The sequence below is a fragment of the Impatiens glandulifera genome, chromosome 2, assembly GCF_907164915.1.
Source record: "Impatiens glandulifera chromosome 2, dImpGla2.1, whole genome shotgun sequence".
In the NCBI taxonomy this organism is placed as follows: Eukaryota; Viridiplantae; Streptophyta; class Magnoliopsida; order Ericales; family Balsaminaceae; genus Impatiens; species Impatiens glandulifera.
In genome coordinates this window covers 35,896,305-35,968,393 of record NC_061863.1, presented here as the reverse complement: position 1 = coordinate 35,968,393, position 72,089 = coordinate 35,896,305, and the positions used below count along the sequence as shown (strand labels likewise).

Sequence of the window (72,089 nt, the reverse complement as noted above, 5' to 3'; positions counted from 1 at the left end):
TCCCTGAAACTGGAAAAACACCCCGGTGCTCCAAGGGCGTCCCCGATCCTAACAGTGATCGATGCATGGACAAAATCTGGGATGCAGTCAAACAAATGATAAGTCAACTGAGGCCTTCCAGATGTAAATCTAGTCTAGGATATGACTATGGCAACCTAGACAAGTCCACCAAGAAGTTGAAACCCAACAAAGGCAAACTTTCCTCAATAAGTTTTGTCAAGGGACAGTCAAGTAAAAAGGAACTGATCCAAGCTGTGATGATTTGACTTCAAAGGATTAAGTGATTTATGTTAAGCCAACTTTAAATTAGCTGAAACTTGAGAGAAGGACAACTAGTTGGTATGGCAAGGAAAAAATTAACAGAAAATCAAGAAATGTTTACCAAAAATCATTTTTTGAAGCTAAAGAATCATCAACAAACAGTAAGAGATATTCCAAATTTACCACACATGCACACAATGGGAAATCCATAAACATAATTAAGGTATGGATTCCCAAGGGACTAATCCATCATGGACCCAAAGAAAAATGGTACCAGATTTATTATTGTCTATGAACGTAGATAAAATAGGACTACAACATGGAAGGTTATGTATGACATTTGGACAGTCGACTACTAACAAATATATCATATGAAGGCAACAAGCATGAAGTGGCTAACATTCTCACGAAGCCACTTCCCGAGTCTAAGTTTTCTTACCTTAGAAATATTTTACGATTGTTAGATTACGATAATGCCTAAACTGATTTAAATTATAAACTCGCCTAGTTTTGATAATTTAGTTTAAATAATTAAAAAGGGAGAAATTGTTAGAACGAACTCACTAGTTTTGATAATTTATTCTAAACAATCAAAAAAAGAGAAATTGTTAGACTAAGTTTCTTAATTAACTTATAATTATTAACATAATCGATTTTATAAGTTATAATAGATTTCACTTGGTTTTGATAATTTAATTTAAATAATCAAAAAGGGAGAAATTGTTAGATTATAATTTATAAAATGGTTTTGATAATTAATGGATAAAACTAAGTTCAATTATATATATATAATTGTTAAGTCATATCAAGTATATTAATAATTTTAAAGATAACAACAAGGTGTTGTAGTATAGTGGTTAGTACTCCCATTTGTCATACGGGTGAACAGAGTTCCAATCTCATTGGATGCAAATAATAATTGGAGTTTTATAATTTTAGGGAAGCGATCAGATGTGCTCGACTGAATGTCTTAAATACCGAAATTGTCACATAGGCGCATCTGGTATTACCGAAGTTATAAAAAACTAGAAGCGCCTCATAAATACCAAAGTCATATAATACCGGAAGCGCCTTGATAAAATACTAATATCGATATAAAACCGGACGTGCTCTTTGACATAATACCGAAGTCATATAATACCAGAAGTGCCTTAATAAGTAGTATTCGGTATTATGTTCAAGTCCGGTAGTATGTTAGAACTCAAGTAGAGTTATACTACATTAGCACGTAGAGCTCTATAACACATCATCATTTAATGCAAAGCAACTGAACTAATCCTATAGAAGATTGCCACATATGCTCTATTATTCAAATTACACGTGTTGTACGTTCCTAATACATCACGACACATTAATGAATATTTGGTGCATTATCATCCAATACAAACAAGATCAAAAGAGCATATTCTTTGATGTACTATCTTGGAACACATCCAACGAAAGGAGGACAAGTGTCCATTGAGGAAGATATGACCGTTGCTATGCCTTGGATATAAAAGAAGATAAATGGAAAAACAGAAACAAGATTTTGATGCTCTAGACTCTCTTGCCAATCAAAAACTATCTCTCTACAAATATATATTCAAGCTTTTGCCTTAGAATTTTTCTATGAGAGACTGTTTATATCGAAAATCATTGTATCACTTTTCTATATTGTGAGTTCTTTGTAAGTTGATAGAGTGTCTATCAACAAGTGTTGTGTGCTAAGAGTTCGGAAACAGGCAATGTTTAAGACCTGGTTTCTGACTGGATTTGTGTAGAAGTGTTATTCAAATCAAATCTTCTAGTGGAATCCTTCTCGAGACCGAGAAGAAGGGGTGACGTAGAAGAGTTTGTTCCGAACATTCATAAACAAACTTTGTGCGTTGTGTTTTTACTATCTGAATCTTTCAACCCTTTATCTATCGCTTTAAGTCTAAACAAACACTTCCACACTTAACTCCGTTCAAGAGTTTGTGAAGACTTGTGAAGAATAAAAACATATATTAACTTCTAACAGAGTTAATATCAAACGAAAGTTTTTGCGGTTAACAATACTTGGTCAACCCTCTGCTATTGTTGACGTATTTCCTAACAGGTGGTATATTTGAATTAAAAAGAGTTTCAATGTATTCATAAATATTTGAGTGATACTTGTAAAATATACCAAATATTTTCTTTAAATATTTTTTACAAATAAACTTGATATGTTTATTTTTTTTAAAATGAATTAATTTTCATTAGTTCAAATAAGGAGTTATATATAAAAATAAATAAAATGTAAAATAATATTAACAAAATCAAAACAACAAAATGAAAATCTACCTATGACAAATTTGCAAATTAAAATTCTAATGAAAAAGATTCAATAGTCTTGTAATTTTTATAGGGTTTTTTCCAAAAATATGTAATAACGAGTAATGAAGTAAAAAAAGTTGAATAAACCAATCAATCCGTATAAAAGAGTCTCTTTCAAATAAAGATCGTAACAATGTGCGATAATAAAGTTGTCATTTATTGAGGGTTGTTATGCAACACTAGGAAATGTATTAACTAATTATCTTCAAATATGGTCATAAAAATGCAAAATTCCTAAACATAATGGAATGATATCAATAAATGGACCTTCAAATGAAATATCAGTTTCAATAATTCTTTATTATAAAATAAAAAACAACTTCATATTCAATAACTTTATCTCATTTACTGCTAAGAAAGGAAATATACAAACTCAGACTCAATAAATGATCACTAAAACTGATAGGATCGGGATCGCCGATAGAGGACCGAGGTCCGACTAAAGGAGAACACTTACACACTCATAACGGTTGATACTAATCTAGTTAGAGATTAATACCGGTCTCAACACTACACAAGTTGTCACAAACTTCTTGAACCGAGTTCAAGTGCGGAAATAGTTTGTTTCAACTTGAAGCAACACACACGGATTGGATAATAAGGATGAATGGAATGAAGGAAGAACACAACGCAAGATTTATGGATGTTCAGAGATAAAACTCCTACGTCACCCCTTTTTCTTAAACCTTGAGAAGGATATTCACTAAGAATATTCAATCACACTTTAAAATACTTACGTCTAAGACCCGAAATTGATTTACTGCTCATTCTTGACCTCTCAATAATAGCACTATGTTGAACAGAAAACTTTTGCCCACTTACAAAGTCTCACTACTCACACAAAATCAATGAGGTTGTAATACACTTTTACACTTTTTGGACAGATTGTAAGAACAGTAAGCTTTGATCTAAAACTTGTTGTGTGTCACTTGAGAACTGTCTTGTCAACAACCTTTTCTTCTGTTCTTCAGCTTCTCCTTTTATAGTGGAAATATGACAACGATCATATTTCTCTTTCAACGGATACCTGCAAGGTAATCTTTAAATCTGACTGGTTGGTCAAAAGGAGCTGCAATGCATTAAATGCGGTTGATGCTTCCCAAGAAATAATACAGCAAGTCAGTTTGTCTTTTTATTGAATTTAACAGCTGGTCGGTTGGACAAATCTCTGCTTCTTGGAGGCTGCTTTTGGACTTATACCAAAATAGGTATATCTGTTCATTTGTCAGTCTTCTGTAGTTTAAAGTCTATCAATAGACTTGTATAAAAAAGGAAATAGCACAGTTTGCATATTTGAAAATCTCTTTCTGCATATTCCCAAAGAGAACTTATTGCATCAAAATGGAAACTTCCAGCAGTTCCATATCTTTGATTTGATCTTGATTAATCTTCCCATTAGGATTGTACGTTCATTTAGGATTAAGCAAATGTTTGAGCCGACTAGACTTCATATCGGTTTGCTGCTTGACCGATTGACTGATCCTACCGCCGAGGGGAGGAAACCGATCTTTAAGAGAAAGTTCACCGATCCTAAATTTGAGCCGAACCGATGTCTGCTGAAACTTATAAGATGGATTAATTTTGGGAGTTCCGGTTTGTACTGCTTCTATGATATCAGTTTGACCGGTCAATTTGAGAATGTGACCGCTCCCTATTTTTCCTACATAAAAGGTTGAGTTTGATTAAATTATTTAAATAGTTAATTACTTATTAATTAACTATCTAATTTATCTAACAAAAACAATCGAAAGTTATAAACAACAAACAATGAACGACCCACTAACAATTGAGAATATTATATGGGTTATAAAAATATGGAATAAAAAATTCGATCTAATTAAATGAACGACCCACTATCAAAAACATAATAACAACTCAAATTTTAGTGGTAAAAAAAACGAAACACATCCTATGTTAAAAATCTGTAAAAAAAAAAAAACTTGAGTATAAATCATATTATAATATTAAATATTTAGAGGGAGGAATAAAGATTTCTTTGTATAATTGTAAAGTTGAAATGAATATATTGATATAAATCATATTATAGTGTTAAATAATTAGTTTTTATATTTAAGTTTTTGGATGACTTATTTAGAAAAAAAAATGGCACAAGGGTTGTATCAAAGAAAAATCGATTCAAACAGAGCCATTCGAATCGAAAATCGCGAGACATATTACAATTATAATATTTACACGTAACTGGGGATTTCCTAACCTAACATTGTTTCCCGTTCAATTTCTAAATCAACTTACTTTATTTATACATTTATCAACTAATCTATATTTAAATTATTATTTTTTTTTATAAATTTGATTATTTATATTTTTATATATATATTTATAAATTTAATTATTTATATTTTAATATAATATATATATTTTTTAATTATTATTTTTATAAATTTGATTATTTATATTTTGATATATATTGTATATATATATTTAAATTAATATTTTTATAAATTTAATTATCTATATTTGATATATATATATATATATATATTTCAATTATAATTTTATGTAATATATTTTTTTATATGTTCATGCAATGTTAAATAAATGAGAATTCTTTTGATATATACTTGCCTGTCGTGTGCAATATCCGGCTTAATATATCAAGTTATATCACAATTTAACATCACTTTTTAAAATGTGGCAATATGATCTTTATTTCATGCTTAACTAATCATATTGAATGTTTTAATAACACATGATTAAGATAAATATAATAATCTTATTTCTAATAAAAATTTGAGAAAGAAGAAAAATCAACGAGGTTAAAGTTAGCGTATTCAAAATGAGATGATAACTTACGAAGAATCATAATTTGTGGAAGGTATAACTAGAAAAGTCACACAAAACTTAGTAAACGGTGTACTTAAATCGTCAATAATTAAAAAAAAAAGATGATCGTAATATTTTCATGAATTATTAAATTATTGTAGTGTTATAGTTAAAAATTTAAGATTTTATAAATTTATTAGTATTTATCAAAATTTTTTTTAATGAGAATTGTAAAATAAATATTTATTATATTATATAAAATAATAATTTAAATGTATATATATATATATATATAGATTAAAATATAAATAATTAAATTTAAAAAAAATTATTTAAATATATATATCAAATTATAAATAATTAAATTTATAAAAAAGTAATTTAAATATATATATTAAAATATAAATAATTAAATTTATAAAAATAATAATTTAAACAAATATATATTTAATAATAAGTTTTAATTATTTAAATAGAAATAAGAAATAAGAAAAAGAAAAGAAAAGAAAAGAAAAGGAAGGAAGACTAGGAGGTTATTTGGATTGTTGAATAACAAACCTATCTAATTATTATAATAATTTTGTAATTTTTAACTTTATACAAAAGTATATTAAAAAATAACTGATTTTCTTTATTCTTATTTTAAAACACTTTATAGTTATCACCAACTTATTTGGTTTGGACAATTTTCTGGGTGTTGATTAAGTTTGATTGTATTATTTAAAATCAATATAATATTTAATATTTTTTAATTCTCTAATGCAAAATCATAATACTAATTTAAAGGGAAATTTGAACAAATGGCCCTAAAAAGGGGCCTAAATGCATATGGTGTGTCACTAATTTAAATAGCGCTGATGACCCTATTTTTTTTAATGACAATTGTACCCTTACGTAACGCAACTCCAGTTGCGGGACGCAATCGTTTTTTTTTTCCAATTTTTTTTTGTCTCGCGGGTGCGTGACGTATCGGGGGTTGCGTGACGCAACTGGAGTTGCGTGACGCGATTGCGTAACGCAACTGGGGGTGCGTGACGCGATTGCGTAACGCAACTGGGGTTGCGTGACGCAACTGGGCATTTTCGTCAAAATATTTCTTAATTAAAATTTTTTGAAAAATAAAAAATTGCGTCAAGTAACCTGAGGATGCGTGACGCAGTAGGAACATTTTCGTAAAAAAAAGGGGGGTCACCAGCGCTATTAAATTTAGTAACCCACACCATATGCATTTAGGCCCGTTTTTAGGGCCATTTGCTCAAATTCCCCCAATTTAAATACCATAAATATATAATGATTTGTTTTTGATGAAATTCTTTAAAATTATTTTGAAATAAATAAAAAGAACAAGGCTTAATAGAATATATACTCCCCACCCTCTGGTTCCTATAAATAGTGGAGCAAAGCTAAAACCATTATCTTTGTCATCTTCCTCTTCCCCCATATTCTACTGTAAAATCAGTAGGGTTTTCCTCTGTTAAATATATGACATTCATGTAAACCTGAACAAGCTTCATACACAGAGTTTATAGGTATCGAAGCTGATGGATTCTTACTCTCTCCATCTAGCGATGGCGGCTCTATTTGGGGCTTCCTTCGTGGCCGTGTCAGCCTTTTACATGCATCGGAAAACCTTAAACCAGTTGCTGGACTTTGCCAAGACAGTAGAACGAGAAAGAGCGAAACAAGAAGCCGATGATGAGTTAGAACCGGTCGAGTCGCCGCGGCATTGGAAAAAGAACACCGACAAGAGACGAAATCACGGCAGAAAAAAAACCAACACCGATTACAGGCGCGCTTCCGCGTCCTTACCGGACGTGACGGCGATTTCCGGCTATGCTGATGCTACGATTCCAGTAGTTGTTGATGGCATTCCTACCGAGTTCCCCAAGCTTCTTAAGTTACCTTCAGGTAATCCTTTGTCGGATTTCTCTCTGGAATGATGTGTTTTCTCAAATTGATGTTAGCCGTAGTCATTGTGGGGGTAATTTATTTAGTTATTGCAATAATTGATATTACAGCCGTTCCCAGTCTGAATCAGCAGCTTTTAGCAAACCCAGATGTCTGGTTTATTCACACCTCATAGAATCAATTAAGATTTCTACACTTTTGAACTTGTCATTGAGATGAAGAGCTTTTTTCATGCAAGCTATAAAACTTTATGGTGGGAAATGCATTTTTTAATTAAGCCACTTGGGATTTTGTTGACAATGTGAGATTAGGATGGGTGTTGGATATACATTCACAATTGCATTCTCATGTACCTTGTCCTTTTCCTTCTTCTAATAACCACTTGTCTTGTCATGCTCGATTCAGCATTCAGAACTAAATATTCAGTGTTTCTTGAACAAAATTGAATCTACCAAATTGTAGCGCCATACAACATAATGGATCAGAGACTCTTGAACAGATCGGAATGAAACAAAGAACTAGGTTACTTCATGTTAGTAAAGAAAATATGGTTAAATTAAAATTGAGCATTATGTTATTTTCATTACTAATAGGAATAATATGTAATGTAAAATTAAGTTAATCCCCTTAATGTCTTATCACAAAAAGTCATATTCTGATGTAGTGCTAGTATAACTATAACATGGCCTCCCGACCCTAGTCAACTGCAGCTGACACTGAACACATAAGATTATATATATAATTAGACTAACTTATGCTGAGACAGGGTCATCATTGTGTTGTGTGAACAAATATATGACTTCATATGTTTTTTGTTTTCTTCATTATTGACGATTTAGATTATTCTTTCACTGTTACTTGCAGAGAAATCCACTGGAGTGACAAGAAGAACTTCAAATCTAATCAGACCAACTTCTCCCAAGTCTCCTGTTGCTAGTGCCAGTGCTTTCGAAAGTGTGGAAGGATCTGACGACGAAGATAACATGACTGATATTGCCATGTTAGATGATCAATTTATCCACACCAATGGAGATGTTGTGAGTTTTCTAAACCATTAGGGAAATCTGCATATACGTGTCCATACGCTATTTATGTGGTACATGCATCCTAAGTAGCATCCAATTTGGGAAGAAATGGAAAACAAATTTACACAAATTTTCAGTTGGGGCAAAAGCACACTTGAACTTATTAATAAGGTGTAAATCAACCATCCTTAAAATTAAAATGGGTTTTGTTAACATAAATAACTATTTCGGTTACCTTTACATTGTCCTTGAACTTAGTAATCTGATTCTGAAATAGTTTTTGTCATTTACGGGCTACTTTTAACTCTGCGGCAAGTAGGGTCCAGAAAATAATGGGTTGTTCCAGGAGTTGCCAGATGCTACTAATGCCAACAGAGAGGCTCAGCCTTTAGTTGCATCCAGTATGACACACAATGTATCTGGTGATGTGCATGGAGTCCAACCAGATCCTGTGGCAGCAGACATTCTTAGGAAGGAACCAGAGCATGAGACTTTTGTACGACTCAAGATTTCTCCAACAGGTTTTTTCAATTGTTATCAAATATTTTTATTTTTATATTTACCTTACACTCATATTCACTACTCTGTCTTAATCTGTTTCTATTTGATGATTTATACTTATAGGTACACTATGCATGTTTGGCGCCTTTGGTTTGATTTTTTTTTTGGTTCCTGTTGTCTGTCAAGAATCTCATATGCATAATAAGGAAAATGATAATTGAATCATTACTTTGTCATTAACCACAAAACAATTTGGAAATTTCTTTCAGGACACTCTTGGTTAAGTTGAGCGATATCTAGTTATCCTTTTCGCTCTTGGTTACTATATCTCATCGCATAATAAGGAAAATGAAAACCGATGTCATTACATTGTTTGTAACCACAATACAATGTGGAAGTTTTCTTCAGGACATTTGGTTAAATTGAGCTATATCCAGTTATCCTTTCATTTTCCAACAATTTATTATGTGACTAAGCTATTTAGTGTATGCTGTTCCAGAACTAGATGTTGCTATTGCAACTAATGGCATAGTTCATCTTGGGTTTAAAGCTTGTTATATACTTTGTTTTTTAAACTGTAAAAGTTTTATTAATAAAGTTGGCTCAAGGGCGGTTTCTAACAATGCTTAATCTGTTATTAGAACGGCCTACACCTGAAGAAGAGGATGTCTATAAGAGCTTGCAAGCTTGTCTTGAACTACGAGAGAGTTATGTATTTAGGGAAGCTGTTGTCCCTTGGGAGACAGAAGTCATACATGATCCAAGTACTCCAAAACCTAATCTGAATCCATTTGGTTATACTTTTGAAGGAAAATCTGAGGTGATTCTATTCTACATGTTAGAACTGACTGAATCTAAACCAAGACATTTCTGTTGGATTAGCTTTAACAGAAAACTTGGTATGGTTTGTGCAGCATTATTTTCAGATGGAAGATGGAGTTGTTCATGTTTATGCTAATAAAGACTGTAAGAAGTCAAACATTTTATTTGATGGATCCAGTACAAGTGTATTCATTTAATGTGATTTTATTGGACACTTAATTTTTTCCCGCTATTTCTTTCTTTGTTTTGTTTACCAGCAAAAGAAAAGCTATTCCCGGTTGCTGATGCAACAACCTTTTTTACTGACCTGCATCATATTCTTAAAGTAATAGCAGCTGGGAATATTCGGACTTTGTGCCATCATAGACTGGTCCTTCTAGAGCAAGTATACTTGTTAATACTTTACCTTGACATCTTTTGGCTTAATCTACTGGTGTTTGGATTATTTACAGTGTGCTTTTTTTTTCTCTATGCCCAACCAGAAATTTAATCTGCACCTGATGCTTAATGCGGATAGGGAATTTCTAGCTCAGAAAAGTGCTCCACATAGGGACTTCTATAATGTCAGGAAAGTTGATACACATGTTCACCATTCAGCATGTATGAATCAGAAGCATCTTCTGAGGTTTATAAAGTCCAAGTTGCGGAAGGAGCCTGATGAGGTACGAGATCTTTTTTATGTGCTTATCCTTTTATTAAAATTATGTATGCTTTTCCCTTTTCCTAGAATTACCAAATCTGATTCCATGATATCCATGTATCTTTTAGTAATCTTCCTTGTTTGTCTTCAGGTTGTGATATTTCGAGATGGAACATATCTGACTCTGAAGGAAGTCTTTGAGAGCCTGGATTTAACTGGGTAAGTAATAATTCTCTAGAATTTATCACTTATATTGTTCAGTATCAGATCATCCTCAGTACCATTGTACTCAAATTTTCAAAATTAATTTCAACAGGTATGACTTGAATGTTGACCTTTTAGATGTTCACGCGGACAAGAGCACTTTTCATCGTTTTGACAAATTCAATCTGAAGTATAATCCCTGTGGTCAAAGTAGACTGAGGGAGATCTTCCTTAAACAAGACAATCTTATCCAGGGTGAGTCCTTCATTGTTTTCCCATATGAACCTTCTCTTTTGCTTATATATGCTGCTGACGTTGTTTTCTTGAGCAATTATTCCCACCCTTCATATGTTTACAATTTTTTTTTTCTCATATTCTAAACTGTTTTTTTCTGAGAACCATGTTTGATTTGTCATAATGCTTCAATCTTATTTGCCTCAATTTAGTCTGAAAGAACAGTAGACTACCTTTTAGTATTCCTTGGAGATATCTGAATTTGAATCCATGACTTAGAGTGCGTTTTATAAAACTGAAAATTAAGTGTTGAATACTGACTTTAAGTTCCGAAGGAGTCAAGTCTATAAATCTTGAATAAACCAAATTTACCCTTATAACGACTAACTTGATTAATTACAAGGTTAGAGTTGTCTTTTGAGCGCTCTATTGCCAATTTAAGTCATTCATAGCTTATTAAGCCAGATTTTTTTAGCTTAATTTGAATTGAATCTAAATAATTTAAGTTATTTTAAATAATAATGATCAAATCAACTTAATTCAACAAATGAGCACTTAATCATTTATATGATCGGTTGTGTTTCAGTTTCAAAAACCACCTTATATTTCCTGTAAAATCGGTGTTTATTAACCTCACTGAATTCTCCAAACAACAATACTATACCTTCCAATGCTTCTCCTTCAATGATTATTCTGACTGATTCGATTTTCCATGATAATATCCTACTCCTATTAGCATGTTGGTCAATGACAACAAGAGCCCGGGGTGATCTTTAAGAAATTTATTGCTCATACTTATTTGCAAAGCATTTGTAACAATTTATATAGAAACTATTGGATGCCTGATGGTCTGTGGACATGGTGAAGAAATAAATGTTGCTGCAAATAATATGTAACTTTGAAATTTTACTGTTTTCTATGTGTTTGTTTTATGCAATTCTATAGTCTCACTTTGGAGGTAAGATGATCTATAATAATATTGTATGGCTTCTATATCCAGTGTCCGTACAGTACTTCAAATAACTCACATTATTTTCCCTGTTCTTTTTGTAATGTAGTTGATTTTTTTTCTAAATGTTAAAGTTTGTATTAGTAGTGGTCACTTCTGGTGAGCTGATTATGTTCTTGTTCTCTGTTCATAACAGGGCGTTTCCTTGCTGAATTAACAAAACAGGTCTTTACAGACCTTTCTGCAAGTAAATATCAGGTACTCTTTTCACATCTTTTTCTGTTTTACAATCATTGGGCTCCCTTGAGTATATACATATGTTTTTCTTCTATATCCTGATGCTAGGTGATTAATCATGAAATATATTATCTTGATACTCATGTTATTTATGATGCTTCAATATTTTCACCATCTTTCTCATGTTTTTTTCCTAATGCAAAATGTTTGTGGCACAGATGGCTGAATATAGGATATCAATATATGGTAGAAAGATGAGTGAATGGGATCAGATGGCTAGTTGGATTGTCAACAATGAATTGTACAGTGAGAATGTTGTTTGGTTGATTCAGGTACGAAATAAATATAGTCCATTAGTGACTATATTGTTTTTGTTTATTATCTTTGTCAAGATTTAGTACCGGTAGTCAGTAGGGAAGTACTAAATCTTTCATATTGAAGAATCTTTGGTTAGCTAACTGAAGCATACTAAATGCTAAATGAGGTTCTAAGGTTATAATCTAATACATTACAGTTGATTTTATGCTTGTGTTCTTGAAGTTCAACATAAGGGAGTTAGAATTCTCCTCACCTTGTTTATGTTAGCTTATTTGGAAACTGATATTCTCACAGTCTTTGTCTAGATCCTTATTATAGTATGATTTTTGTTGCTTCATTTGGTATAGAGATTTTTTCTAAGATCAAATTATTTTTTGGCAATCATAATAAATGTAGATTTCTTTGGATCATTATGAACATGAAAAGTTATAACAAAATACCTGATATGTACATTTATTCTGTTTATCTTGGAATGACTTTCTTACTACAAATATTTGAATGCCCTGTTTCCAGCTTCCCAGGTTGTATAATATATACAAGGACATGGGAATAGTTACATCGTTCCAGAACATCCTTGACAATATCTTTCTTCCTCTGTTTGAAGTTAGTGTTGATCCAGATTCACATCCTCAGTTACATGTTTTCTTGAAGCAGGTTAGCTATATCTCAGTTATGAAGTCCCTTTTTATCATCATGTTGTATGGCCTAAGGTGCCCGTTTGAATCCATCAAGGCTATGTTTGGATAAACAGAATTAGGATTTGAATTGGAATTTAAATGATCAAACAAATAACAAATTGGAATCTGACCTCTAATTCCAATTCAACACCAACCAATCCATCAAGCCTATGTTTGGATGGACAGAATTAGCATTTGAATTGGAATTTAAATGATCAAACAATGAAACAAATTGGAATCAGATCTCTAATACCAATTCAACACCAACCAACATAGTCTTAAGATATTTAAAGTGAAAACATGCTCACAAATTTTACTTTAGAGCGGTATTTTCTGGTGTTATCTATAATTTCAAAAGTTGATTCTCTCCTTCCTGAATCTGCCCTATTATTTCAGGTTGTAGGGTTGGATTTGGTCGACGATGAAAGCAAGCCTGAAAGACGCCCAACAAAACACATGCCAACTCCAGCACAATGGACCAATATATTTAACCCGGCATTTTCATACTACGCCTATTATTGTTATGCTAACCTGTACACTCTAAACAAGGTATTTTCAAACATCATATTGTTTTACTCCACACACATGTAAAATCATCTCTATGTTAATTAATTATCTTCTCTACTCTGGAATTTGAATTTCAGCTCCGTGAGTCAAAGGGCCTGACTGTTATTAAATTCCGTCCACATTCTGGAGAGGTATTCAAGTTGGTTCATATAATGAACAGATATCAATTACATATTTATTTTTCATCATGTTTTTATCATTTGACAGGCTGGTGATATTGACCACCTTGCTGCAACATTCCTTACTGCTCATAATATTGCACATGGAATCAATTTGAGAAAATCTCCCGTTCTTCAATATTTATACTACCTTGCACAGGTAAGTTTGATTTCTATCAGCTTTTGGTGGACATACTCTGTTTTAACTACTTAATAACAATGAAAATTACTTTTTGTTTGGTAGATTGGTTTGGCCATGTCTCCTTTGAGCAACAACTCCTTGTTTCTGGATTATCATCGTAACCCTCTTCCAATGTTTTTCTTACGCGGTCTCAATGTTTCACTTTCTACTGATGATCCGCTGCAAATTCACTTGACAAAGGAGCCTCTCGTGGAAGAATACAGTATAGCTGCTTCAGTAAGCCTCTTTTTGTCCTTTTGATCAATCTTCAATGTTTTTACATTTTGTTTATGTTATAATTTGATTTGATTATAAGTTGATTGGGGATAGTGGGTTGATAATAATCCCAAATAACCCACATCAAACAAGGCCTAGTTTATTTCCCACAGTTGACTTTTATCACATATTTTATAGTGATTCAAATTCTTCCAGAATAGAGTTCATAACTGATTGAATAAAAAGAAGAAAAAAAGTGATTCTGTTCATTCTGGACACTGAAGATCGATATAACAAGTGACAGTGACAGATGTCCATACAAATATATTTTAGTTTCTGCTCCCTAGATGCCATTTCAGCCAATTAAAAGTCTGTAAAAAATTCTATGCAGAAGAGTCTTGTCATTTTAAATGGGGAAGAGGGAAATAATATAATTAGTGATTCTGTATTTGTTATATCCTTAAAAATCTCCATAAAATCAGGTCTGGAAGTTGAGCTCCTGCGACTTGTGTGAAATTGCTCGCAATTCAGTCTATCAATCTGGTTTCTCTCATGCTTTGAAGGTAGCCCATCTTTAATTTCAAGTGTTCTATTCCATGATTGATGTAGCCTTATTATGTGTGTTTAATATATTTTGTTTCTCCCCAAGTCTCATTGGATTGGAAAGGAATACTACAAGAGAGGACCTGACGGAAACAATATTCACAAGACGAATGTGCCTCATATCAGGCTGGAATTTCGAGAAATGGTATGAATCTTCTCTTTTCTGCATCCGTAATATAAACTCCTTTTCTCAATTTGGGGTAACATTTATATTTACAGATATTAAAAATAATATTTTTCTTATCTATATTATCAACAATTTAGTTTTTTCTCCTTATTATAGATAAAAACTTAAGGAGAGATATGTTCAAGTAATTAAAAAGAAAAATGTGAAGAATAAATATATATATTGGTTAAACCATGAAAATTTTTCATGTTCAGTTTGATTTTTGATGTTATCTTAAGTGACATGTTAGTATTACTATTATGTGGGTGAGAGGATTAAATAGAAAGAAAAGATGACAGCCAAACAGGCCCTTAATGGAGGATTTTACATCAGCTTGCTTGAGTTTTATCAAATGTGGTGTGCAGGTGTGGAGAGAAGAGATGCAACAGGTTTATTTGTGGAAAGCCGATTTCCCCCAATTCATAGACCCTTAGATAATGTAATGGGAGGTATGATTTCTTATTTTATTCCGTTTGTTTGTTCCGTTTGGTGTTTTAAGTTATATATTGATTAATGACAAATCCCGTTTGGTGTTAAGTTATATATTGATCATTGACAAATTGCTTTTATTTCTCTGACCAGATCAGTTGATGGAGCATGGACTGTATTTCTGTTTATTACATGGTGGTATGTCAGAAAAAACTTAACACCGTAAATCAATCGATGATGGCAACAATTGGGAAATTGGTATATTGTTCGAACTGGCTTAATAAAAATCTTTCAAACAATGTATCATACTAATGACTATATTTTATGTATAATAAGCTTTCTTAAGAAGTTACTTTTTTTTGGTATCAATAGAGATACTGAAGGAGATGAGAAATGTTCTTCACCTTTGGTTCAAGTTTTGACCCGACAAAATTGTGGTGTAAAACCGGTCTTATACATCTTGTTTTTAGCTATGCATCAATCTTGAGAACTCTTTAATGCTTAAGATATTATACTAGATAATAATTGCTCGATGTCTAATCATTAAATGATCATTAGACTTTTTTTTAAGATTTTTTTTTTAAAAATAATTAGGTAGATCAGTTTCTACATTTTAAAATTTTGGCTATTTTTTTTAATCTGGCTTTATAAAACCAGTTATTTTTCAAGTTAACATTTATTAGATTTTTTTTATTTAAAATTGTAAAATAATATTTAAATGTTAATAAATACTATTGATTAATTTAAAGCCTTTTTATCTATTTTTTTTAATTTTTTAAAATTAGTTTAGGACTTTTATTTATTAAAATTATATTAAAAGCTTCAAATAAATAGGTGATGTTGGAGTTGCGAACCCCAAGCTTCTTGATAATTTAAACACAAGCTTTATACATCAAAATTTTTCAAAAGATTAAGAAAATTTTAATGACGGATCTTATGGAAGTTGGATTGGAGATTTAAGATTGATTTATTGGTCTTTGTCTTGGCGGGGAACTATTTATAGCCTCCTTTAGTCGGTTAAACAATATATTGAATAATATTTGAGAGAAAATGCCATTAAACGTCATTTATTTTCATTTGATCGTCTTCATCAAATTACAAAATAATCAAGCCTATGATCATAGTTGAAATGATCACCAAGTTAGGGTGATCATTTCAGCTTTTGAATCAACATGTTTGGTGGAGTATCAATGATGTTCCATCTTTGAAAAATCAAAGATTTTGAATGATAAATATCTATTCGTTGCAAGGACGAAGACGACTCGAATCGCGAACACACGATCCCCAAGCGTTCTGTCCAGGTTCGTCAACGACCATCGTCCCATTCATGTTTAGGATGACAGAGTTACCTTGGGCGTTAACTGATTCAGTATTACGCGAAAGTGCTTCACTTCAGTCATAGTGGGCAACGCGACAAACTTTTGTCAAATGGATGATGCTTGAGCGCTTATCTGATGGTTAAGTGGTTTGCTGCAACCATTTCTTCAAATTTCGGCTACACTAGATTATACCTTCTTTTTAGCCTTGGAGTTTGTTTAAAATTGATTTCACAGGAGTGAAATTGACACCTAGTTTTGAGAAGTAAGTTTTACATCGAGAGAAAACGATGACATAGTTTTAAGAACTAGGTTTTACATCGAAATAAAAACGATCACCTAGTTTCGAGAACTATGTTTTACAACAGAGTGAAATCGATCACCTAGTTTCAAGAAGTAGGTTTTACATCGAAGTGAAAACGATCACATAGTTTCGAGAACTATGTTTTACATCAGAGTGAAAATGATGAACTAGTTTCAAGAACAAGGTTTTACATCGGAGTGAAAATGCTCATCTAGTTCTGAAAACTAGGTTTTACATCGAAATAAAAACAATCACCTAGTTTCGAGAACAATGTTTTATATCAGAATAAAAACGATCACCTAGTTTCAAGAACTAGGTTTACCTCGAAGTGAAAATGATTAAATAGTTATGAGAAATAGGTTTTACATAGGACTGGAAACGATCATCTAGTTTCAATAAATTGATTTTACATCGGAGTAACGATCACATAGTTTCGAGAACTAGGTTTTACATAAGAGTGAAAACAGTCAGCTAGTTTTGAGAGCTAAGTTTTACATTGGAGTGAAAATGATAACCTAGTTGTGAGAACTAGGATTTACATCAGAGTGAAAACGATCACCTAATTCCGAGAACTATGTTTTACATAGAGTGAAAATGATGACCTAGTTTTGAGAACTAGGTTTTACATCAAAGTGTAAACGATGACCTAGTTTCGAGAACTAAGTTTTACATTCGAAGTCATAATGATCATCTAGTTTCGAGATGTAAGTTTACATAGGAGTAAAAATGATCACATTGTTTCCAGAACTAAATTTTACATTTGAGTAAAAACGCTTACATAATTTTTAAGAACTAGGTTTTACATTAGAGTAAAAATGATCACCTAGTTTTGAGAACTATGTCTTACATTGGAGTGAAACCAATCATCTAATTTCGAGAACTAGGTTTTAGATCGGAGTGAAAATGATCATTTAACTTCGAGAAATAAGTTTTAATTTGGAGTGATAATGATAATATAGTTTCGAGAACTAAGTTTTACATATGAGTGAAAACAATCATTTTTTTTTCAGAACAAAGTTTTCCACCGGAGTGAAACCAATCACCTAGTTTTGAGAACTAGGTTTACATCGTAGTGAAAACGATCACTTAGTTTTGAGAACTAGATTTTACATCGGAATGAAAATGATCAAATTTTTTTGAGAACTAGGTTTTATATCGAAATAAAAACGATCACCTAGTTAAAAGAACTAAGCTTTACATGGGAATGAAAACAATCACCTAGTTTTAATAAATTGGTTTTACATCGGAGTAACGATCACATAATTTTGAGAACTAGAATTTATATCAGAGTAAAAATGCTCTCTTAGTTTCGAGAACAACATTTTACATCAAAATAAAAACAATCACCTAGTTTCAAGAACTAGGTCTTACATCAGAGTGAAAACGGTCACTTAATTATGAGAAATATGTTTTACATAGGAGTGGAACGATCACATAGTTTTAATAAATTAATTTTATGTTGGAGAAACGATTACATAATTTCGAGAACTAAGTTTTATATCGGAGTAAAACCAATCACCTAGTTTCGAGAACTATATTTTACACCGGAGAGAAAACTTTAACCTAGGTGTGAAAACTAGATTTTACATCGAAGTGAAAATAATCACTTAGTTTTGAGAACTATGTTTTACATAGAATGAAAACGATGACCTAGTTATGAGAACTAAGTTTTATATTAGAGTGTAAACGATAATCTAGTTTTGAGATCTAGGTTTTACATCGGAGTGAAAAATCTCACCTAGCTTCGAGAACTAGGTTTTAATTCGGAGTGATATAAATCATCTAGTGTCGAGAAATAAGTTTTACATAAGAGTGAAAACAATCACCTTGTTTTCAGAAATAAGTTTTACATCGGAGTGAAAATGCTCATCAAGTTTCTAGAACTAACTTTTACATAGAAATAAAAATGACCACATATTTTCAAGAATAATGTTTTACATCGGAGTGAAAACTATCACCTAGTTTCAAGAACTATGTTTTGCATCGAAGTGAAAATGGTCACTTAGTTTCGAGAACTAGGTTCTACATTGGAGTGAAAATAATCATGTAACTTCGAGAACTAGGTTTTAATTTGGAGTACTAATGATCATCTAGTTTTGAGAACTAAATTTTATATTGGAGTGAAAACAATCACCTTGTTTCCAGAACTAAGTTTTAGATCGGAGTAAAAAGGATAACCTAGTTTTGAGAATTATGTTTTACATCAGAGTAAAATGATCACCTTATTTTAAAAACTATGTTTTACATTGGAGTAAAAACGATCATCTTATTTCAAGAACAATGTTTTACATTAGAGTGAAAACGATTACATAGTTTCGAGAACTAAGTTTTATATTAGAGTGAAACCAATCACCTAATTTTGTGAACTAAGTTTTACATCAGAGTAAAAACGCTCACCTAGTTTCGAGAACTAGATTTTAATTCGAAATGTAAACGATCACATAGTTCATAGAAAAAGTTTTATATCGGAGTGAAAACGATCACCTAATTTTAAGACCTAGGTTTTACATCAGATTGAAAACAATCACCTAGTTACGAGAACTAGGTTTTACATAGGAGTGAAAACGATCACCTAGTTTTGAGAACTAAGTTTTATATTAGAGTGAAAATGACCACCTTGTTTCAAAAGTTAGGTTTTACATCGGAGTGAATATGATCAACTTGTTTCAAGAAAAGAGGTGTTACATCAGAGTTAAAATAATATTCTTGTATCAAGAACTAGGTTTTACATTAGAGCGAAACCAATCACCTAGTTTCGAGAACTTTATTTTACTTTTGGATTAAAAACAATCACCTAATTTCGAGAACTAGGTTTAACACCGGAGTGAAAACATTCATTTTGTTTTGAGAAATAAGTTTATATCGGAGTACAAATGATCACCTTGTTTCAAGAACTAGTTTTTTTTTTAAAAAGTCCATGTATATTAAAAATGATGAAAATTGTTTTAGCACAATGAAAAAAACATGACATGAAGAGAAAGTAAAAAAAAAACTAAAAACTAAAACTAAAAACTAAAAAACATTACTAAATAGATTAACGAGGTCGTAATTCCTCGAGAAGAACGATTAACTCTTCGACGGACTGTACCGACTTTTCATAATAAATCACAATAAGTATCATAATAATAACATTATGAATGATACGCATTGGACGACAACGATAAATGAAAGTTCGACGATTTCTCCCTAACCAGATAGTTCATCAAAAAATAATTGGGATGGTAACCAATTCTGTAGGCCTACCATATTAGTCGTATCAATCCAAATTTCCCAACAACTATCAAAAGACTCGGGCATCACCCAATGAATCCCAGTGACACTCCACAAAAGACTACTGATACTAGCCACCCCTTGACAATGCAAAAGTAAGTGAGTTTACGATTCAACCTTCTCGTGACACATACGATAACGACTAACCATAATACAACATTTTTTCATCCACATATTATCCGTAAAAACAAGAACTATATTTTACATTGGAGAGAAAACGATCACTTAGTTTTAAGAACTTTTTTCTACATCAGAGTGAATTTAATCACCTAGTTCGAGAACTAGGTTTTATATCAGGGTGAAAACGATATCCTTGTTGTTAGTAATTGATTTTACATCAAAGTGAAATCGATCACCTAATTTCGAAAACTTGGTTTTACATTGAAGTGAAAATGATCACATAGTTTCGAGAATAATGTTTACATTAGAGTTAAAATGATAACCTAGTTTCAAGAACCAGGTTTTACATCGGAGTGAAAATAACCACCTAGTTACAAGAACTAGGTTTTACATAGGAGTGGAACGATCACATTGTTTTAATAATTTGGTTTTACATCGGAGTAACAATCACATAATTTTGAGATCTAGGTTTTATATTAGAGTGAACCCAATCACCTAGTTTCGAGAACTAGGTTTTACATCGGAGTGAAAACTTTAACCTAGGTGAGAACTAGATTTTACATCGAAGTAAAAATGATCGCCTAGTTTCGAGAACTATGTTTTATATCGAGTGAAAACGAATACATAGTTTTGAAGTATAAACAATGACCTAGTTTTGGGAACTATGTTTTACATAAGAGTGAAAACTCTCACCCAGTTTCGACATATAGGTTTTAATTCGGAGTGATCATAATCATCTAGTTTTGAAAAATAAGTTATACATATGAGTGAAAACGATCACATTGTTTTCAGAATTAAGTTTTATATCGGAGTGAAAAAGCTCATCTAGTTTCTAGAACTAGGTTTTACATCCAAATAAAAATGAACACATCGTTTCGAGATAATGTTTTATATCGGAGTGATAGATATCACATACTTTCAAGAACTACGTTTTACATCAAAGTGAAAATGATCGCCTAGTTTAGAGAATTATGTTTTACATCAGAGTGAAAATGATCACGTAACTTCGAGAACTAGGTTTTAATTCGAAGTACTAATGATCATCTAGTTTTGAGAACTAAGTTTTACATAGAAGTGAAAACAATCACCTTTTTCTAGATCTATGTTTTACATCGGAGTAAAAGGATAACCTAGTTTTGAGAACTATGTTTTATATTAGAGTAAAAACAATCACCTTGTTTGAAGAACTAGGTTTTATATCGGAGTGAAAACGATCACCTTATTTCAAGAACAAAGTTTTATATTAGAGTAAAAACGATCACCTAGTTTCGGGAACTAGGTTTTATATCGAAGTGAAACCAATCACCTGGTTTTGAAAACTAAGTTTTACATCGGAGTAAAAAGATCACCTAGTTTCAAGAACTAGGTTTCAATTCAAAATATAAATGCTCATAGTTCTGAGAACAAAGTTTTATATCGGAGTGAAAATGATCACATAATTTAAAGAACTAGGTTTAACATCAAAGTGAAACAAATCACCTAGTTCAAGAACTTGGTTTTACATTAGAGTGAAAACAATAAACTTGTTGCGAGTAACTATTTTTACATCGAAGTGTAACCAATCACCTAGTTTCGAGAATTAAGTTTTACATTCGAGTGAAAATGATCACATAGTTTCGAGAAAAATATTTACATCGAAGTGAAAACGATCACCTTATTTAAAAAACTAGGTTTTATATCGGAGTGAAAACGATCACCTTATTTCAAGAACAATGTTTTACATTAGAGTGAAAACAATTATTTTATCGGAGTGAAATCAATCACCTCATTTCGAGAACTATGTTTTATATCGAAGTAAAAACGCTCATCTAATTTCGAGAACTAGGTTTGAATTAAAAAAAACAATCATATAATTTCAATAACTAGGTTTTATATCAGAGTGAAAATGATCACCTAATTTCAAGTACTAAGTTTTATATAGGAGTGAAAACGATCACCTAGTTTTGAGAACTAGGTTTTCATCGGAATGAAAATGACCACATTTTTTCAAAAAAATTGGTTTTACATCAGAGTAAAAACGATCACATTGTTTCAAGAAAAATATTTTTTACATCAAAGTTAAAACGATCTTCGGAGTGAAACAATCACATAATTTTGAGAATTAGATTTTACATCGGAGTGAAAACGATCATCTAATTTAAAGAACTGAGTTTTACACAGGAGTGAAAACTTTCACTTCGTTTTGAGAAATAATTTTATGCTGGACTAGAAATGATCACCTTGTTTCAAGAACTAGGTTTTATATCGGAGTGAAAATGACCACCTAATTTTGAGAACTAAGTTTTATATCAAAGTGAAACCAATCACCTAGTTTCGATAATTTGTTTTTACATCGAAGTGAAAATGATAACATTGGTGTGAGTATTTGGTTTTACATCGAAGTAAAAACGATCACCTAGTTTCGAGAACTAAGTTTTACACTGTTGTGAAAACGATTACATAGTTACGAGAACAAGGTTTTATATTGGAGTGAAAACGCTCACCTAGTTTTGAGAATTAGGTTTTACATTGTTGTGAAACCAATCACCTAGTTTCGAGAACTTGGCTTTACATTAGAATGAAAATGATAACCTTGTTGTGAGAACTTGGTTTTACATTAGAGTGAAAACGATTATCTAGTTTTGAAAACTAGGTTTTATATAGAGTCACAATGATTACCTAGTTTTGAGAACAAACTTTTATATTGAAATAAAACCGATCACCTAGTTTCGAGAACTATATTTTACATCGGAGTTAATACGACCACATAGTTTCAAGAATTAGTTTTTATATTAAAGTGAAACCAATCAACTAGTTACGGGAACTAGGTTTTACATCAGAGTGAAAATGATAATATATTAATGACAACTACGTTTTACATCGGAGTTAATACAATTACCTAGTTGTGAAAACTAGGTTTTACTTTAGAGTGAAAATAATCACCTAGTTTCAAAAACATAACTTTACATTGAGTGAAAACGATCACCTAGTTTTGAGATCTAGGTTTTACATCTAAATAAAAATGATCACCTAGTTTCGAAAACTAAATTTTAAAACGAAGTGAAATCTACCACATAGTTTCAAGAAGTAGGTTTTACATCTGAATGAAAACGATCACATAGTTTCGAGAACTAGGTATTACATAAGAGTGAAAGCGATGACCTAGTTTTGAGAACTAGGTTTTTAAATTGGAGTGAAAATGCTCACCTTGTTTCAAAAACTATATTTTATATCAAAATAAAAACAATCAACTAGTTTCGAGAACAATATTTTACATAGGAGTGAAAACAATGACCTAGTTTAAGAAACTAGGTTTTACATCGGAGTTAAAATGATCATTTAGTTACGAGAACTAGCTTTTACAATGGAGTAAACACGATCACCCATTTTCAATAAATTGGTTTTACATCAGAGTAACGATTACATAGTTTAGAGAACTAGGTTTTACATTAATGTGAAATCGATCACATAGTTTTGAGTACTAGGTTATACATCAGAATGAAGATGCTCACTTAGTTTAAGGAACTAGGTTTTACATTGTAATAAAAATAATCACCTAGTTTTGAAAATAATGTTTTACATCGAAGTGAAAAAATCTCCTAGTTTCAAAGACTAGGTTTTACATCGAAGTGAATATGATCACCTAGTTTTAAGAACTAGAATTAACATCGGAGTGAAAATGATTATGTAACTTCGAGGACTAGGTTTTAATTCGGATTGAAAATGATCATCCCATTTCGAGAACTAGTTCTACATAGGAGTGAAAAAATCATCTTGTTTCAAGAACTAGGGTTTACATCGGAGTGAAAATGATAACCTAGATTTGAGAACAAGATTTTACATTATAGTGAAAACGATCACCTTGTTTCAAGAACTAGGTTTACATTAGAGTGTTTCAAGAACAAGGTTTTACATCAGGGTGAAAATGATCACCTAGTTTTAAGAACTAGGTTTTATAACGGAATGAATCAATTACCTAGTTATGAGAACTAGATTTTACATCGGAGTAACAATCACATAGTTTTGTGAAAATGATCACATTGTTTCGAAACTAAGTTTTACATCGGAGTTAAACTGATCACTTAGTTTTGAGAACTATGTTTTACATCGGAGTGAATCCAATCAACTAGTTTCGAGAAGTAAGTTTTACCTCTAATGGAAAATGATCACCTAGTTTCGAAAACTAGGTTTTACATCGGAGTGAAAATAAATAATCACATAGTTTTGAGAACTTGCTTTTATATCTGATTGAAAACAATCATAGTGTTTCAAGATTTAGATTTTAAATCGGAGTGAAAACGATCACAGAGTTTCAAGAATTAGGTTTTACTTCGGAGTGAAAACGATCACCTAGTTTTGAGATCTAGGTTTTACATCAAAATAAATATGATCACCTAGTTTCGAGAACTAATTTTTACAATGAAGTGAAATCGATCGCCTAGTTTCAAGAAGTAGGTTTTACATCAGAGTGAACACAATAACATAGTTAATTAGGTATTACATAGGAATGAAAATGATGACTCGGTTTCGAGAATAGATTTTAAATTAGAGTGAAAATTCTCACCTAGTTTTGAGAACAATGATTTTACATCATAGTGAATACGATCACCTAGTTTTAAGAACCAAATTTTACATTGAAGTTAAAACGACAACTTAGTTACGAGAACTAGGTTTTATAATGGAGTGAAAACGATCACCTAATTTCAATAAATTAGTTTTATAGTAGAGTAATGAGAATAGGTTTTACATTAAAGTGAAATTGATCACATAGTTTTGAGAACTGAGTTTTACATCGGAGTGAAAATGTTCACCTAGTTTCGAGAATTAGGTTTTACATCGTAATATAAATAGTCACCTATTTTCGAGAATAATATTTTACATAAGAGTGAAAATGATCTCATAGTTTAAAAAACTAAGTTTTTGTTAGGATCGGGATCAACGATAGAGACGGGGTCTACTTACGTTGAACGCTTTCACACACTTCGTTTGATATGAACTTTGTTAGAAGTTAATATTGGTTTCTATTCTTCGCAAGTCGTCACAAACTCTTGAACGGAGTTCAAGTGCAGAAATATTTGTTTCGACTTGAAGTAGCACAACATGATTAGGATGATGTAATAGCAAGGAACACAAGACACAAAATGTTTATGGATGTTCGGAGTCAAAGCTCCTACATCACCCATTCTTCTCAAACTTGAGAAGGATATTAACTAGAAGATTTAGTTCAACACAACACTTGTAAAATCCCACTCGAACAACCAGGACTTAGTTATTGCCTATTTTCGAACTCTTATCACACACACACTCTGTTGAGAAGACACAAATTCTGTCAACTTATAATGCTAACCAACTCAAACAGATGAGCCATTATTTTAATACACTTTTAATACTCTAGTATACTTGAAAGCTTTTTGAACATGAGAGATTGTATGTGTTATAAAGCCGGTTCGGAAAAAGTAAGTTCAGGTCTAGTTCATTGTGAAGCAAGTTATCCTTCATCTTCTTAAGTAGGCAGATGTCAACGGACATATTGTCTGCTCAACGAATATATTTGCTTCATAAGACATATGTCTTAATTTTGATTGGTTGAATTCCAGAGTAGTACATCAGATGAGATATTCTCTGATCTTATTTGTACTTGGATGATAATAAGCCAATGTGTTCATTAATGGGATTATGATTTTCGAGGAAAGTATATCTTATAAATTTTGACTTGTCTTTGGTTCTTTTAACATAGTTTTGCTGCTGTCAAAAGATCTTCATCAGTCTTTATACAAATATGGAAACAAATACTGAAGATATGTAAAGCTGTCTTTTGATAATACCGAAAGCATTCCAATGTAGCACGGAAATGGTAAAGTACCGGGCGCGCTCCAATGTAATACCAATTTTATTGAAAAACTGATTTCAATAAAATACCGGACGCGCTAAAGTATAATACCGAAGTCCAAACTATCGGATAGTTTTGTAAAATACCGAACTAATATAAAACCGGATACGTATTTGTAGAAAGTTGATCTTACAAACTACCGGAAGCGCCTATTATATAAAACCGATTATATAATACCAGATGCATCTCACAAAATGCCGATCTTGTAAAATACCGATTATGTGTCTTCATAAAATGTCGATTCTTATAGAATACCGGATTCGTGTTTTTATAAAACCGAACTTGCAAATATGCCGACTTCATATAAAACCGGATACGTGTTTGTAAATTGCCGAGGTCACAAACTACTGAAGGCGCTTTGATAAAATACTGATTATGCAGAAAACTAGATACGTGTTTGTATGATGCATATTTGCAAAATGCCAGACATCTTTTTCTTTCCGGTTTTTCTTTAATCTGCATATGATTATATAAAAACGATTAAGTTATTGTTTATTAATACTAATAGTTGATTAACTATTTAACAATTTCTCCCTTTTTGATTATTTAAACTAATATTCAAAACATGGTAATTTTATAATCGTTTGGTACTTTATTCTAACAAATTCTCCCTCTTTGATTGTTTAGAATAAATTATCAAAGCCTATTATCTATTTCTTAGTAATTTCTCTCTTTTTGATTGTTTAAACTTAAAACTATCAAAACCAAAAATTGATAAAAAATATTATAAACATGCATCATTTGACTTTCCTGTTTAATAACTGGAGTTAGTCAATAAAACCAAAAGTGTAGCAAGAGCAATTTAATGAGTTTATAATTGAAAGACATAAAACGGAAAAGCAAATGATTAAGATAGAGTTATTAGCGTCTCCCTCTTGAAGTTCTCTTGATGATGTCTTCTCTCAGCCCTTCAATAAAAGTGCTGTTGGGTTGTCCTTCGGTGTTACGTCCGCGACCCCTTCCTCTTGATGGAGCGGGGCATCTTCAATAACAGAGCCATCACCTCAACATATTCTTCGTCTAGATCGAGAGCTTTGATTTTCAAGTTCAAGTTGAGTCGCCATTTGGGATAGGGTCATCATGTCTTTCATCGGCCTCAATTTGTTTAGCAGCCTCACCGACTACATTTTCTTTATCCTGGAACCGTTGGGCCGCGACCTCTTCCACTATTATTCTTTTAGCATCGACATTACTGTGAGATTTAGCCATTTCTATTATTTGAGATGTGAACCTCAACGATAGACTTGGTTTCATTTTGGAGATCAAGAGTTTTGTTGAAGAAGGGTTCGAACTTCTTGAGATCTTGTCACATCTCTTGTCTCAGCCTGTCTAAGTCCTGGTTGTGCGCATTAGAGGAGGACGCTTGCAGATTTTCCATTCGGTTCAGTCGAGATTCAAATGATTGAAAGACTTCTTTCCATGGAGCCATAACCTTCATGACGATTTGTCTGACATCTACCTATCTTGGTGTCACCTCCTCGAAAGTGGTTTGATAGGAGCCAAGTGGGACATCATTAATTCGAACAACACGGCGGGTGCTAACCTGCATGAACATCTTAGGTTATGGTGGAGCATCTTGTTGACCTACCGGGTCTTTAAGACATTTATCCCTGGCTTCATGAGTAGGGGTCGACATCTTGGGATTTTCAACTTCAATCTTTTTTTCAACAACCGGTCGTTATAGAGGAGGAAGTTTACTACCGGTCGATTCAGGATTGTCGACTCGATGAGAGGAGGAGGGACCTTTGTCGGCTGTGAATGACAGAACTGAATGTGCTTTATGTTGGGTCAAATTATTTTGACTAAGTGTTGAAATAATTTAACCATTGGGATTTTGATGATGAAATGATTTATGCATTTTGATGCAGGTCTATCGAAATCATATTTTATGAGACTTGGCTCTAATGAGGCTCATTAGACCAATTTTGGTATTAGATGTAAAGAATTAAACGTGCAGTCTAACTCAGCGGAGTTAGACGTGCAGTCTAATGAATGCAAAGAATTAGACGTGCAGTCTAATGAATGCAAAGAATTAGACTTGCAGTCTGACTAAGCGGAGTTAGACGTGCAGTCTAATGAATGCACAGAATTAGACGTACAGTCTAACTCAGCGGAGTTAGACGTGCAGTCTAACTCAGCGGAGTTAGACGTGCAGTCTAACTCAGCGGAGTTAGACGTGCAGTCTAATGATTTCCTAAATTAGATGTACCGTCTAATAGATCTACTGAATTAGACGTGTAGTCTAATGGATCTCGGAATTAGACGTTCAGTGTAACTCAGCGGAGTTAGACATGCAGTCTAATATATTTGCAATTAGACGTGTAGTCTAATGTATACGAAATTTGACGTGTAGTCTAATGTATACGGAATTAGATGTGTATTCTAATGTATACGGAATTAGATGTGCAGTCTAACTCAACGGAGTTAGACGTGCAGTCTAATATATTTGCAATTAAATGTATAGTCTAATGTATACGGAATTAGACGTGTAGTCTAATGTATACAGAATTAGACGTGCAGTCTAACTCAACGGAGTTAGACGTGCAATCTAATATATTTGCAATTAGACATGTAGTCTAATGTATACGGAATTAGACATGTAGTCTAATGTATACAGAATTAGACGTGTAGTCTAACTCAGCGGAGTTAGACGTGTAGTCTAATATATTTGCAATTAGACGTGTAGTCTAATGTATACAGAATTAGACGTGCAGTCTAACTTAGCAGAGTTAGACGTGCAGTTTATTGGAATGTGAAAGTTAGACGTAAGTCTAACTCATTCAGACAAGTCTGAGGTAGAAACGGAATTAGACGTGCAGTCTAACTCAGTAGAGTTAGACGTGCAGTCTAATGGTTAGTGAATGATTAGACGTGTAGTCTAATCAATGAAAGTTAGACGTGAGTCTAACTCCTTCAGATTAGTCTGAAGTGATTGTAATTAGACGTTAGTCTAATTCCATTAGACCAGGCGGTTTAATGGACTCTGTTATTAGACGGGGATGTTTGATTTCATTAGACGAGGTCGTCTAACTGAAATACGTCTAATGCAAAGCTTAAGTAGTATGCTTGAAGCTAGCACCCGCCTACCCACGTATTATAGCTGTACCCTACTCCTGCTCCACTTTCTAGTGAAGATCAGTACAACAACTATATGCAACCAACCAATGAATGCCACGTAAGAGAATTTTCCTCATATTACTTGTTTTGCAGGTACATATCTGATGGAATATTCGGCGCACTACCAGTGGTGTACGACCACGATCCTTGTGCTCAGAACATGTTGTGTACAATGGAGGTTTTCCAATGGAAGAGTGCCACGTATCATTCTAAAAGATTCGACCGTTAGCCTCTGCCCAATATTTATCAAATCTCAAGGACAACGGACAATCTGTCTAACGAACTACCAGATTTTGCAAAGAGTTAATCAACAATTATGCTTGCTATTCTAGAGAGAGAAATCAAGCCTTTACTGTGAAGTTGCTTTCCTGATTGTACTGTGTGTGAATCAAGAGAGAGCTAGAATCAAAAACACCTTTAGCTGAGTGATATTCTTCATCTTGTAAATTGAACAGATAGTGTTCTGTTCAATAGTGAACTAAGTGTGTGCAAACTGTATTTGATTCTAATCATATTATAGTGAATCCTTCTGGTGGTTGGAAGAAGGGGTGACGTAGGAGAGTTTCTCCGAACATCCATAAACAAACAGCTGTGTTCTTTCATTTCTATCATCTTTTCATCTTTCATCTTGAGCTTCAAACCCAAGTAAACAATTCCGTCTTGAATCTGTTTCAAGTGTTTACAAGAGTTTGCGTAGAATAGAAAGCGAATTAAATCCCTAATAAGATTTTTTTCAAACCGTTTTTCATAAGCCTTCATCAATAGCCAGACCATCGTCTTTATCGATAAAGCCGATCATATCACTTTATCTCGCCCATCCTCATTTTCAATACCTTTAGACTCTGATGTGAGAAGACCTGAGTCTGTTACGTTAGAAGATGTAATTTTCTGAGCGTTAGTAATGCGCTCCCAATCTTTCCTTGGGATACAAAAATCCTCTTTGGCACAAGGCCCCTGTACTTCATAGCCATCGAACAGTCCACGTTCCTCTTCACTAGTCCATATTCTCTTCAATGTGTTAGCTTCTTCAACCGGAAACTGCTCAGTTCTTATAGTTTTAGATGCTTGTTAGGATGTTCTTTCGCCATGAGGAGAAAGGATTTCTTCAACAAAATCCAACGGATTGTTCTCATCATGATAATTCAATTCATTTCGAGGAGCGGGAATGCCGGTTTCTTCTGGGTTGGAGGTTTCACCACTATCAACGTACCTAAGAGTAATGGAGATATACTCTTCCAAAAGCCCATTTAAATGATTTATCACTTCCACATATGTTATTTCCGTGTCAACAATCAGATCGAAGTTTAACTAGCACGCTTTGTAGAAAGAAAATAATGCTCGCTCCTTTGAGTATGCTTCCACGAAAACGCTTCGTCTGAGGGCTTCAGAGACAAACTTAGTTTTAGTGATGGAGAAGATTGCTTCTTCCAGGCCTAGTAATTTCCACCACTTCTCATTTTCTTATATATTAGGGAACACCTCACTGAATCTCATTCCCAATCTGTAACTCACCCAAGAAATAAATACATCAATGTTTATCCTAGCGTCAGCTTCAGCCTGTTCAAGTATCAACTGTATGGATGTCTATGCCTCTAGAGTAACATTAAGAGGCGATTCAGGGGTTGGAGAAGTGGCACCTTTGCCTACCATAGAAACTTCCATTCGTTTAGGTTCTAGAACCGGTTCTCTAAACTCTATCTTCCTTGTTATTCTCATTTCAGCAAAAGAGGAGAAGGACATTGGGAGTGGTTCAACCGAAACCCTTCTTATGGAATTTTCATTTGGAGCAGGCACGGTGTACATAATTCCCTGTGGAAACGATGGAGTTAGAATGGATTCTTTATTGGAGGTTGTCACGATCGTCATATTAACAACAGTTGAAGAGGTCATAACCATAGTCGGAGCCTCCTTCTAAGTAATGTGAGTAGCATTGGCTTGACCGGTTGCAACAACTTTAGGCTAGCCGATTTTCTAGAGATCATGCCGATCAGTTTGGGATACATCGAACCGGTTGGTTTGAGAAGTAATTAACCGATCGGTTTGTTGACCCTCGTCTAACCCGTCAATTTGATGAACTTCCAACTGCTCGGTTTCAGGAATATAACACTGATCGGTAGTAGCGGGATCGACAATATTGGTTGTAACGTTAATAACTCCTGATTGAACCTCTAAAGCCGTAGGCACAATTAGAGTAGTAGGACGAAATGCACTTTCCGCCGGTACATATGAAACATTAAATAGAGGGGGAGTAGGAATATTTATCTCAGGTCGAGTTCTCTTTCGAGATGAGGTGATCTCACCAGTTTCTCCAAGTCTGGTTCTAGAAAACTGTTTGTGCTCGCAGTGGACTCAACTTCGGATTTGAGTCTTTTTACTAGAGGTACAACGAGTAGATGTGTTTATACATTTCAACCCGCCCATTGACCTTCCGCCTGCCAATTTTGCAACGATAGTCCTATCGCCACTAGATTGTTGACCGGAGGCCTCAGAGTTGGACTCCTTGGCTTTATTTGTCTTGTTGATATATCTACCAGTAGTCACAGCAGACATAGTTTTCTTAGGTTTTAATGGAGTACTTGGGCCGATATGCATATACAAATGCTTTAGTATCCATCCTAACTGCACTGAAAAACCAAGACTTCTTTTGGTGTGGGGAGATACCATTTCGCTTAGAGTATTAAACAAAATGAATCCCCAATTGATGTTATCGCCCTTAATTATAGAACTCATCATGTCGAACTTAGATTGGGTGATTGTATCATAGTTTCCGCCTCTTCCCTGGAGGACTTTAGAAACAATGTCATAGAGAATGCGATAATCGCATTTTAGGTCTTTCTTCTTCCCGCTGAAACTAACTGGGACATCGCTATCGAAGAGGATGGATTGCATTGTGGATACTACACTGGGAGACATTACCTTAGAGAAATCCCGGCCCTTTGTCGGAAGCTACATAAACATGGCGAACAACACTTCTGTAATAGTGAAATCCACACCATTCACCTTGACAAATATAGTGTCATCTACTATCTTCGCTGAGTCGAAAAACGCCCGAACCGCTTCATCATAGCAAATAAAAGGTCCTTCAAGGAACTTTCAGAGACCGGAGTCTTCGATAGATCTGAACATCGATATCATCTCCAGTGTTCCAAATTTGAGGACGTACTTGAAGTTAACCTGCATAATATTGTTAAAGAATGCATTATCCTTAGCCATATCGACAATGTTAAGAGAACGGAAGAAGATGAAGATTATTTTCTAGAGAGAAGACAAAGCGAAAGACAGATTTAGGGTTTTTGCAGGAGAACGTGAATCCTAAATTTCGGCATGCACTTTATTATTTAAGGGATTTGACAAACGTGTTTCAAACCTTTTAATGGAAAATGAACGTTCATATTTAGTAGCGCGTGTTTCCAAAAGTCATTAAAAGAGGAAAAATGGCGTCATTTTGAAAATGATATATTTCCAAGAAAGATATTCATTATGTTTATAATATTTAATCATTAATATCCTATAACGGTCATAAAAGAAATAACTCAGAATTATATAAATGGAAATATTACTTAGTAGCAAATAAATTCATTAATATAATTTTAAACCACCAGTTCACAAATTCAAAATAACCGGTTAACTACAAGAACATTTCCCAGTCTTTTCTTGACAATATTAGAATGATTAAAAACTCATTCTAATGACTTAGAGACTCTCGAAGCATTTCTTACTTAGCTTTTTCTGTTTCTATCCTAGTTATGTAGGCATGAACATTTTTTTATTCAAAATCTGGGAAATTTTGGGATCGTAACCGGGTCCTATATAAGCGTCGATATGGAAGAAGAATATGCCAAGTTGAGGGACTTAGCCGGTCAACAGTTTTGGAGAAGAAATCATTCTCTTCAAATTGTCAAAAATGACTTTTGACTAGTTGATCGGAATGTCTTTGGTTATGGTAACCATCATTTTAATGATCTTCTTGGAGTAGATGTGTGTGGAGTATTTTTCCAGAATAGACATGGCAATGATTTCGTTGAGGATTTGGAATTCGGTTCTTAGAGAGGATTTAACCCCCATGAGTTTCAACACGGGTGGAAAAGTTTGAGAATAGGAGTGACATTTCATGGATAATGTCATTTAGAAAAGGATGAAATTCGGAGAACTCTTCTATAGGGAGATCAAAGGAATGAGAAAGGTCTTCTTCAGAGAAGGAGAATTCTTTTCCTTCTATTTCTAACATGATAATTGAATCATCAATTACTCTTGCATTTTCAAAGAATTCGAAAACTGTATCTTCGAGGATTATAGGCGAACCTTTGAGAAATTTTCTCAAACCTGAGTTTTCTAGAGATTTGAACATTGAAAAAATTTCTTCATCTTCGATGGGTAAGACAGAATCAAAATCTATGATCAAGGTGTTGCAAGCAAAAGCCGAATCTATTTCTTTGATATTGTTGAAGAGAGAAGGACTTTTGTTTGTGAGGAATGAGGTTTAGATTGGTAGAGGAAGATATAACTTAAGATTACTTTAAATAGGGAGTGTTTATTTAAAGCTCATCATAAGATCTATTGGTCAAAGAAAAATGACCGTTACAAGTATATTAGTCATTCGTTTGAACGCTGAGAGACACGAGTCTTCACGTTATTTGAGGTATTACTATTTGATTTCCGAGGGAATATATTCAGACAAATAATGACAAAACTGGAAAGCTGTCTTAATTTGATTTGAGGATGAAACTACCAAAATATTTGTAAAAATAATCGAAGTGACTGTCTATAAGTCATGTATGTAAGTGATCGGTTATTTAAGTTTGAATAAAAATTGCTTCCTCTTAAAGAGGAAATTTAACCGAGCAGTATTTGTTCAATCTCATCAATAACCGATCGACTTAATTTCCAGTTTACTTAAGATGTTCTGTTTATCTACAGTTATTTTTCTAGAGTGATCTGGTCGGTTTTAAAAGGTGAAAATCGTCCGGTTTTATTTGTCTGAATAATTCATCAATTTATTTACCCTCTAAATTTATGCAAACAAGTGTTTTATGAATTCATGCAATGAGAAATATCTTTGAGAAGAGAAGACTTCTACTTAAATTTATGCGCGGTATTTTTATGAAAATGCATCTAATAAGACTATTTTTGAAAAGCAGGGGCTTTTCCCTCAATGCATGACTGATTTTTATGAAGACATATGCAATAAGAACATTTTGAGAAAGAGGGAGGTTCTCCCTAAGTGCATGCCGTATTTTAGAAAAGTTTAATTAATGTCTGCCAGACCCAAAATATTTTTAAAGTAAGAAAACTTAGTCTCTTGGAGTGGCTTGATAAATATATCAGTCACTTGTTGATCGGTTGAGACATATTCCAGTTGGATATTCATTTGCACCACATGATCTCAGATGAAATGGTGCATGATCGGTTGGTCATTGAGTGCAACACTGGATTATATGTTATGGCAATGGCGTTAGTGTTATCACAAAAGATTGGGGATTCCTCAACTTGGATACCGAAGCCTTTTAACTTTTGTTGGATCCACAGAAGCTTAGCACAACAACTTCTAGTGGCAAGATACTTCGCGTCGACCGTTGATGTTGCAATGGAGGTCTGTTTCTTGCTATACCATGAGATAAGACGGTCACCAAGGAATTGACATGTTCTGATGGTGCTTTTCCTATCCACTTTACAGCATGCATAATCTGCATCAGAGTAGCTTATTAAATTAAAACTAGAATCTTTCAGATACCACAGTCCCAAATTTTAAGTGCCTTTAAGATATTTACAAATTCTTTTAGAAGCTACATAATGAGATTGTTTAGGATTAGCCTGAAATCTCCCACAAACATCAACATCAAAGAGGATATCTAACCTTCTTACCGTTAGATAGAACAAAGAACCGATGATCCCACGATATGTAGTGATGTCAACGCTTTGACCATCTTTTTATTTATCAAGCTTAATTGAGGAGCTCATAGGTGTTGAGGCAGAAGAGCAACTCTCCATGCTGAACTTCTTTAACAACTCATTTGTGTACTTGGCTTAATTGATGAAGGTGCCTCCTTCGAGTTGGCGAACTTGAAGGCCTAAGAAGAAGCTTAGTTCCGCCATTATGATCATCTCAAAATTATCTGTCATCATCTTAAAAAACCTTTCACAAAGTTTGGGGTTAGTTGACCCGAAGATGATGTCATCAAAATATATTTGAATAAGTAAGATATGAGAGTCATTTTCAAACTTGAACAACATTTTATCAACAGATCCTATAGTAAAATCATGATCAAATATAAACTTAGTGAGAGTATCATACCATGCTCTAGGAGCTTGTTTAAGACCATAAAGTGGTTTATCCAATAAAAAAACATGACTTATAAAGGAAGGATTTTTAAAACCAGGAGGCTGCTCGACATAAACATCCTCATTGATAATTCCGTTAAAAAAGACACTCTTAATATCCATCTGAAAAACCTTGAAGTTTTTTAATGCGTCAAATGCTAAAAAGATTCGAATGGCCTCAAGTCTAGCGATAGGAGCAAATGACTCCTCGAAGTCAATTCCTTCCTCTTGTTTGTAACCTTGTGCCACTAATCTAGCCTTGATCCTTGTGACTAAATCATCTTCATTTAATTTGTTTCGAAAAACCCACCTGGTTTCAATGACAGATTGATTAGCTGGTCTTGGAACTAAATGTCATACTTTGTTTCTTTCGAATTGGTTTAGTTCCTCTTGTATTGCAATAATTCAATCTGGATCAAGTAGTGCTTCATCAACCTTCTTAGGTTTAATCTATGAGATGAAAGTATAGTTTCAAAATTCATCTAATGATTGATGTCTAGGCCTAAGAGGGACAAAGGGGTCATCTATAATTAGCTTAGGAGGATGATTTTTGTTCCATTTGAAGTTTGGTCCCGAAACATTTTCTGACTGACCGGTTATTTGATCAAGATTTGATAAGCCTGTTGGTTGATCAAGATCTGACCGACCGGTTTGCTCAGAGTTATCCAGACTTTCAATAGCCTATTGAGTTGTACTCTTATCTTATTGAATTTCAACATTTTCAGCCATCTGGTCAGAAGCAATATTTTGGAAGACCTGAACTCATCTTCGCTATCAGATTGGAGGTTGACTTCCACAATCCTGTTAGATAGATCAATGGATATAGAAGTGTTACTTTCGACAAATTCATCAAACACAACATGGGATGATTATTCAACAGTTAAAGTTTAATTATTGTATACTTTATAAGATTTACTAACTGTAGAATATCCTAACATAATGCTAACATCAGATTTGGCATCAAAAGCGGTCAAATGATTTTTTTCCATTATTATGAATGAAACACTTACATCCAAAGATCCTAAATTATTTAACATTAGGAACTTCACCATGGTAAATTTCATAAGGCGTTTTGTTAAAAATTTTATTTATCATTGACCAATTTTGAGTATGACATGTTGTGTTGATAGTCTCTGCCCAAAGATTTTGAGCCACTCCAGATTAGCTATCATATAAATAGCCACTTACTTAAGGGTTTTGTTTCTCTTTTCAGTTAAGCCGTTATGTTGAGGAGTTCTGGCACTAGACAACTCGTGTCTGTTACCGGATTCTTCAAGATAACGTGAAAGAGTTCTATTAGTAAACTTAGTACCTCTATCACTTCTAATTTTATTAAACACTTACATATTTTTCATTTTGCACTCTTTTAAACATTTTAATCAAATTAGGAATAGCTTGATCTTTAGAGACTAAGAAAATAACTCATGTAAACCTAAAGTAGTCATCAATAATTATTAAGGTGTATTCCATGCCTCCTAAACTAGTTACCTTAACTGGACCGAAGAGATCCATATGCAAGAGTTCTAAGCATCTTTCAGATTGAATGTTACCTTTACTTTTAAAAGTTGACTTGATCTGTTTTCCCATTTGGCAAGTAGAACAAACTTTGTCTTTGGAAAACTTCAATTTCGAAATACCTTCAATTAGCTCTTTAGAACATATAGAGTTAATAGTTTTAAAGTTTAGATAATTAAGTCTCTTGTGCCAAAGCCAATTTTGATCATTCTTAGCTATCATGCAAATATGATTAGGTGAATTGTTTTTCCAGTTAACTTTATAAACGTTACATATCCTATGCCCTATAAACAAGGTACTTCCCTGTTGATCTTTAACTAAGCATGCTTGCTTATGAAATTCAACAGTATATCATATGTCACACATTTGACTTAAACTAATCAAGTTGTAACATAAATTTTCAAAAAGTAGCATATTGTTTATGGTTAAGTTACCATGGACAATCTAACCATTGCCCACAGTCTTACCCTTGGAGTTATCGCCGAATGTGATTCTAAATCCAGATTCATTTACGATGTTGGTTAGAAGTTTTCTATTTCCATTCATATGCATTGAGCATTCACTGTCCAAATACCTTTTTGAGTCCTCCAAGAATTTGACTTGTTTACCCTACAAAATAAAGTTATTTACACCTTTTAGTACCCACTTTTAATTGGATCCACGGTTGATCAGTTCTTTGGGGATCCATACTTGAATTATTTTGATGAACCTCCTAATGTTAGTTTTAATCATTCTACATGCACTAGTCTTGACATCTCTCTGTTTGCCTTTCGATGAGTCAAAGTGTGTTGAGGGTGAGTTTTGATAATACCTCTTTGAGCGCTTGTCATGTTCATGTCCATCCGACCGGCTGACTTTCCTTCTCCCAGGACTAAGCCACCGTGATTTGTCGGTTGGTTCCACATATTTTAATTCCTTTTTAGCTACTAACTCATCTGCATCGTGACTTGCTTGAGTGTCAGTTGAAGTAACCTTGACAAAGCTTATGGAAGGAAGTTTTCCTTTATTGGGTTTCAACTTCTTGCGTGACTTGTTTGAGTTGTTGTTGTAATATCCTAATCCAAACTTGTAGTTGGCAGGCCTATGATGACTCGTCATCTGGTTGATCGCATACTTAGACTTGGTCCATCCAACAATCACATAGTTTGTTTTCTCGTTTTTCTTAGTCAATATTTAAACTATCTCCTTGAGCTTCTCATTCTTAGAGGATAGTTCATCGGTTTCACCGATTATGTTGTTTGGTTGAGTTGTGACGAGGACAAATAGTTTTTGTATTCAATGACCATGTCATTGAGTGTAGTAACCAAGTCATCTCATGTGAATTATTTAGAAGCAATGTCAAATACCTCTTCATCGTTAGCCATGAAGCATCTGACTTCTTCATCATCACTAGAGTCATAGTCGCTTTGAGCCCATTTTCTTTTTCTTTCTTCAGCCACAATTGCCTTTTGATCCTTATTGTGGTTGGATGATTTATTATCCTCCCTTGGACTTTGATCAACTGACTTCTTGTCGTCTCTCCTTGGCTTCTGGCATTCTGACTTGCAGTGACCTAAAGTTTCACAGTTAAAACAACGAATGTTAGCCTTGTAGTCATTAGAGTTGTTGTTTTTATTGTAGTAAGACAAGTTGTATTGATTTTTCTTCATGAATCTTCTAAAATTCTTCACGAGTAAGGCCATTGCGTCTTCGCTAAACTGCTCAGCTGACTTGATAGGTTCAGGGACTACTGGCTTCACAAATGACACCAACACCCTGGTTACATTCGATGATGAAGGCTCATCTTCATTCCTCGAGTTCATCTCAAACTCATATGCCTTTAAATAAGCTAGCAGGTCATAGAGCTCCATTTTGTTAAGGTCTTTAGACTCCCTCGTCGCTACTGTCTTGATATCCCATTCCTGGAGCAGAGCAAGCATGACTTTGATTGCAACCTCTTTGTTGTTAAAAGTCTTTCCCATAGCAGAAAGAGTAGTGATAATCTTGTTGAATTTCCTATCGAATTCAGTCATCGTATCTCTAAGACGCATCATAATGTTATAAAACTGTTGTGTGGCAATCATGACTTTCTTCTCTTTGGTTTTCTCATTGCCTTCACAAAGTTGAGTCAGCCTCCCCAGATTTCTTTGGCAGATTTGCATGATATGATATAGTTGAACACGTTGTCATCCAATGTTTTGTAGGGAATGTCTTTGGCCATGTTGTCGAGGTTGTTCTTTCTCTTATCTTCACTGGTCCACTCAGATTTATCTTTCTCAATCTTTATCGGATCTTCGGTGATAACGAACCACATGTGATGGCGGCAAGATGAGTTTGAACTCTTGCCTTCCACGCAACATAGTTTTCCTTTGAGAACATGGGAACTTTGTTGGTAATAACCGTAGACATGATTTAGATTCTTTTTGGTTCTTGAGAATAGAAAACGCTGCTCTGATACCATCTGTTAGGATCGGGATCAACAATAGAGACAGAGGTCTACTTACGTTGAACACTTACACACATTTTGTTTGATATTAACTCTATTAGAATTTAATATCGGTTTCTATTCTTTGCAAGTCGTCACAAACTCTGAACGGAGTTCAAGTGCAGAAATGTTTGTTTCGACTTGAAGCAGCACAACAAGATTAGGATGATGTAATAGCAAGGAACACAAGACACAAAGAATGTTTATGGATGTTCAACGTCAAAGCTCCTACGTCACCACTTCTTCTCAAACTTGAGAAGGATATTCACTATAAGATTTGGTTCAATACAACACTTGTACAAACCCAGTCAAACAACCATGACTTAGTTACTGCTTATTTTCGAACTCCTAGCACACACACTCTGTTGAGCAGAAACAAATTATGTCAACTTACATTACTAACCAACTCATATAGAATAGCTAGTATCTTAATACACTTTTAACACTCTAGTAATCATCAAAGCCTTAAGATCATTACCGAGCACATGGGATATCAAGACCATGGTGATGAGAGAGTCAAGCAACCTCGGGCAGATGAAGTTGCACGAGGTATTTGAGGATTTGAAAGCATACGAATTCGAGATACAGTCTCGGATCGAAGACGAAGCGTCAACGTCAACCGCAACCAGAGCTCTGGTTACATCGGTGGAACCGGCGGTCCATGTATCAACCGTTCCGGCTCCCGTCAAAAACGCTGACCAGATCAGTGAAGACGTGATGGAGATGCTAGTACAGAAATTCGGGAGATTCATGAAGAAGAATCAACCACCATCGAACAACAGCTTCAATTATAACTATATTGATAAATCTAATAAAAGATGTTATAATTGTGACGGTTTTGGTCATTTCAGGTCGGAATGCAGGAAACCAAGAAGAGACGACCGGAAACCGGAAAACAACTACCACAACAACAACTATCAAGGTAACAACTATCAGGGTAACAACTATCAAGGAAATGACTACCCAAGGAATGACAACCAAAGAAACGATTACCGAAGGAACGACAACCAACAAACCGATGAAGGAAAATAAATCCAAAAGGCACTCATCTGATGAATTTGATTTCTGATGAATAGACGGTGGAAGCGACTGGCATACTCTGGCAACGAAAATGATGAAGAAAGAGTAACATGCTTCATGGCAAACGAAGAAGAGGTATTTGATTTCTCTTCTGATGAATTTACTAAAGAAGATTTGATTTCTGCACTCAACGAAATGGTCGTTGAGTTCAGAAACATATCTGCATATATACCGACCCGGTCAAAACATGAAACCGGAGAGTCAAGTGGTACCGCTGGTGAGCCACGCGAAACCACGGTGTATGAACCGGCTGGACTATCCTTAGAAAATGAGGAGACAATTCAACCGGTAACCGAAGAAAATGAACGAACACAATACATTACCGCTGCTTGGGAAAGATCCTGTGAAGCCGTAAACCAAATGTGTAAATATAACAGGCACCCTAAATGTAAATTTGACATTGGATACAAAGAAAACAAAACCGCAAAACTAAACAACTTTAACAGGATGAAACTCACAAAAGACAATCTTCTTTTTATAAGATTTGTCAAGAGCTCTTCAACCAACACTGAGGCAGAAACAGTCCTAAAACCGGAACTAAAATATGTAAATCCAACTAACTTGGAGAAATGGTTTCATCCTGAAAGAAGGAAAACCAATCGGCCAGGAGACAAACAAACCAAAACATGCTTACCTAAAACTAATCAAAAATTTTCATCACAACGACACAAGGCATTCTTAGGCAAACATCAAGAGGTTAAAACAAACACTATTAAAACCATTACCGGGAAAGTGATCCGACTCATTCAAGTCTGGATCCCAAATGGACTAATCAACCACGGACCCAACTGAATGTGGGTACCAGAAAGTTGTAAATATTTATTTTTTGCAGGTTATAAGAAGCAACCGGCTAAGGAACTCGGAATGGTATCTGGACAGCGGATGTTCAAGACACATGACCGACAACAGTGGACTACTAACCGACATCATTCACGAAACCGGAGCAATAATAACATTTGGTGACAACTCAAAAGGTAGAACCGTGGGCAAGGGTAAGATTATCCATGGTAACTTGTCTATAAATAATGTATTGTTGGTAGAAAATTTGCATTTCAATATGTTAAGCATTAGTCAAATGTGCGATATAGGATACACGGTTGAGTTTTATAAAAATGCATGTTTGGTTAAAAATCATCAAGGTGATACATTATTAACTAGAAACCGGATATGGAATATTTACAAAGTTGATTGGAAAACAAAGATTAAAAATCTTGTATGTATGATAGCTGAAAATGATCCAAACTGGCTTTGGCACAAACGACTAAACCATTTGAATTTTAAAATAATAAATTTCATATGCTCCAAGGAATTAGTTCACGGCTTTCCAAATGTCAAATTTTCAAAAGATAAAGTATGTGTTGCATGTCAAATGGGTAAACAAATAAAATCCTCTTTCAAAAGCAAGGGAAACTATCAATCCGAACGATGTTTAGAACTCTTGCGTATGGATCTGTTTGGTCCGGTTAGGATAACAAGTTTAGGAGGCATTCAATATACTATGGTAATAGTTGATGACTATTCAAAATTTACTTGTGTAACATTTTTGGCTTCTAAAAATCAAGCTACACCAAACCTGATTAAACTGATTTTAAGGATACAAAATGAAAAGTCCATTCGGGTAAACAAAATTAGGAGTGATAGAGGAACCGAATTTACAAACAGTAATTTAACAACTTTTCTTGATAATTTCGGTATTAGGCACGAGTTGTCTAGGGCTAGAAATCCTCAACAAAATGGCATGGCTGAGAGAAGAAACTGAACTCTCAAGGAAGCCGCAAAGTCAATGATAACCGATTCGGGTGTTGCTCAAAAGTTTTGGGCTGAGGCTATCAACACCGCGTGTTATACTCAAAACCGGTCTCTAGTCACTAAATGATTCTCTAAAACTCCTTTTGAAATATACTACGACAAAATTCCTAACATCCGGTATTTTAGGATTTTTGGTAGTAAATGTTATGTTCACATCAACGGCAAAACTTATTTGACCGCATTTGATGCTAAATCCGATGAAGGAAGAATGTTAGGTTACTCAGCCGTAAGCAAAGCATATAGAATTTATAATACTAGAACTTTAACGGTTGAAGAAACTTCTCACGTTGTTTTTGATGAATCGGTTGAACGAAATACTGCATTACCCTTCGACCTTCACAACAGAATGGAAAATTTTAATATCTATTCTGATGATGAAGATGAGGTTCCGGTTTACAGACGGTTTGTCAATGATCAAGCGGTTGATGCAGAATCTCAGCCTGATCAAGTTGCTTTACCGCAAAAAGCTGACTCTTCAGTTTCAACTGAAGAAATTGGTCGGTCTGATTCTGTTCAGCCTACCGATCAGTCTAACTTTGATCAGCTAAACGAATGCTTGGAAGACACGTCTCGGATAAACCTCAGAAGGAATAAGAATCATCCTCTTGAACTAGTAATATGTAACATCTCATCACCCGTCCGAATTAGGCAACAAAATTTGAAACACTATGAAAACTCAGCTTTCATATCACAAATTGAGCCGAAAAAGGTGGATGAAGCATTGCTAGATCCCGATTGGATTTTAGCAATGCAAGAGGAACTAAACGAGTTTGAGAGAAATAAATCTAGTACTTAGTCCCTAGACCGAAATATAAACCGGTTATAGGAACACGATAGGTATTCAGAAATAAACTCAATGAAGACGGTTTAGTTACGAGGAACAAGGCACGGCTAGTGGCTCAAGGTTATAAACAGGAAGAAGACATTGATTTTGAAGAATCATTTGCTCCTGTGGCTAGACTTGAGGCCATTAGAATATTTATGGCATTTGCGGCATTCAAAAATTTCAAAGTTTTTCAAATGGATGTTAAAAGTGTTTTTCTAAACAGTAAAATAAATGAAGAGGTATATGTTGATCAACCTCCAGGTTCTAAAAATTCAGAACACGTAATCTATGTTTACCGGCTAAACAAAGCCCTTTACGGTTTGAAACAAGCTCCAATAGCCTGGTATGACACATTAACCGAATTTTTATTTGATCATAAATTTACAATAGGTTCGGTTGATAAAACCCTCTTCAAATTTGAGAAAAAGGAACACATATTACTCGTTCAAATTTATGTTGATGATATCATCTTCGGATCAACCGATCCAAAATTATGTGATAAATTCTCAAAAATGATGACTAACAAATTTCAAATGAGTATGATGGGAGAATTGAGTTTCTTCTTAGGTCTTCAGGTTAAGCAGATCGAAACCGGAACATTTATAAGTCAGTCAAAGTACACAGCCGAACTATTGAAGAAATTTGGAATGGACACATGTGCTGAGGCGGTTACACCGATGAGCTCTTCCGTGAAACTGGACAAAGATGAGGACGGTCAAGTAGTCGACATCACAGGATATCGAGGAATCATTGGTTCATTACTTTACCTAACAGTCAGTCGACCGGACATTCTGTTCGCGATCGGAGTATGCGGGAGATTTCAAGCCAATCCAAAGCAATCACATTATACCGCGGCTAAAAGGATTCTAAAATATTTGAAAGGAACTCAAGATGTGGGACTTTGGTACCCAAAAGACTTAAGCTTCAATCTCATAAGCTACTCCGATGCAGACTATGCAAGCTGCAAAATCGATCGAAAGAGTACAAGTGGGACTTGCCAGTTTCTAGGAGATCGGCTAGTCTCATGGAACAGTAAAAAGCAAACTTCAGTTGCAACATCAACCGCAGAGGCAGAGTACCTAGAAGCCGGAAGCTGCTGTGCACAACTTCTCTGGATCCAACAGCAATTAAGAGATTTCGACGTGACCGCTAAAGAATCGCCAATATTCTGTGACAACACTAGTGCAATAGCAATCACATATAACCCGGTGTTGCACTCAAGAACAAAACATATCGACATAAGACATCATTTCATTCGGGAGCATGTGCAACAGAAACACATTCGGCTGGAGTATGTCTCAACCGAATAGCAAGTGGTTGATATCTTCACCAAACCGCTACAAGAAGCTAAGTTCTCTTATTTCAGAAACATCTTAAGACTTAATGATAGCAAACAACTTATGCCATAATCATCAATGCATGCTTTCAAACATACATCATTATTAAAAACCGGGGTATACGTTCAGGGAGAAGCTCTCGCTTCTCAAACCGTACCTCAATAGGACATTAAATCTTCAAGGATGCTAACCGGAAAGATATCTCCGGATATTCCTGACAAATTCAAATTGCCAAATCACATGTATTTACATATTGGGCGGTTCAAATGACTTGGTAAAACAGATAGTTTAATCCAAAGCTGAACAAATGTCGATCTGGTTCGATATTTCTTCACACCGGAATAAGCTATCTCGATAAAACTGGTCATGGAAAACTAACCAACAAAATGCATCATGGTTTCGGTAAACTGAACTTTTCCGGTTAACTTGGGACGGCTAACCGTGTTTCCATGCACACCTTGAGAACCAGGTTTTATATCGAATTGAAAATGATCACCAATTTTTTAGAACTATGTCTTACATCGGATTCAAAATGATCACACGGTTTTGAGAATTATGTTTAACATCGGGATGAAAACAATCACTTAGTTTCAAGAACTAGGTTTTATATCGATGTAAAAATGATCACCTAGTTTCGAGATCTAGGTTTTATATCGAAATAAAACGATCACCTTATTTCGAGATCAATGTTTTAAATTTGAGTAAAAACGATCACCTTATTTTGAGAACAAGATTTACATCAGAATCAAAATGATCACCTAGTTTTGAGAACTTGGTTTTATAATTGAGTGAAAATGATCATACAGTATCGAGAACAATGTTTTACATCTGAGTGATAATAATCAACTAGTTTCTAGAACTAGATTTTACACCAGAATAAATATGATTCTATAGTTTCGAGAACCAAGTTTTACATCGAAGTGAAAATAATCACCCAGTATGGAGAACTAGGTTTCACATTGGAGTGAAACCAATCACCTAGTTTCGAGAACTAATTTTTACATTGGGGTGAAAACAATCACCTATTTTTGATAACCAAGTTTTTCTATCGTAATAAACTCGATCACCTAGTTTCGAGAACTAGGTTTTACATCATAGTGAAAACAATTAAATAGTTTCAAGAAGTAGGTTTTCATCGGAGTAAAAACGATCACTTAGGTTCAGATGTTATGTTTTACATCGGAGTGAAAACGATCACTTTATTTCAAGAACTAGGTTTTACATCGGAGTAAAAACTATCACGATACTTTAAGGACAATGTTTTAATTCAGAGTGATAATCATCATCTAGTTTTGAGAACTAAGTTTTACATTAGAGTGAAAAAGATCACCTTGTTTCTTGAACTAGGTTTTACATTGAAGTAAAAAGGATAACCAAGTTTCGAGAAATATGTTTTACATTGAAGTAAAAAGGATAACCAAGTTTCGAGAAATAGGTTTTACATTAGAGTGAAAAATCACCTAGAGAACTAGGTTTTACATCAGAATTATAAAGATCACATAGTTTTGAGAACTATGTTTTACATTGAAAAGAAAACGATCATTTAATTTTGAGAACTAGGTTTTTCATTAGAATGAAAATGATCACATAGTTTCAAGAACAATTACGAATAAAAGGATTTTAGAAGTTCTCTCTCCAATAGTTGGAGAGAACTACATATAGATAAAAAAACCTTAAACTTTAATGTGTGCCTTAATATATACTTAACACATACTAAGAAAACTAAAATATAAATATTATACCCATATTCGTAATAAGAACCATGTCTTATACCAGAGTGAAGAAGATCACCTAGTTTTAAGAACTAAGTTTTATATCGGAGTAAAAACTATCACCTAGTTTCGAGAACTAGGTTTTACATCAGAGTGAATACGATCGAGTGTGAAAGGATCAGTGGCACCAATAGAGACAGGGATCTAACTATTGATGACAACTTCTGGAAAACGGTTTGATAGAAATCCTGTTAGGGATTTATATCGCTTTCTATTCTTCACAAACCTTTGCAAACTCTTGAAGCGATTCAAGTGCGGAAACATTTTCTTGGGTTTAAAGCTAAGAACGAATGAAATAATGAAGGATAGAATGAAAAAGACACAACAGGTTGTTTATGGATGTTCGGAGAAAACTCTCCTACGTCACCCCTTCTTCCAACCACCGGAAGGATTCACTATATACTTTTCTTTGAATCAAATACAGTTTCAGTGCTAGCTAATTGTTGAACAGAACAAACTTTGTTCAACTTACAGAAGGTTTTAAGAATATCACTCAGCTAGACAGGGTTTTGATTATATCTCTCTCTTGATGTACAAACTCAGTAAGCAAGCAAGTAAGCAATTCGTAAGATAGATTGTAAGTCCGGCAGCTCGTCTGTTGTCCTTGAAGATCTTTAAATAGAGAACAGGTACCAACGGTCGAATCTTCTGCATTGAAACGTGGTAAGAACCCATTGGAAAGCCTCCATAGTACATAGGAACATCAGACTCTATGCATAAAGATCGTCGCCATACCAATCTGGTAGTGCCCCGAATATTCTTCTAGAATTGTCCTACAAGGAACAAGTAGTGGAAAGAATATTTACTTACGTTGAATTCATTTATTGGATGCCACTGACTACCGTACTGATCTGCACGGATTAATGGAGCAGGAGTAGCGTACAACTAGTTGATCGTGCGTAGACAGATGCTGACTTCAAGCAACTACTGAAGCGAGATATTAGACGTGCTCCATTAGACTGCCAAGTCTAATGAAGTTAGACGCCCTCGTCTAATAGCAGGATCCATTAGACCACCAAGTCTAATGGAGTTAGACGGCACGTCTAACTACGTGTCCCTTCAGACTAGTCTGAAGAAGTTAGACTCCCAACGTCTAACTTTCATCTGTTAGACTACACATCTAACTACGTGTCTGTTAGACTGTATGTCTAACCACGTATAAGTTAGATTGCACGTTTAACTACGTGTTTGTTAGACTGCACGTCTAACCACGTATATGTTAGACTGCACATCTAACTACGTGTCCGTTAGACTGCATGTTTAACCACGTATAAGTTAGACTGCACTTTTAATTATGTGTCTGTTAGACTGCACGTCTAACTATGTGTCTGTTAGACTGCACATCTAACCACGTATAAGTTAGATTGCACGTCTAACTAGTCGCACGTCTAACAACCAACACGTCTAATGAACCTGATTCAAGCTAAGTCTAACTTAACACGTTTTGATGCACCTGCAAAAAAACAATTAAACGGCTTAGTTTCATTCTTATTTAAGTTTTACACAAGTTCATCATCAAAATACCGTTAGTAAAAATAATTTGACCCATCAAAGTGACTTTGAGAACTATGTTTTAATCGGAGTGATAATGATCATGTAGTTTTGAGTAATAAGTTTTACATCAGAGTGAAAATGATCACCTTGTTTCCTAAACTAGGTTTTACATAGAAGTAAAAAGGATAACCAAGTTTCGAAAACTAGGTTTTATATCGGAGTGATAACGATCATCTTGTTTTGAGAATTGTGTTTTACATCGGAGTGAGAAAGATCAACTAGTTTTGAGAACTAGGTTTTACATCAGAGTAAAAATGATCACCTTGTTTAGAGAACTAGGTTTTACATCTTAGTGAAAACAATCACCTAGTCTGGAGAACTAGGTTTTACATCGGAGTGAAACTAATAACCTAGTTTCAAGACCTAGGTTTTACTTCGGAGTAAAAACGATCACCTAGTTATGAGATTTATGTTTTATATCAGATTGAAAACGATCACCTAGTTTCAAGACCTAGGTTTTACATCGGAATCAAAACGATCACCTAGTTTCGAGAACTAGGTTTTATAATTGATTGAAAACGATCATATAGATTCGAGAACAAGGTTTTACAATGGAGTGATATCGATCAACTAGTTTCGAGAACTAGGTTTTAATTCGGATTAATAACAATCCCTAGTTTTGAGGACTAAGTTTTACATCGGAGTAGAAATAATCACCTAGTATGGAGAACTAAGTTTTACATTGGGGTGATACCAATCACCTAGTTTCGATAACTATGTTTTACATTAGATTAAAAATGATCACCTAGTTTTGAGAATTAGGTTTTACATCGGAATGAAAATGAACATATTATTTAGAAAACTAGGTTTTATACGAAATAAAAATGATCACCTAGTTTCGAGAACTAAGTTTTACATTAGAGTGAAAACAATTACATAGTTTGAAGAATATGTTTTACATTAGAGTGAAAACAATCACTTAAGTTCAAGAACTTATTTTTACATCGGAGTGAAAACGATCACCTTATTTCAAGAACTAGGTTTTATATCATAGTGAAAATGATCACGTAACTTTAAGAACTAGGTTTTGATTCAGCATGATAAAGATCATGTAGTTTCAAGAACTAAGTATTACATCAAATCGAAAATGATCACCTTGTTTCTAAAACTAGGTTTTACATCAAAATCAAAACAATCACCTAGTCTAGAGAACTAGGTTTTACATCAGACTTATAACGATCAACTAATTTTGAGAACTAGGTTTTACATCGTAGTGAAAATAATTACCTAGTTTCAAGAGTTATGTTTTACATCGAAATAAAAACGATCATCTAATTACGAGAACTTGATTTTACATCAGAGTGTAAATGATCTCATAGTTTAAAAAGAACCAGGTCTTACATCAGAAGGTCTTACATCAGAGTGAAAACGATCTCCTTATTTCAAGAACTAGGTTTTACATCGGATTGAAAACAATGACCTAGTTTCGAGAACTAAGTTTTATATCGAAGTGAGTACAATTTTAGTTTCGAGATCTAGGTTTTACATCGAAAAAAATGATTACCTAGTCTCGAGAATAATGTTTTACATTATAGTGAAAACGATCACCTAGTTTTAAGAACTGGGTTTTACATCGAAGTTAAAATGATCACCTTGTTTCGAGAACTAGGTTTTATATTGGAGTGAAACTGTTAAACTAGTTTCGAGAACTAGGTTTTACATCGGAGAGAAAACGATCACATAGTTTTGAGAAGTAGGTTTTACAACAGAATGAAAACTAAAACCTAGTTTCAAGAAATAGGTTTTACATTGATGTGAAAACTATCACCTAGTCCAAGAATTATGTTTTACATTAAAGTGAAAACGACGACATAGTTTCGACAGAAAACTTTTACATCGGAGTGATAACGATTAACTAGTTTTAAGAAATATGTTTAAATCGGAGTAAAAGTGAATCCCTATATTCGAGAATTAGGTTTACATCGGAGTGAAAAAAAATCAACTAGTATGGAGAACTAGGTTTCACACTAGAGTAAAATCAAACACTTATTTTCGAGAACTAGATTTTACATCCGAATGAAAAAGATCACCTAATTTTTAGGAATTTGTTTTACATTGAATTTTATTTATAATAAGAGCTTTTTTGGGGCTTTAAAAATAATTAATCGTATTTAAAATTACTATGAAGTTTTTTTAATCTATTTTGGGATATTTTGAACATTTATTTTATTTATTTAATTTAATATAATTTAAAATTAGATTTGTTTGGAAATATAAAAGTTATCTCAACCGAATCAAAATTATCACAAAATTTTTTGAATAATATAAATTACATTAAAAGTCATAAATACATTATAAATTATTTTGACATATTCAAATAAAGGCTCATACTTGGCATCTAAATCAACAATAAAACACATCATACACATCATGGTACTCTTATTAAGCATTATTATTATATATATTAGAAATCCAAACTTTAGAGAAGTGAGTTACCAAATCCAATAAAGCTTTTGATCCCGATCATGACTAGTGACATCGTGGCTTTGACTATTCGAGCTTAAGACATGTAATTTGAGCATATTTACATAAGATGGGAAAATAAAAGATAGAAGAAGTCTCAAAAATAGTAGTAGTGGTTTATGAACTTGTCTCGTCTCCAACATCAATTTGATAGAGATCCCACATACTGTCAAAAATCTTTTGAACTGTTCAAGACATTTCACTACTATCTACATCATTCTTCTTCTATTATCTATACATAATCCATCAACTATTTGTTCAAATCCACAAAACAAAACAAAAGACAAATGATCCAATATGGATCAAAATCTAATAACACTACAATCTTCCCCAGTTCATAAACTTCCTCACCTCATCATACATGACCAAAATAGCAGCAGCCCCAGTACTCCTAAACACATTCGAAAGAGTCCCACGATAAAAAGAGACGACTCCCTCCCTCATATATATCTTCTTCCAACAATCCAACGTACTTCTATACATTGGCTGTTCCAATCCAGACTGCATCATCATTCTCCTCCTAACTGTATCCAATGGATATGATATCAAACCAGCCGAAGTAGTCACCACCTGAGCCGCCACCCAACGCTTCCACAGCCCAAGCTCCTCTTTTGATTCTTCTGACATCCTCTCTTTAATCGTATCAAACCCACCAAAGTATAGACCACGATGAACCACCATTCCTTGAAGAGAAGCTGGAAGGCCTCTGTAGATGCCCCGTATACCATCTTTCTTGTGTATTGTACTGAGGAAATGGTATATGCCTCTAAACTGACGTGCTTCAGTGTTTCCGAGGTCAGCAGCTAATCGGGTATGGGCGATATCAAGAGGATAGATTATGATCAATGTCGTACATCCTGCTGCAGACCCAGCAATGAAATTAGCGGCTGACCCAGATAGAAAGCTGCTGTTCTGTTTAGAGCTGCCACTGCGCAATATGCTTCGGTAAAGATCCTGGGAGAGAAACAATTGGTGAAGGGTTTTAAAACGTTAATGAAATGATTCTCAAAATATGGTTATTACATGAATGAATAGGTGCAAACAAAAGAAAGCATATTAACAAGTAACAACCCAAATTCCCCATCTGAAAAACATGATCTTTTTCCAGAAACGTAAATAAATTTCGGATCTTTTCTCTACTTTTTCTTTTCATTTTTTAAAATGATCATGGAAACTCAAACCAACAACCTTGTGGCAAAAACCCTTGCGCTGTACCGCTAAGCTAAACGAGCCTTCTGAATTTTTCTATTACTAAATTTAGTTTTCAGGAAAATATATCCAGATACAGAAACAATAAACAATAAGTGTTTTTAAGTGGGGATGTTTCCTCCAACAAGTAACCAAATCTCCAATAAAACAATGTTGCATTTCACTTGAACTATGCATGGTAAATTGGTTTCACTTGCGCTCTACCACTGAGCTAAACGAGCCTTCTGACCTTTTCTATTACTAAATTTAGTTTCCATGAAAACATTCAAACTCATAAATAATAAACAATAAGTGTTTCCAAGTGGGGATTTTTCCTCCATGAAAAATCTCCAAAAAACGGTGTCGCATTTCACTAGGACCATGCATGGTAAATTGGTTTCATTGCAAATGCAGAAATAAGTGCATTTGTAATCGTAATGTATAACTGTGTACGATTTCAAGAGCATTCTAGGTGTTTGATACATTTAGAATTTAGAGAAAGAAATGAGAGATAGGATCCCTTTGAACTTTGCTAATATCATTCATAAAATCTGGATATATTTACTAGAGATCCTTGGCTTTATATAAAACATATGAGACAAGTAATCTTTTGTAAAAAACTAAGTGTAACTCTTTTAACTTAATGGACTTATTTAACATTTTCGACTAACTACCTCCAACCATTAATATATCTATTGTCTATTGTTGTTGTATATCCACCATTGGATTGTCTAACCCTTGATTCTAGCCCTATGTGTACCATATCGTTGGCTCACATTGCTCAAAATTTTCACGAGACGAACTGCCTCTCATGTTGCATCCTTATGAGTGGATCCCAAGTCAACAATTCTTTACCTTTCCAATCTCAAGTAGGTTTCTTATTTTCAAAAGCATATTTAGACACAATGATTTCGTTTGTTGATAGATTTGGAAACCAACATTTCATTTTATTGCCATTCAATTTGAAATATATACCATGAAAAGATTCTATGTATCTCCTACTCGGCCGGTCCTCCAACTCTTCTTAATAAACCCACGTTGCCTTTCATTTGAGCAAGAGTTAGTACTGACATATTAAGATTTAATCTATGCGTTATTTGATCATTCTTATTGATTAGCATATAAAATTTTAGTTTATCTCCTCCATTGAGACCTTTAAAGTTCTTTTCTGTTTGAAGGCCATATCCTGCTCAAGCTATGGTGAGAAATAACATATAATTTCTGAAGATAGAAACAAAATTGAGAAATGTAGTACTAATTGAAAGAAAACATAATAGAAGAGAAAAGAAAGGAGATTGTGAGGTTGTGCCCATTGTCAAGATTATCTCTAATACTAATGTAATCGCTGCTATGATAGAAGTATATCACATGTAATAACAGGGATGCATCAGAAGGGGTAGGCTAGCATGTAGTGAATAAAGGCAATGCAGCTGTTAGTGGAGGGAAAAGCCAGTTATGGTTATGAAAGAGTTAGTATATAAGCATAGCTATTACAGTTAGTAAATTGATATGCCATTTATGAAAGAGTTAGTATATAAGCTTAGCTATTACATTTAGTAAGTTGATATGAGTGGATTAGTAGAGTATTTGTATCTCTCCCATTTCTCTCTAAGTCTCACCTCCCTTCTCTAGGTCTCATCCCCTCAGCTATTGTCTGTAATCATTACCTTCTTCTAATAATTCTAGATCTCATTATTGTATTATTACAAGGTACTACATGATTATTGACATTTCCCTGGCTGCATCTGAAACACTTATTTTTCTTTATCTCTGGATCCGGAAACAAAAATATAAATAAATTATAGTTTTTAAACGTTCTTGTATCTATATAAAAAAAAAGTGTTTCTAAATGGGGCCAATGCATTTCAATATTTTAGTTATGTCTTTATAACTATTAGATAGTCTTTGTAGATAAGAAACTGAAACTAGGCTATTAATATACAGGGATCTTTCGTTTCCATATGGTCACTTTCAGAAGGCAGTCATGTGGAGATTCTCTTTCATTTATGCTGGTCTTGATAATCCAATGAATTTGATCTACATAATTCCTGAAAATAACTGTTTAGCAGAATAAGTTGTTGTCTAACATGAATTCGTGCAATTATGGTTGTTCCCTTAACAGTTTATAAACACAGCTTCTTATTTCACAAGAAGAGTTAGAAGTTAGTTTATAGCCAGTGGATGAAGTGAATGATATGAAGAGCAAAAGGCTGAAATGGATTTCAATAAAGCTCTTGATCCGCGCTTTCCCGAGTGCACTTTCTTTTTGTTGAGCTAGGACCCTAACTTCAGATAGGACTTCCTCCTCCCAAGCGGCTTACAACTAATACCAAAGCTTAAACATTTATGGAGCCAAAGATATTTTTCTCATGTTATCAAGTTACCATAGTAGCAAATCTTATACAAAATATTCAAATGAGAGTGATGATTCAGTGATAAGAGCTTCATGCCAAGACACTGTCGAACCAGCACACAATTTGTGTAGTCGGGATGCCACGGCATTTTCTCCAACAATTTGTGCAGCTGGGCACACTCCACAAATTTCAATGGAATTCTTTACACATCAGATCTGCCAGATGCTTGTATTTAACTCTATTTTTAATAATTAATATATTTCCCCATTTGCAGGAAAACAAAAAGGATATGTTCATTTTGCTACCTCAACATCAATCAAAAGTTTGTTTTTCTTCCTCAACATGCATGCATTAGATTTGTTTTTCTTTCTAAACTTTTAAAAACGTCTCAAATTACAGCCCTTCAACAATGTTTTGTTCATTCCGTTATGTTATAAATCATCCATACACAATTTTGCATCTCCTTAATCATAATTCCTGACTTAATTTTTTTCTTTCTAAAATCATCATTACATTATCAGAGTAAACAAAATAATTATGACTCTTAAAAACTATAATATCTTCAATCTTAAAGGATCAAGAATTAAGGCCAATCACTCAGTTATCAAAAAAACTCGAGACTTTCTCTTTAGAGACTCTTGGTTTCATCTACCCGTAAACAGAAGACTCAATATTTAATGTTATTTATTGTAACATTTTTTTTACTATTTTTTTTACTATAAGTAAGTATATGTTACTAATAATCAATTAATATCAATGTAACTCTTTAAAGTTGATCATCTCTTTTATTATCATATTCTTTAAATTCTCCATTTCATTACTTTAACATGTATCATAGCATTCATAAGGATTAACACCCACAATCCTATCAAACTCTTTCAATCGGATTGAGGAGGAACATATATGAGTTTTGGATTCTATATTGAATCGTGTCAACGTACAAATGAAAAAACTGGTGTCGTCAAAATTCACCATCTAAGAGAGATGAGTCTCATTCTTTTTGCTCATGTCTTCAATCCTTTATCTTATTGAGATGATGTATTTCTACAAACTCATATATCATCAACATTTTTCTTCCAAATATCTCAACCACAAAGGTTAGTGTTGTTTACATATTGTTACCTATCAATTCTATATATCTCGTCACGTCACTTCTTTAACACTTTTTTTGTCTCTTTAAAATCACACAAACTCTCTATCAATCTTCTCTACATTATACTTCCTCTCCTCCACCGTTTTTTCCCATTATTTTCACTTTTACTACCACTCATTTTGAAATCTTATCATTCCAATTATCTTAACTTTTACCACCATCAAACTTTGAAAGTTAACCATCTTCCGTCATTTCATATTTACTACATGTGCCAAAAATAATTATCAAACTGTAAAAGTTGATGCCGACGGTTAAAGTTGATGTCGACTGTAGAAGTCAAGAAAATCATTACTGACCGTAAAAGTCGAGAAAATCATTACCTACTGTAAAAGTCGAGAAAAACATTACCTACTGTAAAAGTCGACCGATGCCGACTGTAAATGTCGAGAAAAACATTATTGGCTGTAAAAGTCGAAAAAATCATTACCGACTGTAAAAGTCGAGAAAATCATTGCCGAATGTAAAAGTCGAGAAAATAAATACCGCTTATAAAATCTGATGCCGACCGTAAAAGTTAAGAAAATATTTACCGACTGAAAAGTTAATGTCGCCCATGGGCTCTTAATTTGTCTCACATCATCACTCGTTTGTCTTGAATTTCTCGTCATCGTCAAATACATATCTATTGATGATCAACTGGCTAACAACATCACCGAAAGACTTGACTCAAACCATTTTATCTTATTACTACGTAACAATCTCATGGCGCGTACCAAGGTCAATCACTCATCTCTCAAAATACTCTTAAAAAAAAAGACTCTAATCTGAAGAGTCAACATTTAATATTATTTATTATAACATTTTATTTACTATTATTTTACTATAAATATCAGTACATGCCTAATCATCAATGGAAAGTTCAGTAGGCTGGAAGATGTATCATAAGGACCTATCAACAGAGTTTGAAGTTCCTTATGAGCAACAGAGTTTGAAGTTCCTTATCAACAGAGTTTAAAGTTCCTTATCGAGCAACGGATTACTACTGTACTACAACAAAAATTTCTTATTAAGTTACTCGGAATATACGATTGAGTACGGTAAGGGTAGCACAAATGATGCGGCATATGCCTTGTCTAGAATGGGTCAAGAAGGATATTGTGTTGTTGGTGTGATGAAATCGACTTGGAAAGAGGAAGTTATCGGTTCATATGAGTTATAGATTATGAAGCTATGGAGATATTATTGGCTATTGTGCATAATGATCCTGATTGGAAAGATTTCACTAGTGAGCACGGAGTCAATAAATCCATTGGAAGAGTTTTTGTGGGCTTACACGGTTCCTCGGAATGATGCATAATTTGAATATGGGGGACACTCAGGAATACAAGGTACTTACTAATGTGTTAAGTTGATATATCATTGGTAGGGATTCAAGGCAGCAGTACAAGAGTGGATTCGAAATTGTGATGTATGCCAGAAATTTAAAGTCAAGAAAGTGGGCAAGCTCGGATTGCTTCAACCTTTGCCCATACCGGAAGCTCCGTGGAATATTGAAGGGTTACCTAAGTCGGATGGATATAATACTATTTTATCGTTGTGGATCATTTTTCGAAATATGGTCACTTTATTGCTCTATCACATTCTTATTCTGATTATCAAGTAGCAATGTTGTTAATGGACGTGGTTTATAAATTACATGGAATTCCAGAAACTATTGTGTCCGATCAAGATGTCGTTTTCACTATTCTTTTATGGAAACAATTGCTAAAGGTAGTCGATGTTCAAGCTTTAATGAGTTCCTCTTACCACCCACAGACGGATGGTCAGACCGATAGATTATCAATGTCTTGAGTCTTATTTGCGTTGTCTGTGTAGGGATAAACCGAAAGCATGGAAGCGTTGATTATCTTTGGCAGTAAACCGAAAGCATGGAAGCGTTTATTATCATTGGCAGAATGGTAGTAGAACAGTTCCTACCACCGTACCATCAAAATGACTCCATTTGAAGCCCTTTACCCCTGGGTTCTATGATTAAAACATCAGTGGGTGACGTTGAAGACTATATGCTTATGAGGACACACATGATTCAACTACTGAAAGACAATTTATGATTGGCTCAAAATCGTATGAAAAAGTTGGTCGATCGTTCTTGTGTTAATAGAGAGTTTGGCATGGCAGATTTTGTGTACCTAAAGTTGCAGCCTTATCATCAGGTAAGGGTGGCAGCTAGAAATTATGTCAAACTGGCGGTCAAATATTACGGGCCATTTATGGTTATTCAAAAAATTGGTAAGGTGGCTTGTAACTTGGAACTTGCGGAGACAGTAAGATTCATCCTGTGTTTCATGTGTAGTTATTACGTCCAAAGGTGGGAAATGATATGGTAGTCCAGACAAAATTTTCAGCAGTGGCAAGTGATGGCTCAATAATGTTGGGTCCCTAGGAGGTTTTGCAAAGGAGGATGACAAAATGTCGCGGGAAGCCGGTGGGCAAGTGTTCGTGCAGTAGGCCCAAACTTTGATGAAAGATGCTAGGGGAAGAATGGTCTTTTTTTTGCTATCAATTTCCGGAATTTGTGTCTAAGTTTCTTCAGACAGAATTCGTTCTTCGCGTACAACAAGGTTTTTAACGAGAAAGAAATGTGATATTCACCATGTGACATGAATCAAGGGGTAACTGGGATAATTTTGGGTTTTGGCTTATGTATGTTATTTGGTAGGCAGTTGTTAAATCATGGCAAGGTTACCTTCTCTATATGGCTGTAGCTGTAGTATATAGACACTCTATGGTTTTTATTTAGTAGTTAGCTTTGGTTAATGAAAACTCTGTCTATTCCTTCTAATCATTTTCTTCTATTCTGATGTTCTTTTCTGTATTTGGATACATAACTTGTGTTATATTAGGTTGATTCACTTCACATATTCTCACATAACCAAAATGATATATGCAAACAAGAAGAATCTAATTCTAGAAGCAAACATTCAATAATAATATATAAAGAAAATGACAAGAAGTAGAAGAAGATAAAGAAAGAAAAATAAATAAAATAGTGTACCTTGAGGGAGAAATTAAGGGCAACAGAAGGGTAATAGCGTAGGACGCTGCTGCCATTACCCCTCCAAAGGGAGAGAATGCCTTCCTCTCGGACGGTACGGACGAGACAATCGACCATTCCCTTGAAGCGGCGGTGAGGCGCGCGGATGATGGCGGCGTTACTCTCTTGTGTCTGAAGAAGAAGTTTCGCCCTCTCTATTGGGGCAACGACCGTGTGGACCATGCCCGCCATCACTGCCCCAGCAATCAGATCCCTGTGAAAGTTGGCTAGCCAATCGTAGGGAGTTAGCAACATGGCCTTTTCATTCAAATTGAGTTCCGACTGGGGGATCTTCTCTTGTCCCCCATTTTCAACAACCATTTTCTGAAATTAGATCCCCAAACCTAAATCTATGTCGGTGTTTACGAGCGTATATGATCCGTGTGTATATATTGATAGGTATATGTGAATAAGTATGACGTATCTAGAATCAAATAATTGACTTGAAAAATTAGAATCATGGCAATCTTGAAGTTTCAGGGATAGGGTTTCCGGCGAAGGGAAAAATGTCTGTAATCTTGATCAGTTGATTATATGAATCTGTCTCGCTCTAAACTCTACTTGGCTTGGCGATTGAAATGGAAGTGCGAACATATGCCCGAACTCTTTTGAGTTCGCCCGTCCGTAAAACAATAAAAGCTGTTCATCCTTTCTCTAATAAACAATTATCCATCCTCTTTGCAGCTATAGCGGTAGCCTGTAGGCCGGGAAAATTTTGTCGAAATAACCCTTAAAAATGTCTTAAATGTGCTGGTTTGGTGATCATTAAATTTTTTTAACGGAATTATCCCTTAGGTATTCGAAGGGAGTGTCGTCACGCGAAGGAACCTATTTTTTTATATAAATTTTCAATTTTTTTCATTTTGGTATTTTCCTTCCTCTCTCTTCGTTATTTTGCTCTCATCAGCGACTGACGAACAAACCCTAAACGAACGTTCTCTCTCAATGCAGGTTGGATGCTCGATGATGATATTTGCAGATGAATGCAGATAAGTTTCTTCTTATTGTTCATCTTGTCGATGCGGGTTGGATGCTCGATGATGATATTTGTAGATGAATGCAGATGAGTTTGTTCTTATTGTTTATCTTGTTCATCTTGGTTGTTCATCTTGTCGATGCAGGTTGGATGTTCGATGCTGATATTTGCAGATAATGCAGATGAGTTTGTTCTTATTGTTCATCTTGTTCATCTTAGTTTTCATCTTGATTGTTCATCTTGTCGATGCAGGTTGTATTCTCAATGATGATATTTGCAGATTATTGTAGAGAGTTTGTTTTTATTGTTCATCTTGTTCATCTTGCTTGTTCATCTTTTCGATGATGATATTTACAGATGATACTCTAATTCGGTTCCGTTTCAGGAAAGATTCATGTGATTCGATCCCTTCACGAGACAGGAACGATCGTCTCGCGAGAAGAGACTGAATCATATTAATCCTCTCGCAATGAGTCGTCCCTTCTCACGAAGGACATAATCATCTCGCGAAAGGAATGAGGAGAAGGAGAATGAAAGTGAGGAGACTGAAGATCAGGTGAAGGAGAATGAGGAGAATGAAGATCAGGTGAAGGAGAATGAGGAGAAAGAGAATGAGGAGAAGGAGAATGAAGTTAAGGAGAATTAAGGTAGGGTGAAGGAGAATGAGGAAATGGAGAATGAGGAGAATGAAGATGAAGAGAAGGAGAAGATGAAGGGATGATGAATGAAAATAAGGAGAATGAAAATGATTAGAAAAGAGAATGAAGGTGAGGAGAATGAAGATGAATGTGAAGAGAATGAAGATGAAGGTGAGGAGAATGAAGTGTCCAACCGATTCGAGTTTTCTGTGCATGACAATGAATCCCATTTTAAAGTCAATTTGAAAGACAGGAACTGCACTTGTAGGGTATTTGAAATATCCGATCTTCCTTGTATGCATGCCCTAACTATTGCCCGTCACCGAAATTTGGTTTATAACGACTTATGATCAAGAAGAATCACATTCAATCTAAAGATTTCAGTATCCATCTCCAACTTCACTTAAACCAACAATGAAAGCCAACTAGTTAAACATTGACCTAATAATGTATACAAACATCAAAATTAAACTATAATTGAATCTATTGTATGAACAGATAAACAATCATCGAAGAGCCAACCATAACTGATGAAGAATCACATTCAATTAAAAGATTTCAGTAACCAGCTCGAACATCACTTAAACCAACGATGAAAGCAAACTTGATAAAGATTGACGTAATAATATATACAAACATGGAAACTAAACTATAATTGAATATGTTGTAAGAACAAAGAAACAGTCATCGAAGCCAACCTTATGTAACAAATGAAGAATCACGTTGAATCTAAAGATAAATATCCATCTCAAACATCATTTAAACCAACAATGAAAGTAAATTAGTTAAACTGAACTAATAATGTATACAAACATGTTTAATTTGTTGTAAGTACAAAGAAACAATCATCAAAGGTAAGGTAATAACATTCAATCACAAGATTTCAGTATCCATCTCGAACATCACTTAAGCCAACAATGAAAGCAAACTAGATAAACACTAACCTAATAATGTATTCAAACATCGAAACTAAACTATAAATGAATCTATTGTAAGAACAAAGAAATAATCATCGAAGCAAACCTTACATAACCGATGAAGAATCACATTCAATTGATCTAAACCTTATAAAATAATGTATACAAACATGAAAACTAAACTACAATCATCTCCTCACCTTCATTCTCCTTCTCCTCATTCTCCTTCACCTTATTCTCCTTCACTTCATCTTCATTCTCATCACCTTCTCCTCATTCTCCTTCTCCTCATCTTCATTCATCATCTCCTTCATCTTTTTTCTCATCTTTATTCATCATTATCCTACGATATAAGAACTCAATTTTCCTGGCAGTTTTTCATCATCGATTCGATGAAAAACTCTATGCCTATGGTGCTTTGGTTCTTTTGGAACGTGAGAAATTGATATCTTCAATGGTAAGTTGTAATGTGTGATTTTTGACAGGCTTTCATTGTTACGGAATAATCGAAACCTTTGTAACCAAAAATCCAAACTCTCATCCCTAGTGTGAATCCTAGTCAGCACGACCCGATTTCCTCTTTTGTCATCGATGTAATTCTTTGTTCACCGTGATCAGGTAATTGATTAAACACAAGATACACCACAACTCATTGTTGTTGGTTTTTTATTAATTGTTTTATGTAGGTTATACTATTCGAAAGGTATCTCTTCGAATTCGTTCGTCAGATAGAACTACTTAGATAAATCGTCTCACGAATGTATATGGAGTCTCTATATATGGACACATAGTTTCAAGTAAGACAATTACGATCTTGCATGGAGTTAGAATGCAACGAATTCTGAACCTGTGCTCTAGATGTGTAGTATGCTATGTTTGCTTATGTTGTTATCTTATATAGGTATTTTGTAGGTATGTTTCTATTGCCACGCATTCGATTCCTCGAACTCGTGTTGCTACAAAAGGTAAAGTAGAGCAAAAGATGCATGATCTAGGTTGTCTTTTCTTTAATATTTTACCGAAGAGAAAAATATTCTTTAATATTTTACATTTTAGGGTTACAAAATTAGTGCTTATTTGATCAAGCTTGGACATACGTTTTGCAAAGAGAGAAGTTATTTTCTCCAAATTCTGTCCAAGTGGAGTATTCAGTAGACACTCAATTTTTATACCCCAAAATTAAAATAAATCTGTCTGGTTCAGTATGATGATCATACTAGATTATTGGACTAGGGGAGCAAAAATCAAAAGTACTTTTCAGAATTGGCTTAGAACGACCCTCGAGTAGCGGTTCAAATGTCAATTTCCAAAAATACTCGAGCTTCAGATGTCTTTATACGTTCAGAATGACCGATTTAAAAAATCATGAACTTTGAGTATAATATTGATGTTGGACAAAATGTATCAAACAACTAGTTCGGGGCCTTTTTGTGTGTCAAAATGTCATTTTCATAAAAAAAATAGTCGAAATTCAGGATACCTAATTGGTTTAAATTAACCGGTTTGAAAAATTATAAATTTTAAGTATAATATTATTGTTCGCAATTTTGTGCAGAAGACCTTAAAAAGGGCAAAAAAAAGTCAAAAACCGAGTAGAATTAGATGAGTCAATGATGAGTCAACGGAAGTCAACAGGTCAGACTGCGCCTCTAAGGAAATTCAAGAAAATGTGGAAGCTGACGTCATGTTGACGCCAGATGCAGATTATTTGAAAAATGCCCAAATATGCGTGTTTGGTGCTATGAGTTTGCTAAAGAAGTCTTGAACGAATCATCAACTTGGAAAATTCACTCAGATCGTTATACTTAACGAAATTAACTGATCTTAGATGAAATGGAAAGGTTGAAGAGTTCTCTACAAGATTTGTTTGTATCCAAAATTGAGTTCTTAACCCCATAGAATCGGCGGTACAAGACAATGCGACCAAGACATGATCAAATTGGACATGCCTGTAGTGTATAATTCATAACTGAAGCTATGTTGCTTCGAATTTAGATTGTGACCTACGGTTGGAAAGATAAGACGCAGCCTGCTCGAATGAAACCCATCCCGTAACTCTATTCGACGACTAATTTGGTCAATTCAGATCGACAACCCGATGCAAGTTCTTTCAGTCCTAGAGAGAAATAGAGCATGGTGTGACTTTGAAAATTCATATCTTTTGATTGGCTCGACCATTTGGAGCAAATGAGATACCGTTAGAAATGACATTGAGCTAGCTTTCTTTTGATACTAAGCAGCACTCAAGGTTCGACCTACAACTCACGTTAGGTCGCCCGTAAGTCGAGCTGTTCATTTCGAGACCACCGATGTTCCATCAAGAATTTGCATGGATTTGCAGTCAATCTTGAACATTTTTTCCAGCACAAATGTTGTATTTAACAAGATCACCTTTCCAATGTATCATGACTCAACCTCAATGGTGATCTAAGTAAAATGTTATAGCTATTTGAAATTTTGATTGAACGAAGACAACTAAAAACCGAAACCAAAACCAAAAAAATGCTTGAATTAAAAAAAAAAATTAACTCGCCTACACTTGTCCATAAATATTTAGATTTATTCATTATAATCCACATTAAAAAGTTGATGCAACTAATACTAAAATTCTGCGCGACTATTTGAACCTCACGTTACAATTTGAGAGGCTATTTAGTTTTTATCCCTTTTTCCAAACAAAGTAGATGAAAGGTGGATGAGCTTGGTCTGTTCTCTAAGCTCTGATGAGATAGGGGTGAAAAGATTAGAGAAAACACAGGTAAGATTCATGGCCGCGGTTCTGGTCTCTCCGCCTCATTCATTCTCTTTAGTCGCTTCTCCTCTCCTCCTTCAACATCCTTCCCTTTCTTCTCCCAGGTATCCTCTCTACGCTTTCCTTTGTTCGAGTATTCCCTACTTTTTCTTAAGACCGCTGATATGATTACAATCTTTGAACATCAGGAATATTGTCGGAATTTGCTCGACTCGGAAAATGAAGTTTAGACTGCGCGAGAAGTTCAAACCGTGTTGTCACGCTTACCCTGATTTCAGTTCCCATTCCAAGGTCTTCAGAAGACATTTGGTGCTTTTTGGCATTTCTTCTTCCTTTCCTTTTGCCTTACCAACTCCTTCAGGTCTCTCTATCTCTCTATAAATGATACATCTATGTTTTTAGCATTAAGTTCCTTTTGCTCGTCATCTCCTTAACGAATTGGATAACTATGATAGAAAAGGTGAATATTTATCTTTTAGTGCCTGAATTAGCTAATCTCAGTTTCATTACTAATTTGATTAAACCACAAACCAGTTAATGCAGGCCTTACCCTTTAATAAAAGTGGGGGAAAAGTAACAAGATGTTAGTATATGGAAGGACGGTGATAGTGGTAGAGCTAAGTGATTGAATTAGTAAATTCAAATGTGTTGGTTATAAGCCAAAAATAAAAGTATAGAAAAATCACTAGGATAGTTCATGATGACATTCTTGTTTACTGTGGTAGTTCATGTACGGGTCTCTAGTTCTTTATTCCTTCAAGATGTTAAACATTTCTCTTTGTTCTTATATATATTTTGCAGGATTGAGTAGTGTTTCTGAGGATGCAAAAATGGATTCATTTACTGATGAAGTTAATTCATATTCTTACTTGTACCCTACAACATCACCAATGAACAAGATTGTCTTGAAATGGTATGGTTATTGAAATAAACAATATTTTTAATTTTATTTTTGTGTGTTTTCCTTGTGAAATTTCCACCAGACTTTAGAGTGGTTATGCACTTCAAATAGATAGTTTTTTTGTATGGAGATTCCCAAATTGATCTACTTTATTATTTATGTACTCATTCTCATATATCATAAATATTGGCACAAAAATATTTGATACAGCTTGTAACATGCTAATTGTGACTTCAGCTTGTAACATGCATTAAAGAATGAAAACTCTTATGGGTGTAAGGAACTAAGTTGGTCTTTATTTTCATCATGTTCAATGCATCTCAACTAACATACTTACACAAACACTTGTCGCACACACACACCTGCATGCATACACACAGACAAGTAAGGCGCGAGGAAATTTATGAGAAGTGGTAACAAATCCCCCCACCAAGATGTATAGACCCCATTTGGAACACTTATTTTTTTATTTTTGGATCCAGTTACATAAATGTTTGGAAACTAAACTTAATGAGATATATTCAGTTATTTTTGTTTCTTTATTTGTACCTGGATCAAGATACCAAAAAATCTAGACAAAGATTTAAATAGTATTTCCAGTCTTTTCCACTTGTATACAAGGGAGGAAATGCCATAATAGGTTATAAAAGCTATGTGTTATTGTGCAAATAAAGAAAATTTTTATTTCTAGTGGTCATCAAAATTCAAAGGGTACACTTGCATCTAACCATGTGGCTAATTTTATTCCTTGTTTCATTTTCTGTATCCAACTCTATAACGTCTTTGCAGGGTAGAGTCTAGGAAGCCAGAGCGTTACTCATCAGCTGCGCCTTTGTCTCGTGAGTTTGTTGTGTCTTTTCTCTTGTACACGATATGCGTCTTTTCTTGTGTGTGAGAGGCAGGGACTTATGATTAAATGGGTACAGCTGATGCTCGCCTGCGAATTGTGTCAGAGCGTGTTGATATTATTCACAATTTGATTATCTCTATTACGGTAACATCACTAGTGTCATGCTGTAATAAAATCACCTTATGATTAATCTTCCAAGGTTTATGATGTATCTTATTGATTCAGATAGGTCCCCCAAATGCTAATTTCTTGAAAACGAAGGACAAGATTTCATGGAATGCAAAAGATGTTGCTGATTCTGTTTTATCTGACAAGTCTGCTTTGGTAATTTCCTCTAAAAGAGCTCCTTCATTGTTAACAACATATTTTATATGCTTGGAAAGGCATATGAAACATCGTTATTATTATTTTTCAACTGGGGTTAAGGATGAAAATGAATATTCAAATCTATGATGATCGATTTTCTCCCCCAGCGTGTCACCTCAGCTCAGCGATTGGCAGAAAGTTCTTTGCTCAATGCTTATTCCTCCGACGTGAGTTTGTGTACATAATATTTCTATACTTCCCCTGTAAATATTATTCTACCATTATATATGCACATTTACTGGTACTTATCAGGTTGATGGTGAGCCATATTGGTATTATGATTACCTTGTTCGCAAGTCTCCTGCAAAAAACGTTAGTCTTCTAGCTTACTTTTAGTTTAGAAGAAAAAATAACTATCATTATTAAATAATCGTTGGGTGGAAACAGGCTCAAGAATCTAATCTATACCGGCACTACATGTCATCAACAGCCGAACGGGATGGTAAAGCCCTATTCTGTTCCTTATTTGAAAATACAACTTTAAACATGTATAAAATAACCGAAACAGTCTAGTAAATCAGCACATTGGATACATTGGAGATTAAACTGCAACTTGTGGAAATGATAAGTCTAGAAGAATAACATAATCTGCGAAATGCAGGTTACTTGTACACTTTGAATGCTTCGACTCTTAGCAAGCAGTGGGATGTTGTAAGTTCCTTTTCCTTCTATAAAACTTAAATTTTGGTTTACTGTGACAATTGTGTTCTCTGTGGTCCTCCCTAATAAACATCTCATAAAGTCTTTGGTATTGGACTAAATGGACATCCTTTTGAGTTGTACACAGATGGGACCTCTACTTGAAACAACTGCAGCTTCTTTTCGTCTTCTTCCTCCTACGGAAAACTATGTACCTCCATTCAAGGATCCATGGAGATTTTGGTGACAAAGGATGTCATATTCTTATTTACATTATTGTATAACATGTTGTATGTATGTGTGTGAGAGAAAAAGAGGGAGAGATAGAGATGGTGTGGTGGATTAGAGAACTCATCCCTGTAAGTTCCAAAATGTAATTTCAGTATCAGTCCATTTCTTTCTTCTGTCTGATAATTCTTTGAAACTATGTCAATTTAAAATGACTGAACCTATATAGTTTAATGTTGAATACAATATTTTAACTAACATATGTAGTAAAGTGTTAGAAAAATGGTCAGAATTATTTTTTTTCTTGTTTAGTATAAGATTGTTTTATGAATTATGATTTAAATTATCTATAGATTACATTATGAATTAGATTATATATTGTTATTTTGTAAGTATTATATGATCTAAATTATGTTGTAATCATGATCTAATATTTTTTTCATATGGTTATATCATAACTCACCACTAGTAGTCTAGTACTATATAAAAAAATGTTATTTCTTCAATATTTAATTCATGAAGAAATGATTGAACACAAGTTCAAATAAACTTTCTTCAACTGTCATACCTTGTTTGGAATTGAACATAGGTAGGCATGGCAGTAGGGGCCGACGGTTTGGGTACCCAAAGGAATCTGTTCGGGTATTTATTTTGCATTTCAGTTCCGGATTATTTTAGGTCAAAATGATCGGTTCTAGTTACCGATAGAAGAATTGAGTAGTTAACCGGTTTTTGGGGGAGAGTTCTGATCCGGTTCAGATCAGTTACACTTTGCTCTTTCATTCATTTAGATGGCAAGATTATGACTATCATTGAGAGATACCATTGAGAATGTCAGTGGAACAATTCAAGAATTAGTTGATATCATTTTTGTTGAGAAAAGGACTAACCTTTTTATCAATAAAAGAGAACAAATGCTGTCAATAAGTTAAAATTTAAGTAGAAATTCTTAAATTTGTTTCTCATGCATTATAGGTTTTGGAAGAAAAAAAATGTCATTTCTCATTTTTGAAATTATATAATTAAATATTACAAACTGCAAATTAAAGTTTGGTTAGCATCATAGGCTAAAAAAATCACACTTCTCGAACATTAAAGGCCTCCAAGGGTAGTGAAACCTACCTACAAGCTTCATCCTAATTAAGATGGAAAATAATTTCTAAAGTAAGAGGTCTCTAACAACAATAAAAAAAAACAGTCTATTATTTAGAAAGGTGGTGGTGGGAAAGATGCATCAATATGGGTAATTCGGTTATCCTTCGTTTCCGATGTGTTTGATGCAGGGGAGCACGGACAAGGTGATTCAATAGGCGGCGGCGGAGGGAAACCAGGCAATGCTTGTGGTGGCGGCGGTGATGGTAATTGCTTGCATGGTAATGGAGGCGGTGGAGGTGGGGATGAAGGGCTCTGTGGAGATGGTGGTGGTGGTGGTAATGAAGGCCTTGGCGGCGGCGGTGGCGGCGGTGGTGGAGAAGACTGTGGCGGTGGCGGTGGTGGCGGTGGCGGCGGAGTAGAAGGTTTTGTCTTCTGGCATGGCGGTAAAGGCGGAGGAGGAGGAGGAGGCAGAGGAGGAGAAGAAATACATTGGAAAGCAGTGCAATTTACCGGACGAGATAAGAAGCCCTTACATAGTATCGTGGACTTCTGATCCGGCCTCTCACGTAGACAGTTTTTTCGGTCGGCAAAACCGGCAAGTTCCAAACAAACAGGGGACTCTCCAGTGAAGTAATTATATTCGTATATAAATTTTTCTAAACGAGGAAGCGAGCACAGTGTCTCAGTGACATTGCCAGAAAGAAAGTTACGACCCACATTCAGCTTCTCAATACTCGTCATTCCTTTCATATTCTCCGGTAATGTGCCCATAATTTCATTCCCACTCACGTCGAACACAGTAACATTCTTTAACTTCCCGATATCATCCGGCAAGCACGACCGGAAACTGTTGTTCGACAAGATTATCTCGTTCAACGTTTCCGACATCTTCCCCATACCCACCGGCACACACCCGCTAAATTCATTGTTCGCCAGAACCATCACCGAAACACGCGAATTTCCTATGTTGTCAGGCAGTCTCGACGCGAATTTATTGTCGTTTACAAATATAGCATCTAGATTATCCTTCTCAAAGAGTTCTTTCGGAAGTTTACCTTCGAACTCGTTGAATCGAATGTCTAAATAATTAAGCCCCGGAAGTTTCAATATATGACAAGGGAACTCGCCGGAGAATCGATTGTTGCTTAGATCTAACTCGTATAATAGTTCGAGGTTTGTGAAAGTCCGAGGTACCACGCCGCAGAACCGGTTCGAGTTAACGTGGAACAGAGCCAAGTCAAATAGTAAGCCAAGTTCATCTGGGAGATGGCCGGCGAGGTTGTAATGATTAACATCTATTCCGGCTACAGTTTGTTGGGAGAAACAGTCCGGGGATGGGGCACAAAACACGCCAGTGTAGTTGCATACATCGGGTCCGACCCAATTGTGAGTAACTTTTTTTGGGTCGGAGATAATGGCCCGTTTCCAAGCCTGTAGTGCGATGTAAGCATTTTTAAGCTTTGGACTTTCGAAATGGAAAGATGGGTCGATAATGAGGCTGTTGAAACTTGCATCGGCGGGGGCGGGGAATGAGGAAAATAGTTGCCGGTGGTGGACATATTTGACTTCAGGTAATTGATCTGATTGGAAGGAGTCAGGATTGGAAGCTATGGTTGTTATTTGAATGATGAAGACATTGATGATGATGATAAAAATGCATGGTAAGGAGATGTTGAATTTTGGAAGGAAATCAAGATGATGATTTCTAGATTTCATCTCTTTGATTAGGTTGGAGAATTCAGCATGAAATGGTATTGGAAGAAGAAACAAAGAGAAGAGAAAGGAGGAGTTCAAAATAGTTGTGCAAATCTATTGGGGTAGTGCGGTATTCTTGGCTCTTGAGGAGGGAAATTCCTTGTGATCAGCTCTTTATTATTATTATTATTATTATTATTATTATTTGTTAATCAATCTCATCTATTCCATTAAACTTGGACAATGAACTCATGTATTCCACTTAATTTAAAATGAATTATCATATTTTTTGAGCTTTACAATCAATATATCTAGGTTTTTTTAGTTATTTTTTAATAATATAAGAAATGATTTATTTTATTTAAATTAATTAATTAATTATAATATTTATTATGTTATAATATTATAATTTATTGTTATAATCTCTATAAAAAAAAATATTAGCACTGTCCAACAATCTTGAGTCCATAGTCTTTGCCATGTTTATAACTCAATATTTTATAAATAAAAATTAATTCCGTGATATTTAATTTATTAGTTATCGAATTGATTCTTAACAATTAATAGATTAATTCCTAGTTACTCCTTAGTATGCATAATTTTATATTAAATTAGGTGATTTGTTTTAAATGTTAGATTTAAAAGGTGTGACCCAATTTTTGGTTAGTTTTGTTTGGTTTACACTTATGATGGTAGTATCAACATGTGAAGTGATTCTTTTTGTTTGAAAGTTGTTTTTTTTAATATTTAAAACTGTGGGTAAATTTAAAATTAAGTAAGGAAATATATACAAATGATTTTTCTAAGTAGTGTAGGGATAAGAAGGGTAATGTTTTAAAATGGACTTGTCTATCAAAGATAAAATAGATATCTTCAACAACAATTGTCTTGGCTGATCAATGAATCCAATAATTTTGGAAGGTCTTGGCGTTAGACTTTGCCCAAATTAGGACTTTTCGGAAATCTTTTACACCTTTATTTGTGTGCTGAAGAGTTAAAATTCTTCGAGTGCTTACTTTCATCGTCAATTTTTACTGTCTCTGTACATGTTTAAAAGTCCATGCCCGATATTTTTTTCGAAAAGAAATAGATAAAATAAAATAATTGACGTCTTTAAAAAAATTTTGACTTCAAGAATTCCTATCTATTTTCTCACAAAATTAGGAAAATAAAAATTAACGTGTAAAACAATAACAACTTTTAGAAAAAAACTTTCTTAGGGGTTCGTGTATGTTTACACTTAAGAAAGGGCATCAATTCTATACCTAATGTGCCCGTCCCGAAATGGACAATCTCTACTTTCGTATATTTTGGCCATTTTAAAAAAAATATTTTTACACTTTTATTCGTTGTTTTGTCTAAGTCTTATTTGGTTTAAAAAAATGTCTAATATATTGCCTATCCTAATTCCAAAGATAAATTAAAAAGAAAACGAATTTATTGAATGAAGGATAAAAATATAAAAATTGAAAACAAATTTCCAAGACAATGAACATTATTTTTTTTTATGGTGAACACACAAAAAATAATTTCATAATTTTTGAGTTTTTAATATTCCAAATGTGGACACAAAAAGTAAAGTGGAATTTTGTAAACTAGCCAAAATGGTTCAAGTAAAAAAATATTTTTTATTTTTGTTAAAAATAATATTCTTACCAGTTTTTTTTTTGTTTTTTTAAAATTTAATAAAAATCAAACAATGGCATTAAACGCAAAAAATAAGAAATAAAATAAATTGTAAAAAAACAAAGCATAAAGACTTTATGGCGGGGTTAGGAAGGCACAGGTTGCTGGCCAAGCACGGACGCGGGATCGGGTCGTGGGCGCAGGCATGGTTCATGACTTTAAAAAGGCAGTCACAAGTTGTGGGCTTGGACAAAGTTGTGAATGCGCGCAGACGCGAAATAGATGCGGGTGGACTAGCCTAGGGCAATCAACTTCTTCTTCCTGACATCGTAGAAGGTTAATTTTTTTTATTATATTGATACTACAGTACTTAACGAGAACATAAACCAAACTTGTAAACATTCACCTTCCCTCATGTAAACATATACTTGAGAAAACCCAACGACATCACTCTAATCACAAAAGAAGACAAAAGACTTGCAGAAAAATACATATCCGGAAAAACATAAAATGCCAAAAACAGTCTGAAATCGATTCGGGTTTTTACCAAATCGATCTAGACATCTATACAAACTTACTACCATCAACCAAAACCAATTTTCTGGAAATGAGGCGGATATTCTCGATATTCTATGTATCTTTGGAGTGATGCATACCATGCTTGGTAGCTACTTCATTGTTGGCTATCAACTTCTTCTTGGATGCCTTTTTTTCGACTCTTGATGAATTTTCAACGACAATTGGGCGATCGTCTCCTTAAGGTTAGTAAACTCGGGCCAAGTAGCCACCTTGCTCGTTCTTGGTTTCTCTTCAATTTCAATTCTTATGAATTGTCCTATTCACGGATCTCTCTTTCATGCTGCCATGGATGATTTGTTACGAAAAAGATGTGTGGTTGAAAGAAACATCGACGAATGTGTACAAAGTGTCAAATAACACATCTTCTACACACCTCATACATAAAAGGGTGATGTACCCTTAAATGAAGATGAATAAGCTTTGAAAGGCGAAAATTGGTGATGTACCATTTTTCGCTTTTATTAGTTAGTTTTGTCTTTTGGTACTTTTTTAATTTTTAGAATTTTCTTTTTGTTAAAGGTGGGTGTAAAATAAATATTTTTAAAAAATAGCCAAAAATTCATTTCAAGTTAAACATCGACTACTCCCCAACAAAGTCGCTAGAAAAGTTGTAATGTCAAATATCGACCCTTCCTGGAAATGAGTTTTCTTTACAGGATAATTGCGCTTTATAATTTACATTCCTCTCGAGTCTCAAATGAGATGAGAACCAAAATGGTAGGCGCAAAAAGAGTGCACTTAAATTTT

At 34.3% G+C, this 72,089-nt stretch overlaps 5 protein-coding genes across 6 annotated transcripts; 2 read left to right on the top strand and 3 right to left on the bottom strand.

Moving 5' to 3' along the window:
- Positions 1-6,805: 6,805 nt before the first annotated feature.
- LOC124925523 (AMP deaminase-like) lies at positions 6,806-15,707 on the top strand. Of its 2 annotated transcripts, none has more exons than XM_047465547.1 (20): positions 6,806-7,290; positions 8,155-8,327; positions 8,635-8,836; positions 9,458-9,636; positions 9,731-9,782; positions 9,896-10,023; positions 10,121-10,300; positions 10,430-10,497; positions 10,595-10,737; positions 11,862-11,923; positions 12,121-12,234; positions 12,734-12,874; positions 13,294-13,446; positions 13,542-13,595; positions 13,672-13,782; positions 13,867-14,040; positions 14,502-14,582; positions 14,669-14,767; positions 15,154-15,237; positions 15,376-15,707. In XM_047465547.1, the coding sequence occupies exons 1-19, from the start codon at positions 6,924-6,926 to the stop codon at positions 15,220-15,222; spliced, it is 2,550 nt and encodes an 849-aa protein (XP_047321503.1). In that variant the 5' UTR covers positions 6,806-6,923; the 3' UTR covers positions 15,223-15,237; positions 15,376-15,707. The 2 variants fall into 2 exon arrangements, with proteins under 2 accessions (XP_047321503.1, XP_047321502.1); XM_047465546.1 differs by having other exon boundaries at positions 15,371-15,707.
- An 18,870-nt stretch (positions 15,708-34,577) lies between these two features.
- LOC124924613 lies at positions 34,578-38,144 on the bottom strand. Its single transcript, XM_047464626.1, has 3 exons — positions 37,902-38,144; positions 37,514-37,655; positions 34,578-34,897 (listed from the first exon to the last, which is right to left on the bottom strand). Exons 1-3 carry the CDS (start codon positions 38,142-38,144, stop codon positions 34,578-34,580), a joined length of 705 nt encoding a protein of 234 aa, XP_047320582.1.
- A 12,286-nt stretch (positions 38,145-50,430) lies between these two features.
- LOC124928086 (probable ADP,ATP carrier protein At5g56450) lies at positions 50,431-58,755 on the bottom strand. The gene is made up of 2 exons (XM_047468618.1): positions 58,042-58,755; positions 50,431-51,305 (listed from the first exon to the last, which is right to left on the bottom strand). Exons 1-2 carry the CDS (start codon positions 58,399-58,401, stop codon positions 50,670-50,672), a joined length of 996 nt encoding a protein of 331 aa, XP_047324574.1. The 5' UTR covers positions 58,402-58,755; the 3' UTR covers positions 50,431-50,669.
- A 4,527-nt stretch (positions 58,756-63,282) lies between these two features.
- LOC124925747 (psbP domain-containing protein 5, chloroplastic) lies at positions 63,283-66,609 on the top strand. The gene is made up of 11 exons (XM_047465827.1): positions 63,283-63,467; positions 63,552-63,724; positions 64,165-64,276; positions 65,054-65,103; positions 65,191-65,258; positions 65,340-65,438; positions 65,588-65,647; positions 65,733-65,792; positions 65,868-65,922; positions 66,082-66,131; positions 66,268-66,609. Exons 1-11 carry the CDS (start codon positions 63,307-63,309, stop codon positions 66,364-66,366), a joined length of 987 nt encoding a protein of 328 aa, XP_047321783.1. The 5' UTR covers positions 63,283-63,306; the 3' UTR covers positions 66,367-66,609.
- A 944-nt stretch (positions 66,610-67,553) lies between these two features.
- LOC124924612 (leucine-rich repeat extensin-like protein 4) lies at positions 67,554-69,158 on the bottom strand. The gene has a single exon (XM_047464625.1). The coding sequence runs from the start codon at positions 69,156-69,158 to the stop codon at positions 67,554-67,556; it is 1,605 nt and encodes a 534-aa protein (XP_047320581.1).
- Positions 69,159-72,089: the final 2,931 nt, after the last annotated feature.

What these genes read in the sequence shown, in the direction of transcription:
- LOC124925523 (XM_047465547.1), top strand. Translation starts at nt 6,924, where the DNA reads ATGGATTCTTACTCTCTCCATCTAGCGATGGCGGCTCTATTTGGGGCT. An exon ending in TGTTTATGCTAATAAAGACT is followed by an intron (nt 9,783 to 9,895) that starts GTAAGAAGTCAA and finishes TTTGTTTACCAG; the next exon opens with CAAAAGAAAAGCTATTCCCG. An exon ending in TGCGGAAGGAGCCTGATGAG is followed by an intron (nt 10,301 to 10,429) that starts GTACGAGATCTT and finishes GTTTGTCTTCAG; the next exon opens with GTTGTGATATTTCGAGATGG.
- LOC124924613 (XM_047464626.1), bottom strand. Translation starts at nt 38,144, where the DNA reads ATGACGAGTCATCATAGGCCTGCCAACTACAAGTTTGGATTAGGATAT. An exon ending in TTAGTCCTGGGAGAAGGAAA is followed by an intron (nt 37,656 to 37,901) that starts GTCAGCCGGTCG and finishes TTTATTTTGTAG; the next exon opens with GGTAAACAAGTCAAATTCTT. An exon ending in ATTCGGCGATAACTCCAAGG is followed by an intron (nt 34,898 to 37,513) that starts GTAAGACTGTGG and finishes ACTCTGATGCAG; the next exon opens with ATTATGCATGCTGTAAAGTG.
- LOC124928086 (XM_047468618.1), bottom strand. Translation starts at nt 58,401, where the DNA reads ATGGTTGTTGAAAATGGGGGACAAGAGAAGATCCCCCAGTCGGAACTC. An exon ending in CCCTTAATTTCTCCCTCAAG is followed by an intron (nt 51,306 to 58,041) that starts GTACACTATTTT and finishes TTTCTCTCCCAG; the next exon opens with GATCTTTACCGAAGCATATT.
- LOC124925747 (XM_047465827.1), top strand. Translation starts at nt 63,307, where the DNA reads ATGAGCTTGGTCTGTTCTCTAAGCTCTGATGAGATAGGGGTGAAAAGA. An exon ending in ATTTGATTATCTCTATTACG is followed by an intron (nt 65,259 to 65,339) that starts GTAACATCACTA and finishes TTATTGATTCAG; the next exon opens with ATAGGTCCCCCAAATGCTAA. An exon ending in TTAGCAAGCAGTGGGATGTT is followed by an intron (nt 66,132 to 66,267) that starts GTAAGTTCCTTT and finishes AGTTGTACACAG; the next exon opens with ATGGGACCTCTACTTGAAAC.
- LOC124924612 (XM_047464625.1), bottom strand. Translation starts at nt 69,158, where the DNA reads ATGAAATCTAGAAATCATCATCTTGATTTCCTTCCAAAATTCAACATC.